This window comes from Thalassophryne amazonica, chromosome 3 (assembly GCF_902500255.1).
Source record: "Thalassophryne amazonica chromosome 3, fThaAma1.1, whole genome shotgun sequence".
Classification (NCBI taxonomy): Eukaryota; Metazoa; Chordata; class Actinopteri; order Batrachoidiformes; family Batrachoididae; genus Thalassophryne; species Thalassophryne amazonica.
In genome coordinates, this window is record NC_047105.1 from 99777898 (window position 1) to 99842893 (window position 64996).

General features: G+C 42.0%; 1 protein-coding gene across 2 annotated transcripts; it reads left to right on the plus strand.

The window, feature by feature from the left end:
* Positions 1-13032: 13032 nt before the first annotated feature.
* On the plus strand, positions 13033-44176 carry kbtbd8 (kelch repeat and BTB (POZ) domain containing 8). Of its 2 annotated transcripts, none has more exons than XM_034167169.1 (5): positions 13033-13150; positions 21853-22060; positions 36814-37156; positions 37326-38145; positions 40461-44176. In XM_034167169.1, the coding sequence occupies exons 1-5, from the start codon at positions 13135-13137 to the stop codon at positions 40922-40924; spliced, it is 1851 nt and encodes a 616-aa protein (XP_034023060.1). In that variant the 5' UTR covers positions 13033-13134; the 3' UTR covers positions 40925-44176. The 2 variants fall into 2 exon arrangements, with proteins under 2 accessions (XP_034023060.1, XP_034023061.1); XM_034167170.1 differs by having other exon boundaries at positions 36850-37156; positions 40461-40924.
* The last annotated feature ends 20820 nt before the right edge of the window (positions 44177-64996 follow it).

Genomic DNA, 64996 nt, shown 5'->3' on the forward strand with positions numbered 1-64996 from the left:
TTCACCAGTATGCAACACAGGTGCATCACAATGAAAATGTGTTGGCAAGTTGTGTCTAAACAGGTGAAAAGTGCTTATGGTTTTGCCAAAAGAGTGACTGATTCAGTCAGTGGGTTCAGGCAACTGAGCATTTGGTTCAGACAATAGGGTTGTTGCTTGTGTGTATGCACCGAACAGCAGTTTGGAGTATTCGGGCTTCTTGGAGTCCCATATGGGGCTCCAGTTGTTCTGCTGGGGGACTTCAACACACACGTGGGCAATGACAGAGTCACCTGGAGAGGCGTGTTTGGGAGGAACAGCCTCCCTGATCTAAACCCAAATGGTCATTTGTTACTGGACTTAGCTCCTAGTCATGGACTGTACATAACAAACACCATGTTCAAACATAAGGATGCTCATAAGTGTACATGGTCCCAGAGCACCCTAGGCCAAAGATTGATGATCAATTTTGTGATCGTATCATCTGATCTGAAGCCGCATGTTCTGGACACTTGGATGAATAGAGGGGCAGGGCTGTCAACTGATCACCATCTGGTGGTGAGTTGGATCAGAGGGTGGGAGAGGACTTTGGACAGACCTGGTAAGCCCAAACGGACAGTGCAGGTGATCTGGGAATGTCTGGAGGATCCCACTGTCTGACAGATCTTCAACTCACACCTCCGGTGGAGCTTTTCTAGCATCCCTGTGGAGGTTGGGGGCATTGAACCAGAATGGGAAATGTTCAAAGCTTCCATTGCTGAAGCTGCAGCGGGGAGATGTGGCCTGAAAGTCTTAGTCATCTCAAGGGGCGGCAACCCTCGAACACCGTGGTGGACACCGGTTGTCAGGGAAACTGTCCAACTGAAGAAGGAGTCCTTTCGGGATATGTTATCTCAGAGGAGTTCGGAGGCAGTTGCAAGGTACCAACAGGCCTGAAGGGCGGCAGCCTCTGCTGTGGGGGAGGCAAAGCAGTGGGTGTGGGAAGAGTAAGGAGTTCCATGGAGAAGGACTTTCGTTCGGCACCAGTGTGCTTCTAGTGGACCGTGAGGCACCTCAGGAAGGGAAAAAGAGGAACCATCCCAGCTGTCTACAGTAAGGATGTGACTCTGTTGACCTTAACTGAGGATGTCATCCGCCGCTGGAAGGAACACTTTGAAGAACTCCTGCATCAGACCGGAGTGCCCTCTATAGTAGGGGCTGAGCTGGAAGCTGATGGAGGATTATCATCAATTTTCCCTGGTGGAAGTCACTAAGGTAGTCAAATAACTCCACAGTGGCAAGGCCCCAGGGATTTCAATTTCAATTTATTTTCATTTACATAGCGCCAAATCACAACAAAGTTGCCTCAAGGCACTTTACACAAGTAAGGTCTAACCTTACCAACCCCCAGAGTAACAGTGGTAAGGAAAAACTCCCTCTGAGAAAGAAACCTCAAGCAGACCAGACTCAAAGGGATGACCCTCTGCTTGGGCCATGCTACAGACACAACTTACACAACAGTTCACAAAATGAAGATACAGGAAATGTTGCCGGTGCACAGGACGGTTTCCGGAACAGATACCACACCCATCTCTGTATGGAGCCGCACCTCAAACAGACAGAAAAGGGAAAAAAGCAGAATCAAGCATCAGAAAGACAACAAAGACAGTTTAATTTATCAGCATTAAGCAACAAGAAAAACAGAAAAATACTAAGGTGATTGCTGGCCACTAGCCCTAAGCGACACTAAAAGACCCAGAATTTAGATAAAGTTGAGGCCGTGGCCAGCTTTGTTTCCTACTAAAATGAATTAAAAGAGTAAAAAGCATAGAAACATACTATGCCAGTATGCTAGCCAAACGAAAGGGAAAATAAGTGTGTCTTAAGTCTGGACCTGAAAGTCTCTACAGAATCTGACTGTTTTATTGATGCAGGGAGATCATTCCACAGAACAGGGGCATGATAATAGAAAGCTCTGTGACACACAGACTTTTTATTCACCCTAGGGATACAAAGCAGTCCTGCACCTTGAGAACGCAAAGCCTGGGGCGGTATGTAGGGTTTAATTAGGTCAGCTAAGTAGGGAGGTGCCAGCCCGTGAACAATTTTTTAGGCTCGTAGCAGAACCTTAAAATCTGATCTCACAGGGACAGGAAGCCAGTGAAGAGATGCCAAAATGGGTGTAATGTGGTCAAACTTTCTGCTTCATGTCAAAAGTCACTTCATCTTGGGACTCTGGCAAGGATGGTCGCATTCCTCCCCTCTCCTCTCCTCCTTTCTGTTCTCTATCTCTGCTCTGACCTTCAAAGTCCCAGCTTCACCAGACTGTGAATTCTTCAAATTAAGATTTGGATTAACCATGGTCTCAGCTGGTCTCTCAACGCTATTGACACCATTTTCTTCAACAAGGAAATCAGGGCTGGGGGACACTGCATGCCCTGATGGAACCTACTTAGCAGGCTATGCTCTCGTTACCTGAGAGAATGGAGTGTGACATGCTTGGCTCCACTCTCTGTGTAAGACATTGAGGATTTATTTCTATTTGCTTTTATGGTGGGAGGTTTGGCACTGATTGGTTTGTCTGCGGCTCTGACTCACAGGAATATTAGCAAGACGGCTGCTTCCAGAATCTCGTCCCCTCATCTGTCCATCATGGTTAATGAGTTGGGCAATGCTGTGAAATCTCAGACTGCGTAAACTCTTGAACTCAAACGCAAAACGGATACCATCTTGGAGCATATCGCAGCATTGCAAATGAATGTGCTGCTGAAGACCAGAGAATATTCTTCATAAATATGGACTCTAGACGGTCAGAGGTGCAGTAAATGGAATTCTGTATCTCTCCATCTAACATCAACATGGCAGCCATTTCGGCTCCTGAAGGCCAAATACCCTGCTCTTCCCCCAGAAGGATCTACGGCCTTGGTGAAGGAATTCGGCTTCCCCTTCTCATCTAGCTACCCCCCCCCCCCCAAGCCTGCTGTTGCCTAGCAATGTCAGACTTTACACACACAGACAGAAACTGACAAAAACTTGACTCATCTGCACATGACACGTGTCCCTCCTTCCATCCCTATTACCCACCGTGTCTCTCCACTCCCCTCACCCTGGCTTCCTCCCTGCCACCCTGGAGGCAGTGTGGTTTGTACTGCTACAGCCTTCAACTACCCAAGCTGGGTGGCGCGGGCCCCTCCTGCTGCAGCCTTCACCCACTTTGCCTGAATTCGGATGACAGACTGCTTCAAGTTTAGTGCACATAAACAATGTCAAATGTATATGTGTTGTCTGTAATTCTGATGTGTGCCATTGTTACGGTAAACAAGTAATAATTGTGGATTAATTGCTGTATCGTGTCTGAGGTAATTGGAGTGTAAACGTAATTTTGTTGTTGTTGCACTCATGTAATGACAATGACAATAAATGTCATCTAATCCCCCCTAATCTAAAGTCTGGCAGCAGCATTTTGAACCAATTGGAGACCCCTAATGCTGGACTGCGGTAAACCAGAAAATAGAACATTGCAGTAGTCCAGTCTAGAAGAGACAAACAGATGAATCAGGGTCTCAGCATCAGCCATAGGCAACATGGGAGGAATCTTCGCTATATTTCACAGGTCGAAGAAAGCACTCCTCATAATATCTCTAATGTGGAGGTCAAAGGACAACGTAGGATCAAAAATTACCCCAAGGTTCTGTTGTGTGGGCCGCTGAAGAGGAGGTACTGCTGGCCCACCACCACCAGATGGCGCCCTGCTTGGAGTGCGGGCTTCAAGCACGAGAGGGCGCCGGAGCCACTGGGAGTGACAGCTGTCACTCTTCATCAACACCAGCTGTCAGTCAACTCATCACCATCTCCATAAAGGCCGGACTGCAACTCCACCTCCTCGCCAAGAAATCAGCTACCATTCAGGTAACTTCTCTGCTGACTTAAAACTGAATAATAGTCTGAACTCTTTTGCAGCTGTTTTCCTGTGGTGTTTGCCTTATCTGTGGGATTGGCGTTTGGTGTGATCAGCGACGGCTTCGCTTCATACCCCAACCAGATAAGTGGTTAGACAGGAGCTGCACGAGTGTGTGATTGGAGGTGGAGGTGCTCCCTCCTAACTAAACACAGACTGTGGGATTACTGAGTGTGCGAACTAGCACTCATCAATACTGTTTCTGCTCTCTGCCAGCAGTACCGGGTCTGACTGCTGAAGACAGTGGCCACCTGGGGCGCAGGGCTTGGCGGCTCCGGTGTTCTTCAGATCCGTTGGTGGTGGAAGCTGTGTGGGATCCGGCTCTTCACTCGCCAGACGTCTTCTATCTTCGAGCCTGCCCACACGTCACCTTGTGTATAATTGACATTCCACCATATTGTTATTGTCTGTACTTTGTTGTGCGATTCACAACATTAAATTGTTACTTTTTGGCTTATCCATTGTCTGTTCATTTCCGCCCCCTGTTGTGGGTCCGTGTCACGACACTTTCACAACAGGTTCCTCACTTTGTCAGTGTGATGTATGACACACGAGCCTAGGCTAAGCGTTAACTGGTCAAATTGATGCAGATGTCTCACTGGACCAAGAACCATCATTTCAGTCTTATCAGAGTTTAAAAGTAGGAAGTTGCAAGACATCCAGCTTCTCACTGATGCAAAGCAATCTTCTAAGGATTTTATGTGGATAAGTTATCAGCATGTATAACTGAGTATCATCAGCATAGCAGTGAAAGGTAACCCCAAACGCTGCAATATGTACTCAAGGGGTGCTATATAAAGGGAGAGAAGCAGGGGGCCTAAGACGGACACCTGTGGAACCCCATTTTTCATGTCACTAAGGTCAGCGGTAGTGTTATTGTACAAAACACAGTAAGAACGACTGGGCAGGTATAACGTCAACCTTGCAACGGCACTCCCAGTAATCCCAAAATGATTCTCCAGCCTGTCAACCTTGCAACGGCACTCCCAGTAATCCCAAAATGATTCTCCAGCCTATCGAGTAGAATATGATGATCCATGGCATCAAACGCAGCACTGAGATCTAACAGCACCAGAACTGTAGTGGTGTCTGAATCCATTGCAAGCAGAAGATCATTCACCACTTTAGTGACAGCTGTCTCTGTGAAATGATATTTTCTTAAAGCAGACTGCAATGGCTCAAAAAGATTATTCTCTGTAAGGAAGTCCAGGAGCTGCAGTGAAACCACTTTTTACAGAATTTTAGAGCAAAATTATAGATTTGATATTGGGCTATAGTTTTTCAATACACTAGGGTCAAGATTGGTTTTCTTAAGTAATGGTTTAATCACTGCAGATGTGAAAGATTTAGGAACAGATCCAGTAGTTGAGAGATTAATAATTTCCAGAACAGTCAGCCCAAGAGTGGGCCACAGATCCTTAAACAGTTTTGTTGGTATAGGATCAAATAAGCAGGTTGTGCTTTTTGTAGACATTATGAGTTTTTTCAGCATGCCTACTGAGATACTGTCAAGTTCTGTAAATCTAGGTAATACCTCGGTAATGGCACCCACCTCAGTAGCAGGGTGTAGTGGCTGGGTTAAGGCATGTTGGGATATGCTCAACCTCATGTCTTCTATTTTCTTCTGGAAGTAATCCAGGAAATCTTGTGCTGTAAAAGGAGAGTGAACTACAGGTGGTTGTCCATGTATAAGTATTGCCACCATGTCAAATAAGAACTTTGAGTTGTATTATGTTGTAGAATGCTTATTTTTGTTGATCAATTCAGAGTAATAGGCCCGCTTTGTAGCCAGTAGTGGATGCTTATAGTCTAAGATAGCATCACGCCACGCAAGGTGGAATACTTCTAATTTTGAACTACGCCATTTCCGTTCTAGACCTCTAGTCTTATGCTTGAGGTCACGCAAGTAGTCATTGAACCAAGTTGACTGTGTTTTGGGGGGCATGGTTTTAACAAAGGTGGCGCAATCATGTAGAGTGTAGTTTTGAGCACTGAGTTTAAACTATCCACAAGACTGTCTACTGATTGTGCATTTGCCAAATGTAAAGCTAAGATATCAGGCAGTCTAGCTTCAAGTTCAGTCGTTGAGGAGTTGATGCATTGCCGTCATGATGAATAAGGTTGTTGTTCCACTAAATATGGCAGCAAAACTGTAAAACTAATAAGTCAGTGATCAGAGACCACCGAAACAAGAGGCATGACGCCAATATTTGTGACAGCAATACCACGTGCGAGAACCAAATCCAGGGTATTTCCACTAATGTGTGTCGAATCCTGAATGCATTGCTGAAATCCTAATGCATTCACAATTTCCATAAATGATTTGCAGAGGGGATCAGAAGGCTTATTCATATGAATGTTAAAGTCACCAATAATCACAATGTTATCTGCAGTTGTTGACAAGTTAGAGATGAATACACCAAACTCATCTAAGAATTCAGAGTATGGGCCAGGGGGCCTATATACAGTGACAAAGTAATACGGCTGATTTTTATTCTTCTGACCTTGGCAATACATAGCATCATGGGCAGAGCGGAGAATCATATGCTCAAATGAGTTATATTTGTGACCCCCAACAGCTAATAAGCTAAACCTAGATTTATAAATAAGAGCAACACCCCCGCCTTGCTTCGCATCACGAGGGACATGCCTAAATAAGATCCGTTCAGAAATGTTGAAGGCTCTGGGTGTGGAGGGACTGTTTTGGATGACACGTCTCTTCAACATTGCGTTGAGGTCTTGGACAGTGCCTAATGAGTGGCAAACTGGGGTGGTGGTCCCCATATTTAAAAAAGGGGACCAAAGAGTGTGTGCCAATTACTTGGACATCACACTACTCAGCCTCCCTGGTAAAGTCTACTCCAGGGTGCTGGAAAGGAGGGTTTGGCCGATAGTCAAACCTCTGGAACAATGGCGGGTTCTGTCCTGGTCGTGGAACAACCGACCAACTCTTCACTCTCACAAGGATCTTGGAGGGACCCTTGGAGTATGCCTATCCAGTCTACATGTGTTTTGTGGATTTGGAGAAAGCGACAGGATATCAAGGCATCGTCAGGGGAGGAGGGTTTCCAGTTTGGTGGGCTCATGTTGGCTTCATCAGCCTGTGACCTCCAACACTCACTGGATCGGTTTGCAGCTGAGTGTGAAATGGTTTGGATGAGGATCAGCACCTCTAAATCTGAGGCCATGGTTCTCAGCAGGAAACCGATGGATTGCCTACTCTGGGCAGGGAATGTGGTCTTGCCCAAACTGAAGTAGTTCAAGTACAAAGTGGTCTTGTTCATGAGTGAGGGGACAATGAAGCGTGAGATTGGCCAGAGAATGGCGCAGCAGCAGAAGTATTGCATTCGCTCTACCGTATTGTTGTGACGTTTCTTTGAAGGCTCTCAGTTGTCCAGGTGGTTTCCATAGTAGAGAAGCTTGAATCTTCGACTGGACTGGATTGCTTGACGCGAGGAAACGTCCTCGCGTCAAGCAATCCAGTCCAGTCGAAGATTCAAGCTTCTCTACTAAGTACTGTTGTGACAAAAAGGGAGCTGAGCCACAATGTCGAAGCTTTCGATCTACTGGTCAAACTTTGTTCCTACTCTCACCTATGGTCATGAGAGTTGGTTCATGACCGAAAGAACTAGACTGTGGGTAGAAGTGGCCAAAATGGGTTTCCTGTGGTGGGTAGCTGGTGTCTCCTGTTGAGATAAGGTGAGAAGCTCGGCCATCCGTGGGGAGCTCGGAGTACAGCGGCTCCTCCTTTGCGTTGAAAGGAGCCAGCTGAAGTGGTTTGGGCATCTGATAAGGATGCCCCCTGGGTGCCTCCCTGGGAAGGTGTTCCAGGCACATCCATCTGGGAGGAGACCCCGGGGAAGACTAGATGGAGAGATTATATCTCCACACTGGGCTGGGAACGCCTCGGGATCCCCCAGTCAGAGGTGGGCAATGTGGCCCCGGGAAAGGGAAGTATAGGGTCCCCTGCAAGAGCTGTTGCTCCTGCATAAGCAGTTGTCCCGTATAAGCAGTTAAAGTTGAGATGAGTGAGTGACTGTTCGGTGCATCACAATGCTTCACATCTCTGTCTGGTTGGCAGAGCACCAACCAGGCACGCCTAGAACGACATTTGTGATTGTTGTAATTTTTCCTGTTGTGGGACTAATAAAGGGATATCTTAAATTAATGGTATAACAAGGCCATATGAATAAAGTTTAAAACATATTTTAGTTCAAATTAGAGAGTTAAATATGACATTGTCAAAGTAATTATGACGTCTAATTTATGTCGGACAATCAGAATAAAGTAATTAAATATTCAATCAGTTACTGAAATCGTTGGTTTGGATCACAGCAGACTAATTTCATGACTCCGACTACACGTGTGGACCGCTACTAAATTTTGTTCATACCTATGAAAACGCTCACAATGTGAGAAAACCGGTGAAGACTTTTCTTAAATCACTTGTAGGAGCCACTTTCGAAATCCTGCTTGTATGAGTGTTTCTAGCATACAGTCCATTGTGTGCACACATAAACAGGTACATATTCAAATACAGTTATTTATTTACACATTTTCAACCATAAAACTCCACTCTGAGCCCAATGAGTACCTGAATTTAAGCTGACAAAAAAACAACAACAACAACAAAAAAACAAAACTATGAGCCCTGGCAGCAAGAGAGGCTCTGGAGAGCTAATGTCACTGGCTGAAATACTATCATACCGTGTACACACACTCACTTTTGCTGTGACCAGATAATTCAGCACGAGATGGGCAGAAAACACAAAGTGCAGCTATCAGGTGATCAGATTCATTGGGTCAAAGAAGGACGGCTGTTGAAAGCTAAACAGAAAGCAGATCTGTCCTGCAGGAAGGCATTTTCTCTCATTCAACAGCAGCTAGGCTCAATTTCACAGGCTACACTACGGCTGAGTGGGAAGAAATAGGGGGAAAAATGTGAAATCGATTGCTTAGATTGCAGTTGTACTTTTCTATGTCTCCCTATCTGTCATTTTGCAGTGTTGTGCAGTGTTAGTATTTGCAGCCTGCACAGCAGTGATGCTAGAGTGAATGTGTTACTTTCGGCTTTGGAATATTCTGCACGCAGCACATATGCTGCTGTGGCGTGGACTGATAATGCTGAGAATTTCCACTATATGCAGTAAATAAAATAATTATAAGTATTAATACTGTGATTAGATTGCAGAAAAGCCTTCAAATCTGGAAGGATGAGGCTTATAATTAATTACACTGTAAAACTTGATTACTTTGTTTAACTCAAACAGTTTGAGGAAATCAATTGCTGGAAACCAATGAGATTTAATGAACTCAAGCAACGGTGGCCTTAGTGACCAACAGACCTAGCCTTTGGAATTGAAAAACACTTACAAACAAGCAGCCCTGTGATAGACTTGTGTCTTGCCAGGGTGTACTCTGCCTCATGCCCTATGACTGCTGTCATAGGCTCCAGCCCCCGTGACCCTTAGTTGGAGTAAGTGGGTATAGAAAATGGATGGATGGATGGCAAACAAGCAACACTAATACCCTTCAGCTTCTCCTTTGTTTCACTCAGCGTCACCTCAGCATATCAAGTGTGGATCTGCATGTTGAATGCCAATGGCCTTTTGGGCACAGCTCCATGGAGAATGGTGGACTTTGAACTGGGATGCTTTTGCACTGGAAACACTCATCACTCATCTCATTTTCTACCGCTTATCTGGGATCGTGAGACCAGCTAAGCTCTAAGACTTAGAGACAGTGATGCTAACAAAATGGCAAGACGCAGAGCTGAAGATGGTGCGGGTTTCTTTGACAGAAACAAAAATGGACAGGATTAGGAATGGGCATATCAGAGGGACAGCACTGATTCGACCAAGCACCGAGCCAAAGTGAGAGAAGTGAGATTGAGATGGTTTGGGCATGTACAGACAATGGATGCAGGGGATACAGGAAAAAAAAGATTTTGAGGAAAGAGCCACCAGGTCATGAGGAAGGCCAAAAAGGAGGTTTGTGGCTGTAGTGTAGGAGGACATGCATGTGGTTGGTGTGACAGAAGAAGATGCAGGGAGACAGAGTGAGATTGGGAAAGATGATCCACTAAAAGGAGCATCTGAAAGTACTGTAGAAGACACTACCTGATTATACCAGTTTTTAGACCTCCCAGAGAAAACCTGTTTTTGTGCTTGTCACTTTCAAAGATCCATCCATCCATCCATCCATCCATCCATCCATCCATCCATCCATCCATCCATCCATCCATCCATCCATCCATCCATCCATCCATCCATCCATCCATCCATCCATCCATTTTCTTCCGCTTATACTAGGTCGGGTCGCGGGGGCAGCAGCTCAAGCAAAGCTGCCCAGACCTCCTGATCCACACACACCTCCCCCAGCTCCTCCGGGGGAACCCTGAGGCGTTCCCAAGCCAGCTGAGAGACGTAGTCCTTCCAGCGTGATCTGGGTCTTCCCCGGGGCCTCCTCCCGATGGGACGTGCCCAGAACACCTCTCCAGTGAGGCGTCCAGGGGGCATCTGGAAAAGATGCCTGAGTCACCTCAGCTGGCTCCTTTCGATGTGGAGGAGCAGCGGCTCGACTCTGAGCTCCTCCAGAGTGACTTTCAAAGATATGTTCACTTAAAAAAAAGAGACCAGATATTAAATTAAAACATTGTTAGCAAACAAATCAAGTGTCTGAGTGCTCCACTCATCTTTGACATTTTTGTCATTTGTAAGAAAAAATTTGTTTTAAATTTTTAATTAATTTTTTTTTTAAGATTCCTAAATTAATCCCTGAGAATTAATAGGCCAGCTATCTTGGGAGTAAAAAAAAAAAAAAAAGCCACAGTATATTTAATGTATACTACCACAACAACACAAACAAACTACGTTTTTAATTGTTGAACTTTAGCAGTTCAAAACATTTGATAAAATATAGCCAAATCTGTGTTTTTCTAATATACCAGTTCATGTCAATACTGTATCACTGTTTGAACAATGCACCAGTCATGGAGGTTGGGGTACATCATAATCACAATAGCCTTTCTTCACCAAGTATCTTCAAAGAATACAATGAATTTGACTGTACAAGTTTTTATAAATAAACACTAAACATGAAATAATTCACAATAAAAAATGTGCAAATAAAATGTGCAATAAAAATGTGTGCAAAGGAGAAACAAACAGATTCAAGTTAAATAAATGGAGTGCATTTATATAGCGCATTTCCATCTGCATCAGACTCCCAAAGCGCTTTACAATAATGCCTCACATTTGCCCCGATGTCAGGGTGCTGTCACACAAGGTGCTCACTACACACCGGGAACAACTAGGGGATTAAGGATCTTGCCCAAGGGCCCTTAGTGATTTTCCAGTCAGGCTGGGAATTGAACAGAGGATCCTCTGGTCTCAAGCTCAACAGTTTAACCACTAGATCATCACCAGATCAGATTAACCTTGTTATGATTAATCTATTAGTCATTTGATCAATAAAATGTCACTAAATGGTGAAAAAAAAATGTCAAGATACCACCTTCAAATATTTTGTTTTGTTCATAACCCAAAGATATTCAGTTTACTGCCAGAAAACGGCTACAAAAATTTAAAAGTCATAAAACATTGACATTGAAGACATGGGGGGGGGATATGTTAGTATCTTGACATAAAAAGGACAGACAACTAACATAATTGGCAATTACTTTAATCAATTAATCGTTGCAGCTCAATCCAGGAAAACAAATTCCTGTATGCTCTATCACAGTTTATTTGTTTATATATATATATATATATATATATATATATATATATATATATATATATATATATATATATATATATAATTGAGGGGCTGCAACATTTAAAATGCTGAATTTGTAGAATCAGACTCAGTTATCAATTATTCTAACAACTCTGAATGGATTCACATCAGCTACAATTCTTATACGTTGTCCCCCCCCACTTGCAATTGCACCTGATTATTATTATTTTTTCATTTTTAAGTTCACACACTCACTCTTCAGTGTTTGGAGAGTAAAATGTTTCACTGTAGACATCACTGTGTCTCCATGCGGGATTTTGCCGGCCGATTATGCTACTGACAAATTATCAGCAGTGTGCTGTCCAATATCTCAACATAAAACTTGGTGATAAAAATGATTCTGCTATCGATATTAACACCATAAATAACTCAAAACACACACACAAACCTAATAAATTACTTAATGTAAAATTTGTTCACCTGTATGAGGTAGATGAATTAGTGAATTTTATGGCAGGTTAAATTGTTCATCGGTGTGACGGTCTGTGGAAAGAAACTGTTCCTGTGTCTGGTTATTTTGACATACAGAGTTCTGTAACGTTGACCAGAGGGGAGGAGTTTAAACAGTGTGTGTCCAGGGTGTGAGGGGTCTGCAGAGATGTTACCAGCTTGCTTCCTGGTCCTGGACCAGTATAAGTCATGGATGGAGGGAAGGCTGGCACTGATGATTTTTTTTCTGCAGACCTGACAGTTCAACGAACTGTCAGGGGGAGTTTCTCCTGAAGTCCACTATCATTTCCACAGTCTTCTTGAGTGTGTTCAGCTCCAGGTTGTTCTGATCACACCAGAGGACCACCTGTTCCACCTCCTGCCTGTATGCAGCCTCATCACCATCCTGGATAAGACCAATGATGATAGTATCATCTGCAAATTTCAGAGTTTAAGAGAGGGGTTCCCTGAGGTGCAGTCGTTTGTGTAGAGGGAGAAGAGCAGTGGGGAGAGAACACACCCCTGAGGAGTGCCAGTGCTGACATGCTAAATAGTCCACATATTAGTTTAACATGACCAGAAATAAAAGTTGTAAGTAATCCCAAAATGAATTTGTTAATACCTACAAGGTGTCCTATTTATACATGTGTTTATCATATGTCACAACTGTGAAGTGTGTGTGGAGGCTTAAATAAAATGCTTTAAAGTTTTGTGGCTAAGCTTGTAAGAAAAGTGAAATATGTCAGACAGTTTTTGTAATTTATTTTTTAAAGGAATACTGTGTATGGATGTTTACATTACTTGATTTAGTCTTTAATTTGTCACATTTATAATATGCCTTTACTATTTACAATCAACTTTATTCTATTTCAGAAGGCAAATAATATAATTGGTCGACAGAGCCGTGCTCCGCCACTGATTGGCTGTACCTTGTTTCCGGGGGTTCGCTGTACACTCACTGACGTCTGCCCCGAGACAGATTGGAGAGAATGGCTGCCAGTGGAGGTTAGCAAAAACCTTTATTGTTTTGTGTAGCAATCAGACTTTTTAAAGTTGCGATGTGCGTGTCTGCGTGTTCGTAAAACACAGCGGTCGCGGCTAAAAGGGAATCGTGACGTTTTCTATTTTTCGTTAGAACAGGTGAAGCTTAAAGCGACTCCTGAAAAAGTGCTGCTTGTCATTAGCTTTAGCTGCCGGGCTAACTAGCTCGCGACACCCAGCTGGTTGTGTAAACACTTGTTTGTAACAAGAGACAAAATGTTGGGCACAAGTTGGTTTCATTGTTGTTGCTCCGGAAAAAAAAGAACGCATTAGAAATGGAGCTTGTTAGTACTACAGATATAATACTGTTAGTGACCGGTCATGATATTTTGTCGTCCCTTATAAATCGCAATTTTGTGTCAAAGAAGGCTTGCTAACATTAGCCTCGTAGCTACCTTTCTGCTAAAAGTTAGAAACCAGCTAACGTCTCAGACAGCACGCGGATTTTTGTCATTAAAAAAAAGAAGAAATACCCTCTGAAGAGTTAAAAATGATTAACAGAGATATTGTAGCTACACGTTGCCTTTTGCTTTCGTAGTTTCACAGACTATGTGAAAAAAGTTAGCTACTCCTGGCCAGGCAGTTTTGTCTTAACTCACGTTGAGTCTTTTGTCCTGTCGGGGTTACACCAGGCATTTGTTAGGAAGTCTTATTTGATCGTGAGCAGCAAATAATTTTAGTTCAATTAAAAATGATGGAAGTATTGACTTTGATGACATCATTCCAGTGAATGTGCTGTACTTATTTAATTGTTGCTTTATAACTGTGTCCTTGTATACTTTCTGATCACATGCTGATAAATACTCAGTTATGTTAAGGTAATCAAGTTTAATTGCTTTCTATGATTAATGCCAAACGCATAACATAAGAGAAAGCAAATGTCACTAAAATGATCTCTGGTGAATCTTATGAGAGGACGGCAGCAGCAACAACTACAAAAGTGTGGGATAAACCTTAGTGGGAAATACAGTTCCCCTATTTTATATATTTCACACTTGTGTTCCCTCTGGAATTTTGCTGGTACCTCTACCCTTCTTTTTATATTGGCCAAGACTCCGTAGCCAAAGCAACAGTCTATGTAGCCGGCGATCAATTCACCCTCACCCTATTAAGTTTTCAAATCCTGCAAAATCTCACAAGATCTCAGAGAGGTGGCTGTCACTGTGAGATGTATATTACATTGTATTATTATTATTGTTATTATTATTATTATTGGTTTCACAGCTACATGTTCTCTGTAGCCATTTGCTACAAAATCAGTTCCTTTCATATTTTTAGAGGGTATTTTCACTTGGTATTTTCAGTGACCAAGGGGTTAAACTCACTTGTTTTTTGTGTGGAAGGTTTCCAGGTTTAAGGCCACCCCTGCTCATTCTCCATGTAATGTGGTGTTGCCTCAGGAAAGGCATCTAGTGTAAAACTTGTGAGAAATTAACGTGCAGATCCACATTGGATCTGCTGTGGCGACCAAGAGTGAAACAAGGGAGAAGTCAAAGAGACTTGCTGTTAAAGGGTATTTTTGCCCCCAGTTCAGGGTTTTAAAGGGTAATGGATACTTTTCAAATGTAAGCACAATATTTGTTTACTTGAAATTCTTACATTTGTTTAATTTCTGTACATGCAGAGCTCACACTCAATCACAGGAATATGTGCTGGCTATAATAACAGAAATGTAATGATGCCAGTCACCACTGTTTCCCTTAGACTTTTTCAGTTCTGGTGGTACTGAATGCCTAGAGCCCCTTAATTGAGAGAGTGGCGTCAACTCAGAACATGGCACCATTTTGGGGGTCAATGGTGCTGAACTACTGAATGAACCTTTTATGTTTTCAACATTTCTTTTTATCATTTAACCACAAACAGCAACACATCCAGGTACAGGTACTATCAAAATAAATATAAAAATAGTTAAGCTATCAAACTTACTTAAATTTACAATTTATGATTATTTATTTAATTAATTTAAAGCCTGATTTATGCTTCTGCAACTGTGTAACTCCATGTCATGCCATGATGTGCGTGACAGTTTTAACGTTCTCCGTCTCTGGATTAAGCTTTATTATGGATTAATTTGACCCTCAACAAGCTTTTCTTTCTACAGTCATCACCTCTAATTCAAAGGAAAGCTGTGCAATTACATTTTTTTCTGTGTTGTAAAGTTGTGCACTTTTCTGCCAAATGTATGTGATCCTGAAATGTAATCAACATTTGCACTGCAAAAACTATTAAAATATGATGGGAGACAAAGGAGTGAAAGCAGAAAAGTGTCAAATCACAGCCTTTTGTGCTTGATTTAACAGGTGCACGTCCAGGCTGCAGATCCGAGTCTGAGCACGATGTGAAGAAAAAAAAAAAAAAAGCGGCCGGGCTTTTAATCACGGAAATGACTCCGGTCCCACTTTTCACAAATCAGCGAGTGTTAGCCTGGAACTTTAATTTGTACCTCTGTTACTTTGCACGTCCAGATTGCTCAGGGTTTTAATGGAAATACATTGCGATCGGATGGGACATTTTATCCAGTATGAGTGAAAATCCGTTATACATAATCATATATTCTTTTTCTTTCGGCTGTTCCAGTTAGGGGTCGCCACAGCAGATCAATCGTTTCCATCTCATCCTGTTGTCTGAATCCTCCTTTGTCACACCAACCACCTGCATGTCTTCCCTCAGCACATCCATAAACCTCCTCTTTGGCCTCCCTCTTCTCCTCCTGCCTGGTGGCTCCATCCTCAGCATCCTTCTCCCTGTATACCCCAGGTCCCTCCTTTGCACATGTCCAAACCATCTCAATCTCGCCTCTCTGAGTTTGTCTCCAAACCGTCCCACCTGAGCTGTCCCTCTATGTTCATTCCTAATCCTGTCTATTCTTGTCACTGCCAAAGAGAATCTCAACATCGTCAGCTCTGACACCTCCAGCTCTGCCTCCTGCCTTTTTGTTAGTGCCACCGTCTCTAAGCTGTACAACATAGCTGGTCTCACTACTGTCTTGTAAACTTTCCCCTTCACTCTTGCTGATATTCCTCAGCTACAAATCACTCCTGCCACCTTTCTTCACCCACTCCACCTTGCCTGCACTCTCTTCTTCACCTCTCTACCAAATCTACAAAATCCGATATATACGGTGTTTATTACATGGAAAACAATACAAAAACATCTGGTTTATACCATGACTGTTCAAGGGAGTTTAAAAATAGTTAAGCTATCAAATTTATAATTTTTGATGATTGATTTTAGTTGCAGTTTAATAAATTCTTTCAAGGTACAAATTAGGTACATTTTTCAAACATCTACAGGGAATCCTGAATCGGGACCTGCGCCTCATTTAATGAATGGGTCAAAATTTCCTCTGAAAACTTTTTTTCTGCCAAATGCATTTGATCCATTATCAAAATGTAGTCAGTGTGCACACTGCAAAAACGATTAAAATATGATGGGACACGAAGGAGTGAAAGCAGAAAAATTTAAAATCTCAGCCTTTTGCTGTGTCTGATTTAATAGGTGCACATCAGGCTACGGCTCTGAGTCTGAGCACGGTGTGAAAAAAATAAACAGTCAGGCTTTTACGGAAATGACTCCGGTTCCACATGCGAGGGGTTTTTAATGGAAATGCATTGCGATTGGATGGGACATTTTATCCAATGTGAGTGAAAAAAATCCGTTATCCAAAATCAGTTATATCTGGTGTTTATTACATCGAAAACAATACCAAAACTTTGGGCCTTTTTTTGTCCGGTTACTGCGAATATCCGGTTTATACAATGACGGTTTAGGTGAGTTTTACTGTACATGGGACTGAACAATTAAATTTACCTCGCAAAGCTTTGACGATGAAGTCGCTTCCATCCCACACAGCTGACTTTATTTTCCCAAATTTTTCTTCTGTTCAGATCTGAAGGGAATCTGTACATCTTGAAGCCCTTGTTGTGTCTATTTGTGCATCCAAATGAACAACCCTCATTTTCAGTGAATAAGTAAATAAACAGCAAATGCTATTTTGGCTCCAAGATGGCACCATGAGTCACATGACTGTTTTTTTTTTGTTTTTTTTCCCCCGACTCGTCATGTCGCTACTCTTTCAATTAAGGGACTCTATGAATGCAACACCCCCCCCCAACTGTGCGGTACAGTGTGTGGAAAAATACGAGGTGTTCAGAAAAATCTAAATTTAACAGATGTCCCTCTTTTTATGTAGTCCTTCCACAGTTCTGCAAAGGTTGATCATTGGTGGTTATAAAAAGATAACAAACAATGCCCGATTCCCTCCTTAACACAGCTCCAGTTGAAGAAGTATGTGTACAGCCCCTGAGCTTTCCAAGTGGTTTCCAAGCCGTGTTTGTCTTCTGACATCTGATGGGATCAAGTGTGCACAGAGTGGAGTGGCTGCAGCATTACAAGACCATACATTTTCCATGTCAGTCACAATATTACCCACTTTGACCTTTTCAATAAATTGCAGCTGTAGTAGACAATAACTGAACCAACAGATGCTATCATATTGTAACACACCAAATTAAAAGAATGCAGAAAGAAATAAAGACCCTGTACTGAGGATGAACCTTGTGGCATCTGGTTAACTTTGATCCTTGAGATTGATTGAAAGAGCAATTTTTGGAGGGGCTATTTACCTTATAGATGCCTGGTCTACCTTCTGTATGGTTGGTTAGTAGTGAGCTGCCTTCACGTAAGCATCAGCTGCCAATTTATGGATGACTAAATGTGGGATAAATTATGAACAGCTACTACCATCACTCAGTCCAACTAACAAGTTAACAACTGTGTGTAAAAACATGATACTGGCCAAGAATGGGGAAAGTAAAACATAATACATGATAGATGGAATGTGTGGCTGGTTATAGTGCCTTTATTTTTATTTTTTGCAATCAATGTGACTTTAGTTCATGGGTTAAAGTTCTCCGTCACCACGACGGATTTCCGTCATTTGGAAAATTTAACCACACATACGCGTGCGCACGTGGTGCCATGCGTGTTTTGGGGCCGAAATATGATAGTCTCACTGTCAAAGCAACATCTCATTCTGTGCTAATCAAAGCAGCAGCAATGTCAGTGTGGACTGCGGAGGAAGGGACTGTGTGAATTTTCCTTCCTCTCTGCTCTGTTTACTGCCTGCTATGAGCCATGGTCTTTCTCCTCCCTGTCTTTGTTAGAACATTGTCAGACACTCCCCAAGTAGAGCGCGGTGTGGCTTTGCTTTGAACCAGTGAGGCATTGATCCGTCTCACTGCTTCGATGGTTTGTTGTATTATTTCGTTTTTATCTTAATTTTCCCCCGCTAAAAACCTAAAGAGCATATGTCTGTGAGTAATATTTACCTTTTTTATATAAAAACCGACCTGTTATGGTCTTCTAAAACAGTTGATAGATGTATTTTATAACTTAAAAGCGGGACCGATGCTAACGTGTTAGCATGTCTATGGCGTTTTCAATGTTAAAGTTAGCATTAAGCTGTTTGCATCTCAGCACAGCACACAAACGTTGATGCTGCGTCATAAAGGCCTTTTAATAATAACTCACTTCAATAAATAATGGCAAAACTCATGTGAGTAAAAAAAACAAACAACAAAAAAACGATTAATCGATTACTAAAATAATTTAGTTGCAGCCCAAGTTTGTTTTACGAGTGAGAGCATTTTACAGATTAAATGTGAATAAGCCAATTTTGAGTTTCTCAATGCGCATGCGTTTCAAAACTGGTGACAGTGTTACTTTGTGCACAGCAGAACAACTTTGTCAGTTGCTTTAGGCCCTAATTTTGTATTTTATTGACTGTACAGCCAGCAACACAGCACCCATTTGGTGCATTTACCGGAATGGAACGGATCAAAATACTACAGAAGACAAAGAATTTTTACTTGACAGTTTGAATTGAGTTTTCTTTGTTTCAGGGGCTTCATACCCATTAAAATTCACTAGAATATACAAAATTTGACTTGCTTTAAAAAAAAAAAAAAAAAAAAAAAAAAATTCTGTGGGAGATCCCCCAGACCACCCATAGTTTGAAGTGAGTTTTCTTTGTTTCAGATGGCTTCATACCCATTAAAATTCACCAGAATATACAAAATTTGACTTGCTCTTTTAAAAACATTCTGGGGGGGATCCCCCAGACCACCCATAGTTTGAAGTGAGTTTTCTTTGTTTCAGATGGCTTCATACCCATTAAAATTCACCAGAATATACAAAATTTGACTTGCTCTTTTAAAAAAATTCTAGGGGAGATCCCCCAGACCACCATAGTTTGAAGTGAGTTTTCTTTGTTTCAGAGGGCCTCATACCCGTTAAAATTCACCAGAATATACAAAATTTGACTTGGTCTTTTAAAAACATTCTGGGGGGGATCCCCCAGACCACCCATAGTTTGAAGTGAGTTTTCTTTGTTTCAGATGGCTTCATACCCATTAAAATTCACCAGAATATACAAAATTTGACTTGCTCTTTTAAAAAATTCTGGGGGAGATCCCCCAGACCACCATAGTTTGAAGTGAGTTTTCTTTGTTTCAGAGGGCCTCATACCCGTTAAAATTCACCAGAATATACAAAATTTGACTTGGTCTTTTAAAAACATTCTGGGGGGGATCCCCCAGACCACCCATAGTTTGAAGTGAGTTTTCTTTGTTTCAGATGGCTTCATACCCATTAAAATTCACCAGAATATACAAAATTTGACTTGCTCTTTTAAAAAAATTCTGGGGGAGATCCCCCAGACCACCATAGTTTGAAGTGAGTTTTCTTTGTTTCAGAGGGCCTCATACCCGTTAAAATTCACCAGAATATACAAAATTTGACTTGGTCTTTAAAAAAATGTTCTGGGGGAGCACCACCTTTTATGTACCTTTTATGTTCAACTTTTGCATTCTTTTTATGCTTTGTCTCTCTCGCTCCTTAGAGGCTATTTAGAATAGATTTGTTTACTGTATAATGTGTTTATTGTATTTATTGAGGAAAAAAGAGTGTGTGCCCCCACTATGCCACATTTTAGGGAATTGCTGGCATTGATTTATGCCAGTAAAAATTTTCAATCAGATGAAAATGTATTGCTTTAACCCATGCTTTAGTTGTTTATCATTTATGTTTAATGTAATACAATTTTTCAACCAAACATTGTTTCAGATATGTTCAATAATTAAACTTTCATTTCAAGTTGTTTACTTAAAAATATCAGGTGGATTTGACAAGAAGTTTTGAAACAGCAATATTTTTTGTTCTCATGACTGCATTATTTTCACGTTATTCGGATGCAGTATGGTGTTCACTGGAATAACTAGATGGTATACTCATAGTTAAGCATTTACTATATGTTATGATACTTTTTATTCTTTTAACAGGTCCCACCATGTGGAAATGAGAAAATTGAGGCAGTTTTGTGTTCATAGAATGCCAAAGGGCATCAAATTTTGTAATTATTCCAAACATGCATCATGGTATGAATTCTGAAAAAGAAGTTGCATCCAAACTTAAAATGTAACAGATCCAGATCATCTCCAAAATTAAATGGAGTCTTCCATTGCTTAATATGTATCTGTGTTGAAAATGTCATCAAAATCCGTGCAGTAGTTTTGACGTAATCCTGCTAACAGTAATCCTTCAAAGCCTATATAAAGTGAAACTTGATCCAGATCTGGATCATCTCCAAAATTTAATGGGTTCTTCCATGCCCTAATATTTATCTGTGGTGAAAATTTTGTCAAAATCTGTGCAGTAGTTTTGACGTAATCTTGCTAACAGACAGACAGAAAAATAAACAGATTATTTTATTACATCCTTGGTAGATGTAAAAATGTGCCTAAAGCAGAATGCACCTAAATTGCCCCATGTGACTGTGATTTTTGCCGTAGTACAAATTATAAAGGCAATTAATTTTTTAATCTAAATATAATATATAATCTAATATATAATTAGAAATAAAATATCTTAAATCCATCTTTCAAAAGTCTTAAATGCCAATACATAGAATGTAGGATTTTATTCTAACAGTACAATGAAAAATATCTGAATAAATGGTAATTAATTAATTTTAAATTGGTGAAAGCCTCTCATAATGCTACCCAAAGCGATATAGCGGAGCGAAAAAAATCTTTTGTGACAGGAAGGCACAGAGCAGAGACTATTTCAGCTAGCTAGATGGCGCAAACTATTCCAACTGTAAGCAGTGTCGTCATAGTTACTTTGAAAAGTTAATTTATTAGTTACTTTATACAGTTACTTCATTAGCAGCCATGGACAACTTGATGACAGCTGCTGAATGTAACGAGCAGTCTAACTTCCTTATTTTTAAGATGGAGTACTCAGAAAAGTAACTATTAGTGACTTTGCAGATTAGTTATTTTGCTGATTACTCAATCTTATGAGTAGCCAACTTAGATTACTTGTTACCTTATTAGTTATAATCAGCAACTGCTGACAAGTTGTTGGCATCTGCTAATAAAGTAACTGTATAAATCTGTGAATGAAGTAGTAACTGTGGCAACACTGTAAGAGTATAAAAGAGCCTGGAGGACCAAAAAATGTAACATGTTAGTATGCAATCAATCACATCATTCTTCATTCTTAATAGGTGTTATTTCTTCATTTTGTTTTGTTTTTTCTACATGTCATGAATACTTTTTGATTTTTTTTTCTCTCTCTCTTCCCTCTTTACTGTATATGCTCAGAGGTAGGGAAGCTGTTACAAGTACAAAATGGAATACCTCCCAGCACCAACTACAACGGGGTTGATGCCGTTCATGCCTGTAACATCCTTCAGCAACTAAAAGCCTTGTATGATGAAGCACAGCTCACAGATATTGTTGTTGAAGTGGACCATGGCAAGACTTTCTCATGTCACCGAAATGTCCTTGCAGCAATCAGTCCATATTTTAGGTAAGAAATGCTGATTTCTTTGAAAGAATGCTTAGTTAATAGTTTCATCTTACAGTGAAAATACAGTTCTTTTATTTATTCTTCCTACTCTAATAGGGCTGGACAATATAAGCAATATAATTCTTTGTGTAAAATGAAGATCTTTGGTAGTAATTTGATTTCATTGCACAAAGCCAGTAGTATTTCTCTGTGGCAGTCTGCTGAGAACAGCCCACCCATTTCCCCACTGCTGTGACGAATGCGAGTACAGTGAGGGTTATGAGGACTACAAAATTCAGAAATGGTAGAAAATGGTGACTCATCATCATCATGATCTTCTTTCTGATAGTCTAAGGATTGCCACAGCAGATTATCCATCTCCATTTTACCCTTTCCTTTATGTCTTCCTCTGTCACAACAGCCACCTGCATGTCCCTCGCTGGATCCATAAACCTCCTGTTTGTCTTCCCTCTTCTACTCCAGCTTGATGGTTCCATCCTTCTCCCTATATAACCTGGGTCCCTCCTGTACATGTCCAAGCCATCTCAATCTCACCTCTGTGACTGTGTCTCCTTGCCGTCCTACCTGCACTGTTCATCTGATCTGCGATTTCATATTCCTGTCCATCCTTGACACTCCTAAAGAAAATTATAGTATAGAATCTTCAGCTCTGCCTCCTGTCTTTTTGTTAGTGCCACTGTCTCTAAGCCATATAGCATAGCTGGTCTGAAAGGTCATATAAACTTTCTCTTTTGCTCTTGCAGATATCCTTATGTCAGAAATCACTCCTGCCACCTTTTTTTTTTCCCCACCCACTCTGCCCTACCTACACTCTCTTCACCTCTACCACTCCCACCATTACTTTGGACAGTTGACCCAAGTATTTTAGACTCATCTATCTTCACCACCTCCACTCTTGGCAACCTCACTGTTCCACCATGCTACCCTTCCCTCCACCTTGCTGTGACTGACTTGCATTCATCCTCTTTCCAGTGTATCGCCACCTCCCCAGGCTAGTCTCATCCTCCTCTCTGCTCTCACTGCATCACTGAACAGTCATCTGCAAACATCATAGTCCATGGAGACACCTCTCTGATCTAGTCTTTTAAAGCTGTGCGGCCTTTCAAATTTCACAGAACTGGCAAAATTGTCATTTCTACTGAAATCGTAGCATTATAATGTCAGTTTATTTTTGTAACATGTTGCAAAATTACAGCTCATTTTAATGAAGAGAACATATTTATCTCGGGGGAATTCCATAACGAATATTTTATTTTTCTTTTAATGCTGTCTGCAGGAGAACATGCATGTGCACATGTATGGAGTTTTGAAATGACCGGAAGTTACCTTTAACCTCGTGTGCGGCACACGCTGTGCACGCTAATGGCTGTAAGATGTCTTGTAAATCACTTCAGAGATGTTATCTGGTCGCAAAAACAGCATTGTTAGATTTAAAAGTGATTATTTCTCACTAACCTTTACAAAAAATATGAGAAACATGTTAGATTTATACAGAAACCCAGAGGTTTCTGAGCATTTTCCACTATTTTGAATTGTTTTTTTCGAGAGAGCAGCCAATGACGTCACTGGCCTTTCTGTACTCTGACTTGCTGTCACATCCCAGCATCCGTCGCATAAGTCAGGGGAAGTCCCCATGTGATCTACGGTGTTGCTATGGTAGCCTGTATGGATCACTGCTGTCAGTAGTTCAAGGCCATCTGTTCTTTGAAATTTTTACCATTAGGAGTAACTAATAATTTTATAAGACAATGCCAATTTTGATCATATTGGCAATACCTATTTTAAATCCTCTATTTAAAAGCTAATAAGTAAAGTGGTGGCCAAGTGGTTAGTGTGCTTGATTTGCCACATTTCTCCATGTAATGTGGAGTTGCGTCAGAAAGAGCATCCGGTTTAAAACTTGTGCCAAATTAACATGCAGATCCATTTTGGCCCTGCTGTGGCAACCCCAATTGAAAACAAGGGAGCAGCCGAAGGGAGTTACTATTGACTATGCCACATTTTGAACCCCCTATTTAAAGGTTAATAAGTAAAATACCTTTAATCTCACAGCAAGAATGTTGTGGGATTGCTTCCTGCTGTCATCATCATCATCATCTTCATTATTATTATTATATAATCTGTCCATCACCATTGCAATGAAAGGACTTTGAGCAAACCTCCACCTTAAATGCATGTCATTCCTACTGCACATTTCACGGCTGTCATACCTTTTGTGTACCTATCCTGCACCACCCTCACATAGTTGTCTTCTACTCCAGACATCCTCATAAAATTCCACAACTCTTCTCTTGGCACACCGTCATTAGCTTTCTCTAAATCCAGAAACACAATCTGGCCTTCTCTATACTTCTCAGTCATTGCACTCAGTGCCAACATTGCATCTACAGTGTCCAGCCATATTACTACTCATGTATCTTCACCTCTTTTCTAAGCCTAGCTTTGATTTAATAATAGTAATAATAATAAAAATCTGAATCAGGATATTTGTTCTCCACTCCTCAGGCATCCTCTCACTTTCTATGATTTTTATTAAACAATCTGGTTTAAACCTTGACCATGTCACCTAAACATTTCTTGTCTTCCACTGGTAAGTCATCTGGAGCAACTGCCTTTCCACTCTTGCCCTCTTTGTAACTGTCCTCACTTCATCCTTACTAAGCCATTGCACTTCTTGGTTTATTCTTTCCACATCATTCAGCCTTCTGTCTTTCATTTTCTTCATTCAGGAGCTCCTCAGACTATTCCCTCCACTTTCTCAACACACTCTCCTCAATTGTCAGCAGAATACCATCTGCATACATTACCACCATAATCAATCAATTTTTTTTTATATAGCGCCAAATCACAACAAACAGTTGCCCCAAGGCGCCTTATATTGTAAGGCAAGGCCATACAATAATTATGTAAAACCCAACGGTCAAAACGACCCCCTGTGAGCAAGCACTTGGCTACAGTGGGAAGGAAAAACTCCCTTTTAACAGGAAGAAACCTCCAGCAGAACCAGGCTCAGGGAGGGGCAGTCTTCTGCTGGGACTGGTTGGGGCTGAGGGAGAGAACCAGGAAAAAGACATGCTGTGGAGGGGAGCAGAGATCGATCACTAATGATTAAATGCAGAGTGGTGCATACAGAGCAAAAAGAGAAAGAAACAGTGCATCATGGGAATCCCCCAGCAGTCTACGTCTATAGCAGCATAACTAAGGGATGGTTCAGGGTCACCTGATCCAGCCCTAACTATAAGCTTTAGCAAAAAGGAAAGTTTTAAGCCTAATCTTAAAAGTAGAGAGGGTGTCTGTCTCCCTGATCTGAATTGGGAGCTGGTTCCACAGGAGAGGAGCCTGAAAGCTGAAGGCTCTGCCTCCCATTCTACTCTTACAAACCCTAGGAACTACAAGTAAGCCTGCAGTCTGAGAGCGAAGCACTCTATTGGGGTGATATGGTACTACGAGGTCCCTAAGATAAGATGGGACCTGATTATTCAAAACCTTATAAGTAAGAAGAAGAATTTTAAATTCTATTCTAGAATTAACAGGAAGCCAATGAAGAGAGGCCAATATGGGTGAGATATGCTCTCTCCTTCTAGTCCCCGTTAGTACTCTAGCTGCAGCATTTTGAATTAACTGAAGGCTTTTTAGGGAACTTTTAGGACAACCTGATAATAATGAATTACAATAGTCCAGCCTAGAGGAAATAAATGCATGAATTAGGTTTTCAGCATCACTCTGAGACAAGACCTTTCTAATTTTAGAGATATTGCGTAAATGCAAAAAAGCAGTCCTACATATTTGTTTAATATGCGCTTTGAATGACATATCCTGATCAAAAATGACTCCAAGATTTCTCACAGTATTACTAGAGGTCAGGGTAAGTAAGGATCTGGTTAGACACCATGTTTCTAAGATTTGTGGGGCCAAGTACAATAACTTCAGTTTTATCTGAGTTTAAAAGCAGGAAATTAGAGGTCATCCATGTCTTTATGTCTGTAAGACAATCCTGCAGTTTAGCTAATTGGTGTGTGTCCTCTGGCTTCATGGATAGATAAAGCTGGGTATCATCTGCGTAACAATGAAAATTTAAGCAATACCGTCTAATAATACTGCCTAAGGGAAGCATGTATAAAGTGAATAAAATTGGTCCTAGCACAGAACCTTGTGGAACTCCATAATTAACTTTAGTCTGTGAAGAAGATTCCCCATTTACATGAACAAATTGTAATCTATTAGACAAATATGATTCAAACCACCGCAGCGCAGTGCCTTTAATACCTACGGCATGCTCTAATCTCTGTAATAAAATTTTATGGTCAACAGTATCAAAAGCAGCACTGAGGTCTAACAGAACAAGCACAGAGATGAGTCCACTGTCCGAGGCCATAAGAAGATCATTTGTAACCTTCACTAATGCTGTTTCTGTACTATGATGAATTCTAAAACCTGACTGAAACTCTTCAAATAGACCATTCCTCTGCAGATGATCAGTTAGCTGTTTTACAACTACCCTTTCAAGAATTTTTGAGAGAAAAGGAAGGTTGGAGATTGGCGTATAATTAGCTAAGATAGCTGGGTCAAGTGATGGCTTTTTAAGTAATGGTTTAATTACTGCCACCTTAAAAGCCTGTGGTACATAGCCAACTAACAAAGATAGATTGATCATATTTAAGATCGAAGCATTAAATAATGGTAGGGCTTCCTTGAGCAGCCTGGTAGGAATGGGGTCTAATAAACATGTTGATGGTTTGGATGAAGTAACTAATGAAAATAACTCAGACAGAACAATCAGAGAGAAAGAGTCTAACCAAATACCGGCATCACTGAAAGCAGCCAAAGATAACGATACGTCTTTGGGATGGTTATGAGTAATTTTTTCTCTAATAGTTAAAATTTTGTTAGCAAAGAAAGTCATGAAGTCATTACTAGTTAAAGTTAATGGAATACTCAGCTCAATAGAGCTCGGACTCTTTGTCAGCCTGGCTACAGTGCTGAAAAGAAACTTGGGGTTGTTCTTATTTTCTTCAATTAGTGATGAGTAGAAAGATGTCCTAGCTTTACGGAGGGCTTTTTTATAGAGCAACAGACTCTTTTTCCAGGCTAAGTGAAGATCTTCTAAATTAGTGAGACGCCATTTCCTCTCCAACTTACGGGTTATCTGCTTAAGCTACGAGTTTGTGAGTTATACCACGGAGTCAGGCACTTCTGATTTAAAGCTCTCTTTTTCAGAGGAGCTACAGCATCCAAAGTTGTCTTCAATGAGGATGTAAAACTATTGACGAGATACTCTATCTCACTTACAGAGTTTAGGTAGCTACTGTGCACTGTGTTGTTATATGGCATTAGAGAACATAAAGAAGGAATCATATCCTTAAACCTAGTTACAGCGCTTTCTGAAAGACTTCTAGTGTAATGAAACTTATTCCCCACTGCTGGGTAGTCCATCAGAGTAAATGTAAATGTTATTAAGAAATGATCAGACAGAAGGGAGTTTTCAGGGAATACTGTTAAGTCTATTTCCATACCATAAGTCAGAACAAGATCTAAGATATGATTAAAGTGGTGGGTGGACTCATTTACATTTTGAGCAAAGCCAATAGAGTCTAATAATAGATTAAATGCAGTGTTGAGGCTGTCATTCTCAGCATCTGTGTGGATGTTAAAATCGCCCACTATAATGATCTTATCTGAGCTAAGCACTAAGTCAGACAAAAGGTCTGAAAATTCACAGAGAAACTCACAGTAACGACCAGGTGGACGATAGATAATAACAAATAAAACTGTTTTTTGGGACTTCCAATTTGGATGGACAAGACTAAGAGTCAAGCTTTCAAATGAATTAAAGCTCTGTCTGGGTTTTTGATTAATTAATAAGCTGGAATGGAAGATTGCTGCTAATCCTCCGCCCCGGCCCGTGCTACGAGCATTCTGACAGTTAATGTGACTCGGGGGTGTTGACTCATTTAAACTAACATATTCATCCTGCTGTAACCAGGTTTCTGTAAGGCAGAATAAATCAATATGTTGATCAATTATTATATCATTTACTAACAGGGACTTAGAAGAGAGAGACCTAATGTTTAATAGACCACATTTAACTGTTTTAGTCTGTGGTGCAGTTGAAGGTGCTATAATCTGCTGCACATCTTGTCCAGCTTGCTACCTCTATCTGGCCAGTTTGTCCAGTCCTTTCCTTAGTTTTCATCTCCTTGCACAGCTTGCTGTATGACCTTTGGTTAGCCTTTGCAACATCTCTTTTCACCATCTTGTTGTACTCACATCTATTTTAATCATGCCTCTTACTTTTGTAGTTCTTTTTTCTGCCATCCTGTTTCTCCTTATACTTTCCTTTACATCTTCATTCACACCCAGTATCTTCCAAGAGGTTTCCATCACCACATTGGAAATAGTTTGCCAGTTGTCCAGAATGACTTCTACTACTTGCCTGTGTCCTTGCATTGTCTCAGTGCACCCAACAGTAAATGAGTACCAGCCTTAGCTGGGGAAGTTACCTACTTTGGACTGGTGTCTAGTCCAGGGGTAGTCGTAGATTCTTATATGGAATCCGGCACCAACAGGCCTCAGGGCCTTTACAGGTCTAACTACTTCTTACTTCAGTATCAGTTGACTTTGATCCAGTGCCTGTCTTACCTCCTCATTGAATTTCATACGGCAGCTTCAGCTTCCACCATCTGATCCTTGCTTAATCTCTAACGCTCTGTCTCTTCTTCACCACCATTTGATGCCATCTATCTTAATATTCTTAATATTCTTCCTTTGCATCACTTCAGAGTTTCTTTCTACATAGGATATAGTCCCCCTGTATGCACCTTCCTGTACTATTATGTCTGTCCCCCTGTGCTCCTCCATCATATAAAATAAGTACAGTGGTCCCTTGTTTATCACGAGAGTTACGTTCTAAAAATAACCCGCAATAGGTGACATCTGCGACGTTGTCAACTCTGTTTTTTACAGTTATTATAGATGTTGGCTGTAAAACCCCTCATTACACACTTTACACACTTTTCTCAAACAGGCATTAACATTTTCTCACTTTCTCTCCTGTGTAAACACTCAAGTTCAAACCTTAGTAGAAAAATAAGTCCAGTATTATAGAATGAAAGCAAAGATCAAAACCTGTTTTCAGGCCCAAACATTTGTTTGAGAAATAAAAATAGGTTTTCCTATAAATAATTATGATGGCTTTTAGAACTAATGAATTTAATTTTAACGAGCAACCTACGAGGTTGGACACATAAGAAATTACTAATAGTGACTCGCCAGTATTTCACAGTTCCTGGCGCCGCTCCGCTGTAGCGTCTTTTTCCACTGAGTGACACCTCGGTGCAAGTGTCCTTTTCCGAGTGAAGAACATAGTTATGGGTAGTTGTTGGCACTCTTTTTTTTTTTCTTCTGGGGGAGAAGATTATAAACAGACACACGCAGAACACAATGCGCGTGCTCTCCCTTCGCTCACTGCCTCCGGTGTTACCGTTGCGGGGTACGGATGCGGGACCCACGAAGAATCCAAGTCATTAAAAAGATACAAACCTCTCTCAGTGGCCACGGAGCTCTGCGGCTGTGGTTACCGAGACCATGCAGCGTTGCGGATTTTTCTGCAAGAAGTCTATCCTTGCAGGCTGGCGGAGCGCTCCGCATCAAAACAGCGAGCATAGTCTCTGGACCTGTTGCTGGAGTTGGCACAGCAGATGGGGGCGGTGTGAGTGGACTGCTGTGGCGCTTACCGAGCCTGCAGACTCGGTAAGCGCATTGGAGGCAGTGAGAGCAATCACGGTGATGCCGACTGGTGCCGCGACCGGCCTGCCTGATGATGACGCAGAACACAATGCGCTGTAAAAAATAAAAATAAAAAAATAAAAATAAAAAAAAGAAGCATGCAAAATTGCACTAAAAAAATCTGCGAAACTGCGAGGCCGCGAAAGGTGAACCGCGTTATAGTGAGGGACCACTGTATTCATGACAGCCATTTCTGTTTTATTTTGCAAAACCTATTACAGTGTGTCCTTCCTTAATCCTCTCCTTGATATCATATCTACTCATTACTTCCTCATCAGCTCTGTATTCTTCACAACATACACATTGAAGTCCATTCCAGTCAGCACGCTGTCATACATGGGTACACTCTCTAACAGCTCATCGAACTCACTCCTTCATCTCACAACCCACTAGTGGGGCATGTGCACTGATGACATTGATTCTGTGTGTGAAGCTTCAATTTCCACCTTCACACTCGTCACCCTGTGAGATACTGGCTGAACCTCCAACACACTCTTAATATACAACCCCTGGCAAAAATTATGGAATCACTGGCCTCGGATGATGTTCATTCAGTTGTTTAATTTTGTAGAAAAAAAGCAGATCACAGACGTGACACAAAACTAAAGTCATTTCAAATGGCAACTTTCTGGCTTTAAGAAACACTATAAGAAATCAAGAAAAAAAGATTGTGACAGTCAGTAACGGTTACTTTTTTAGATCAAGCAGAGGAAAAAAAATATGGAATCACTCAATTCTGAGGAATAAATTATGGAATCACCCTGTAAATTTTCATCCTCCAAACTAACACCTGCATCAAATCAGATCTGCTAGTTGACATTGACCCTATGCCATGACATTGACCCTATGTGTCTTTTTGCAAGGAATGTTTTCACAGTTTTTGCTCTATGGCAGGATGCATTATCATCTTGAAAAATGATTTAATCATCCCCAAACATCCTGTCAATTGTCCAAAATATCAACGTAAACTTGTGCATTTATTGATGATGTGATTGATGATTCCATAATTTTTTCCTCAGAATTGAGTGATTCCATATTTTTTTCCTCTGCTTGGTCTAAAAAAGTAACAGTTACTGACTGCCACAATCTTTTTTTCTTGATTTCTTATAGTGTTTCTTAAAGCCAGAAAGTTGCCATTTGAAATGACTTTAGTTTTGTGTCATGTCTGTGATCTGCTTTTTTTTCTACAAAATTAAACAACTGAATGAACATCCTCCGAGGCCGGTGATTCCATAATTTTTGCCAGGGGTTGTACTCTTCCTTAAGAATGTCTACAACATGATTTCGCCTCCCATTCATACCATGACACAACAGGCTGAACCCACATTCCACACTTCTTTCCTCCTCTCCTGCTGCCTCCGGACATGCTCTCTGCCTCTTCTTCGCTCACCAGTAGCCCAAATACCTGGTGGTGCTGTTGGACAACACTCGTGGTTTACCAGGGCCTTGATGGTCCGCTGTGGAAATTCAGTTTGTGATCTGCATGTTTTGCAAAATTTATGCTAGAAGGCTTTTCTGACCCAACCTTGCTCATTTATCTGGGCTTGGGACTGGCACTCTGAATGCACTGGCTGTATACCTCATGTGGCTGAGATTTCAAAATTTACAGAGTTTGTCCTTCTACCTTCCTTATTTACCTGGGCTTGGGTTTGGCACTCAGAATGCACTGACTGTACACCCCATGTGGCAGAAAATGTTGAATATTAACACAAAAATGGATTTCTCTTTTTTCATGTTTGCACTTAATAGAATTCTTGGCCTTTCTTGTTTTCACAAGCTGCATAAAATAACTAATTAAAGTCAAATTAAACATTTTTAATGCAATACAAGCAGTGGTTTGCTGTATATTATACAAATAATGTTTTTGTGCAATGGTAATATATTTGGATGATTTGAAAGATGGACGAATGCAAATTATTCTTTCCATTGCAGGAATGGAAACATTGTTTTATGTGACACCAAAATAGGTCAGTGTCATTTGATACAATAAGACAGGTGTTTCTTCTCAGAACATGAAGCAAAGCAGCCAGACTGAGAACCCCCTGTGCCCGCTAAGCTGTTCACTCTGCCCTGCAGACTAGTCACCGACACACTGCTGAGTTCGAGGGCTACTGAGGAGCTTAGTGTGTGTGTGAAGCATGTATGTTTTCTTCATTCTAGAGAAAAATTCCCAATTGTCCGATTTGTCTCCAATTTGTTATCTGACAGTACTTCTACAGCAGCTAAAGATGATCCCACAAACATTGCAGCTGCTGAATTTAGCTTTCTTGTATCATGGCATGTTAACCCCCAAAACGTGAATCAGTTGCAAATCATGAATAATCTGCAAACCATTAATTGCAAAACATGAACACTGAAAAAATATCTCCCAAAATGTGAACACAGGTCTCCCAAAACGTGAACGTGGGGCTTACAAAACATGAATATCATTCATGATCTATATATATTTTTTTTCAGTTTATGTAGTTTATGGATTTCATTTACGGATCAGTTACTGCAGGAAATCTGGATCACAAACCCTTTCACCACAAAAAATTATTTTTCTATTTCTTTTTGGGGTTGGGTGGGGGGGGGGGGTCACTACAGGCTGAGGAGGTGATCGGAGCAGCTCTCGCTTCTGGTGTCAAGCGCCTGACCCCGCCGGGTGTGTCCCGCTCCAGAGACAGTGTGATCAGTTGTGGAGTTTGACTTGGACGGTCCACCTGTCAAACGGTAATGAAGGCATCAAACTCGGACAGGACAAAACCTCCCCCTCCGGTAAACGGCTCAATAACCTTTAGAAAAATGTAGAAAAACAAACACTAGTTTCTAACCTCAGGAAGGTAGACAACGAGCTACATCCTTATTTTTATTCTTATGAACCATTCTCTGAGCTGGAAAAATAATATTAACCTGAACTAGCAGACGGCAGAGAAATGGAAGGGTAGGGACCGTCGACAAAGTGCAAAAACAAGGCACCAGAAAAATATTCAATAAATTCAGATGTGGTGTCACCGAATTCACTGCACACATCAGCGGTCTCCTGCTGGTTATACTACAACACTCAGGTTGCACAAATGTCATTGTGGAAAAACTTTGGAGAATTTTTTTATTGTTTAAATTTTCAATAGTGTCAATGTTATATGTTGTAGTGACACAAAATTTTCTGCACACATCAGTGGGGTCCTGCTAGTTATACTACAGCATTGTTTGGAAAAATGTGCAAAAATATTATTTTTGTGAATTTTATTACTCATTTTATGACTTATTTTAATGATTTTAAAAAAATCGCTAAAATTCAATTTTTGCACATTTTTTTTTTTCAAACTGAGTGCTGTAGTATAACCAGCAGGAGACCATTGATGTGTTCAGTGATTTTGGTGACACCACACCTAAATTTATTGAATATTTTTCTGGTGCCTTGTTTTTGCATTTTGTCGACGGTCCCTAAGCTTCCGTTTTTCCGCCACCTGCTCATTGGGGTCAGTGTTATTTTTCCAGCTCAGAGGTTGATTCGTATGGATAAAATAAGGTTGTAACTTGTTGTCTCCCTTCATGAGGTTAGAAACTGGTGTTTGTTTTTCAACAACGTTTCTCTTAAGATTATTGAGCCGTTTATCAGAGGGGGAGGTTTCTCTCTTCTGTGAGTTTGACAGGTAGACCATCCCAGTCAAACTCCTCAGATGACACTGTCAGCGGTAATCGAGAGCTGCTCGGATCACCTCCTCAGGCTGTAGTGACCCCCACCAAAAAAAAAAGAGAAAATACTGAAACCAAGCTCATTAACCACATGGCAGCATTTTTATGAAAGGATAATAGAGGCATTCAATATGGTGAAATGTATGGGAGAAAAATGCACAGTAAATGGAACCAAAATGTAAAGTACATGACATCACTCATACAATGGGACAAATAAGGAATATCTAATGACATACAATCCACCAATCAAATGGCAAACACTTATTTTGCTGTCATAAAGTGATATATAGCAATACTGACAAAAGAAAAGGTCTACTTTTAAAAATTTATTTCATAACACCCAAGCCTGCTTATGAATAGGGTTGCCACGATTAGTCGACTAGTCATGATTATGTCGACTAAATAGTCGGCAACTAATTTAATAATTGACATAATCGTTTATTTTTTTTAAGCTTTGCTTTTCCTCTCAAAACTGCCGCTGTATCTTCCTCTGCCCTAAGGGCCCTTAGTGATTGTATTTATTTATTTGGTCAGTTTGGGATTTGAACTGAGGATCCTCTGGTCTCAAGTCCAACGCTTAACCACTAGACCATCACATCCCCATAGTTAGCTGTTAACATTAACATCTATAGTGAGCTACTTACTTACTTACAGCAATGTCATGTTTGAATGGGAAGTGTGATAACACTAAAATTTTATAATGCTATGTTACAGTACTAAAAAAATACGTTCCTCTTCAATGAACAATGTTGTTACCAAGTAAAAGTTGAATGAACTATCATCTTAATTGTCTTTATTTTTAGTTAGTACATACCTTAAACACTTCAAGCTTGAAGCTAATGATGGTTATGTAAGAGCAGCTGCATGCTGGTGCATTAAGCCGCAATTTACATGTGATCCAGTTAGTCGACTAATCGCAGAAATAACTGGTGACTAGTTGATTATCAAAATAATCGTCTGTGGCAGCCCTATTTACGAGTAGGATTGAGTATGGAATTTCAGTGTGCATTTTGACAAATCAATCACAAAACTACAGCTTTTTGAGCATCTGTATGGATGGGGGAGGGAGAGAGCAATAATATAGTCTTTGCCAGTTTTATTGGCAGCAGCATCCCAGGTTTGAAAGCATAGAATTTAAAATCGTCATAAATAAATGCAAATGAATCATACTTAATGAGCTGTCCAGTTACTGAGCAACAACAAAATATTGCTTTGATAATGTAACATTAAATAAATAAAAAATACAAGCTATGTATATTGCACTCTTTTTGGCAATTTTTTTTACAGAAAATTATTACTTTTCCAAGTCTGGATGGATACATGAATGTTTCCAAGTCACTGAATATTTTGGACTTCCTTTACCTCAGTCATTAGGAAATAGAAACAGTATTGTCCCCTATGGAAAATCTGCCTGGAGTTTGCATGTCTCAAAACATGAAAGGGTGTGCAAAAAGGAGACTAATGAGTGAAGCCACCAAGACACCAGTGACAACTCTGAAGGACTTATAGGCCTCTGTGGCTGATTGAAGAAACTTGGGAAAATGTTATGTTTGCTGCATCATCACACGTTTCATCATACGAGGGCTGTCAATAAAGTCACGGTCCTTTTTATTTTTTTCAAAAACTATATGGATTTCATTCATATGTTTTTACGTCAGACATGCTTGAACCCTCGTGCGCATGCGTGAGTTCTTCCACGCCTGTCGGTGACGTCATTCGCCTGTGAGCACTCCTTGTGGGAGGAGTCGTCCAGCCCCTCGTCGGAATTCCTTTGTCTGAGAAGTTGCTGAGAGACTGGCGCGTTGTTTGATCAAAATTTTTTCTAAACCTGTGAGACACATCGAAGTGGACACGGTTCGAAAAATTAAGCTGGTTTTCAGTGAAAATTTTAACGGCTGATGAGAGATTTTGAGGTGATTCTGTCGCTTTAAGGACTTTTCACGGTGCGAGACGTCGCTCAGCGCTCTCAGGCGGCGTCATCAGCCTGTTCAAGCTGAAAACCTCCACATTTCAGGCTCTATTGATCCAGGACGTCGTGAGAGAACAGAGAAGTTTCAGAAGAAGTCGGTTTCAGCATTTTATCCGGATATTCCACTGTTAAAGGAGATTTTTTTAATGAAAGACGTGCGGACGGATCCGCGCGTCGGGACGCAGCCGCCGCGACGCTCCGCCACAGGAAAAACACCTCTGTTGAAAGCCTTAAGGACAAGTTGGAACATGTCCTGCCTGTTAAACAATTTCTCATATACTCACTCCACAGAAAGCCATCAAAAGCCGCCTGGATTTTACAAATGGTTATCAACACGGAGGTGTTTTTCCTGTGCCGCCGCACCGCGTCGGCTGCGTCCCGACGCACGGATCCGTCCGCAGTCTTTCATTAAAAAAATCTCCTTTAACAGTGGAATATCCGGATAAAATGCTGAAACCGACTTCTTCTGAAACTTCTCTGTTCTCTCACGACGTCCTGGATCAATAGAGCCTGAAATGTGGAGGTTTTCAGCTTGAACAGGCTGATGATGCTGCCTGGGAGTGCTGCACGACGTCTCGCACCGTGAAAAGTCCTTAAAGCGACAGAATCACCTCAAAATCTCTCATCAGCCGTTAAAATTTTCACTGAAAACCAGCTTAATTTTTCGAACCGTGTCCACTTCGATGTGTCTCACAGGTTTAGAAAAAATTTTGATCAAACAATGCGCCAGTCTCTCAGCAACTTCTCAGACAAAGGAATTCCGACGAGGGGCTGGACGACTCCTCCCACAAGGAGTGCTCACAGGTGAATGACGTCACCGACAGGCGTGGAAAAACTCACGCATGCGCACGAGGGTTCAAGCATGTCTGACGTAAAAACATATGAATGAAATCCATATAGTTTTTGAAAAAAATAAAAAGGACCGTTACTTTATTGACAGCCCTCGTATAGCTTCATGATGGAGTGGAAGAGAGAAGAATTTTCTTCCAAACGAACTAATAAAATTTCAGTTACAGTTTGTAAGAAGGCACATGGGATACTCAAGCCTAGATTTGAGCCATTTTCTTGTATTAAAGTACTATTCTGTTGCACTTTATTAAACGTTATTATGTAATATTGATTAATTTCCATTTATTTCTGAACATACATTAAATTTGTACTAAAATCAGGGTGTCAATTATTTAGACTAGGACTGTCTCTCTCTCCCCCTCCCTCTAGCTATCTGTTTCTTACATCCCTGTTTTTTCTGTCTCTCGTGTCCTCTCCATACACACACATGCAGAATGTGCTTTTTGCACAAGAATTGATTGATTATATATAGTTCCAACATTCTTATTGTCCCCACCATCACTTCCAGGTCCATGTTCACCAGTGGCCTTACAGAAAGCAGTCAGCGTGAGGTCCGAATTGTTGGGGTGGAATCTGAATCCATGCACCTCGTCTTAGACTATGCCTACACATCCAGGGTCACGCTTTCTGAGTCCAATGTCCAGGCCCTGTTCACTGCAGCCAGCATTTTTCAGATTCCTGCCCTGCAGGACCAGTGTGCCCAGTTCATGATCAGCCGGCTTGACCCCCAAAATTGTATTGGGGTCTACATGTTTGCTGATGCCTATGGGCACCAGGAGCTTAAAGAACGCTCACAGGACTACATCCGCAAGAAGGTCGGTTGAAAAATAAACATAGGTTTGGATTTTTAATAACTTTGTTATTGCGTGATTCCCTGCTATGACATTTATTTGTTTATTTCCTCTTTCTTCTCCTTTCCTTCATAAAGGTGTGTATGAGCAGTATGGTTACTAAAACTCTCAACAATTTGTGTTTTTGTGATAGTTCTTGTGTGTGTCACGGGAGCAAGAGTTCCTCCAGATGACGAAGGAACAACTGGTCAGCATTTTGAACAATGATGACCTCAATGTGGAGAAGGAAGAGCATGTTTATGAGAGTATTGTTCGCTGGCTGGAGCATGATCTCCCTGGCCGCGAGGCTCACCTAGAAGAGGTTTTTTCCAAGTGCATCAGGCTGCCCTTGCTGGATGAGGCCTTCCTCAGTCGAATACCAGCCCCATTTGCTTGTGCCCTCTCCCTGTCTAAGGACCCTGCTGAGGCCAAAGCCCGCATCACTGGCACCAATGGCTGCCCCCAGCGCTTAGGTATGACTGCTTCAGAGATGGTCATCTGTTTTGATGCTGCTCACAAACACTCAGGGAAGAAGCAGACTGTGCCTTGCCTGGACACAGCCACCGGAAGGGTATTCAAGCTTTGTAAACCGCCCAATGATCTCCGGGAAGTCGGTATTCTGGTGTCCTCAGAGAGTGACATTTACATCGCTGGGGGCTACCGACCTAGCAACAGTGAGGTGTCTATAGATCATCGGGCAGAAAGTGATTTCTGGCAGTATGAGCATGCAGGTAATCGATGGCTTCCACGTGCACCTCTTCTGAGAGCGAGGATTGGCTGCAAACTTGTGCAGTGCTGTGGCAAGCTCTATGCACTGGGAGGTCGTGTTTATGAGGGTGATGGGAGAAATGCACTGAAGTCAGTAGAGTGCTATGATGCAAGAGACAATTGCTGGACAGCGGTCAGTCCCATGCCTATGGCCATGGAGTTTCACAGCGCAGTGGAGTACAGAGATCGCATTTATGTCCTCCAAGGTGAGTTTATACTGCTCAAGTGCAGTTTTGCAATCTCTAATTCTATGCTGAAGAAGACATATAATGTATTAGTTTGTGTGACAGTTGTACATCACCGTGCAAGCATGTTAGGTTTTTTTCTTTGGTTTTATTTTTTTAAGCACAGTTCCCCCATTCCATCGACAGAACATATAGTTTGAACTGTGTAAACATTACCATGCCAACATAAATTATTTTTCTAATTTCACCAAAATAAACTGATCACTTACCAAATTACAGACCTCATTTTTCAGTGACGACAAAACCAAAAATGAATTTCTATGTACGTACACTGCCCACTATACGAGGGTAGGCTGAAAAGTTCTAAGGCTCGCCATGAAGGAGTAATGCATTAACTGCATCATAGTGAGCCTTAGAACTTTTCAGCCTACCCTCGTACAATCATACAAAGACTTATCTATGATCACTCAATAATATATTTGTTAAAAGCCTATGTGCTTGTTTGAAATTGCAAGCGACCCTGAAGTAGTTACACATTGTACTCGTGCAATATTTTCTGGAGTATTTCTGGGTTTTTTTTTTGTTGTTGTTTTTGTTTTTTAACTAGTTTGAGAGGTCCTGTGACTTTTAGTCCGGTGTGAAAAAATCACGATTCACCACCAGGAATTTTCATTACAGTGGAAACGAGAAACACAACATTAAGCTGCCTTTTTCGTTTTAAAAAACAAGAGAGGTGGGGGCTTCCTAAAGGGGCTTAATTACTTTCAGAATGTGTTTGAAACCGAGTCGGGTCACACTTAAAACATTCTTCTTAATACGAGTGTTTGTGATGCCATTACTATGTATGTTGAGCTTGTCCTCATGTCGTGCTCCAGAGATAAAATACAGTTTGCAGTTCTGCTCATTTCAGGCAAATAAATGTCTTTATCAAACAACAAAGCATCTTGTGGAATGACAACTGATTAAATGAACATCTGCTCCCGCATGACACAGCAGAGTGAAACACAGTAAATCCCACAGTGAGCTGATTTAAACTGAGCTCACCTTTTAATTGAACCACTGCCAGTCACTTCAGAAAATCTTCCACATACAAATTTAATTCACAAACATAAGTCCATGCTGGACTCAAAATGTTCGACCCATGTGTTATAAACCATTGTTAATTATTAAATGATGAAGTGGAAAATTCACAAACAGTCGACTTGACACCCTGTTGACGTTACGTGTCCACGTCTGTCATCCAGTCGCAAAACTTTGTCCCAAATGGTGTCCTAAACACTGAGGCTAATATACAATAGCAGAGCCTAACTACTACTTCTGCTCTTAAACTTTTAGCGTTGAGAAGAAGAAGAACACAAAAAAGAAGAAAGGCCAGAAAAACAAATGTTCTTTGTGGTTAAGAAAAAACATTTTTTACTGGAATACCACACTTTTGTAAAAAGAGGGACTTTTTTCCATTTGAAAGAAATCTTATTTGGACTTTGCGCTTTTTAAAAACATCAACAACATTAATGGTGAGTTAAATTTTTAGAAATGTATGTAAGAGTTCTCAAATGTTTCATTTTTAAAATGTTTCATTGCATTGCATGTACACCTCACATATCATCTGTACAGTGGCTTAAAGAAGCAGTTTACTCACATTTTTTGCCTTGACATTAATTGGCTCCTTAGCTGTGCTCCTTAACATCGTGTGCCTTTTAAATAAGGCGGTGATTAAATTCATTTTGCTTTTTCTTGCATGAAGTAGTAAATGAGACTTATAATCTGTTTTTTTCTCTTAGAGGCATTTTAGTCATTAATTTTTTTTATACTCACTTATTCCAGTTAAGGGTCAGGACTGGGTGGGGCTGGAGTTCATCCCAGCAGTCAATGGACAAGAGACAGAGTACACTTAGGACAGGCCACCGGTCCATTCCAGGGCCAATACGTATACACACATACATTAATTTGTATCTATGGACAATTTAAAGATTCCAATTCACCTAATCTGCATGTTTTTGGAAGTGGGAGGAAGCCAGAGCACCCAGGAGGAAACCTTTGGAAGTGGGAGGAAGCCAGAGCACCCAGGAGGAAACCTAGACAAACATGGGGAGAACATGCAAACTACGCAGAGAAAGGACCAAGTCAGAACCAAATCTGAGTCCTTCTCGCTGTGAGGCAATAGTGCTAACCACTCAGCCACCATGCTGGACTCTGAATATGTTCAGTAGTGGGAAATTAAGCCGGAGTGTTTTTAGCTAAGGTGTATGTAAACGTATGCCAGCAACTGTACATATTCTAAAGTATTTTATTCAGCAGTTGATTATCCAAATTGCATTTTCTTTTGTTTTCCACAGGTGAATATTTCTTCTGTTTTGATCCCCGTAAGGACTACTGGAGTCATCTTGCCCCGATGAGTGTCCCTCGCAGCCAAGGTCTTGCTGCCCTCTATAAGAACTGCATTTACTACATTGCTGGAATCTGCAAAAATCACCAGCGCACCTTCATTGTCGAGGTCTATGACATTGAGAAGAACACTTGGAGTCGTAAGCGAGATCTGCCCTTTGACCAAGCCACAAGCCCCTACATTAAGGCCATGCTGCTGCAAAGCAAGCTGCACCTGTTTGTACGAGCCACACAGGTCATGGTGGAAGAGCATGTGTTTCGCACCAGCCGAAAAAACTCCCTATATCAGTGCGATGACGAGGAGGATGTATGGACCAAAGTCTATGAGACACCTGACCGACTCTGGGATTTGGGTCGCCATTTTGAATGTGTGGTGGCCAAACTTTACCCACAGTGTCTACAGAAAGTGCTTTGAAAGTGCTAGATATGTGAACTCTTTCTAGGGGGCGAAGGGATTAGTGGTGTGTGTTTGTGTGTGTCTGCTTTGTGCCTGGTGTTCCTTTGGATTTGCACCACAAGGACCATTTTTGGTTAAAGTCTTAAGTTTTAAACTCTGGTTTAACATGATCAAAGTGTGGGTGCTTTTAAAGATTGCAGTATTCCCCCCTCCCCCAAGACAGCACCACCTATCCACACTGATGCTCATTTATCAGAACAGTATAACAAATCATAAGTGCAATTATATATATATTTTTAAAATTTTTGCCTGTTGTTGAGCCATGTTATACTTTTTGTTTTAGATGAATACATAGGTGAGGACTTTTGCAAATAAGCATGTAGTTAAAGGGTATAAGCAAAAGCAAATGCCCTCAATATATGGATTCTACATGTTGGCATCAAGTGTGTTTATATACAAATGTTCAAACGGGTAAGATGAGTAGCATACCGTATTTCCTTGATTAAAAGCTTGCGTGTTTATTTTTTTTTTTTTTTCAAACCACGCTCAGATCCGGCACCTAAATGAGGCAGGCCTTTATTCGAGGCCAGCAGTTATTAACGAAGTGCTAATTGCTGCCTGCACTGTAAGATTGTTACGTTTCACACATATCCCTGGGTGTGGCAAACCAAAGACAACCGCTTTCTATCAGAGTCCTGTGTGTGGCTTGAACCCTCCCTGTGGCCTGACGTGCACCTGCTTTAATGACAGAGACTGCAAAGGCTGTGATTGGTCACTTACATTTTCACTCCTTCCTGTTCTGTCATGATAAAAGTTTTTGCAGTGCGCACACCAATTATATTTCGATCATGGATCAGATACGTTTGACAGAAAAGTCTGCAAATATGACCAACTTTAAAACACGGAGTCTGAAAAATAAGCTCAATTGACCCGCAATTCATGGAGGGAAGCTGCACGTACCATTGGTTTGGAGGTTGATGATTGTATAAAGAGGTGGAGCTCATTGAGGGACAAATTGATCCAACAAAAAGCCACTGTTCCTGCTGTAAATTACAATAACATGCCCACCAATGGGTTAGACGCACGTTGATGTCTTTGCATGGCCAAGGAGTTGTAGAAGCATAAATCAGGCTTTGGGATTTTAAGGTACCACTCCACAGTGGACTTACAGAAAATAGTGACTTGACCAAATGTAATCTTTTTAATGCACATAATTCCGGCGTTTATTTAAGGCAGGCGTTTATTTTTTTCAGATGAAGTTTTGACCCGGTTATTAAATGAGGTTGGCCCTGATTGAAGGTCGGGCATTTACTCAAGGAAACACGGTAGCTCATGCATTGTTGGCTCTGATGTTTCTGTTGTGTGTTCACGTTACTCCACATCATATTCTATAGATGAGTGTGAATTTGATGACCTTGGTGTTTCTGAAGCTTGCGTAATGCATTTGTGGGCCTCTCTTCTTTGCCAATTGTTAGTGTGTCAAATATTACACTGTCTGGCTTCTGAGCTATGTTCAGAGTTTAGGCTTGTTTTGAGATTCCACTTGCATGGGTGCTCATGCTTCGTACTCTTGAGTTGGCTTCCATTTTGTGTCACATGCAATGACAACTTAATTGAAATGTTAGAATAGTCACTCTCCACATTGGAGAAATAGTGACAGTGTTGCCATATCCTGACTAAGTGGAAGGTTCAGACTATCAGTTTTACCTCATTAACTGCAGACGTTTGATTGCGAGGAAAGGGACATTTCAGGTGATTGTGTTGATAGGGATTGGCTCATTGTTGAGCTCAGTTTAGGGTCACTTTTCAACATCTGATTAGAATAACTGGGCACTGGTTGGATGCCAAAAATAAACTGAGGTTATGTTATAGGTGAGTGAGGCATTGAAATAAAAAGATGCAATGGTAGCAATAACTCATGGAACTGTGACTAGACTATATTAAATTATTTTACCTTCATAAATGTGCATTTATTATGCATGCTTGTATCTGCTAGTTCAAATCACAGATTTCAGTAACTATTATTTGGCTGCATGGGTGCAGGTTTGAAATGATCTGTAATTTAGTGCATTTGAGATGCCAATGTGCCTGTAGTGAAACGGCATCAGAATCGAATACTGCTTATCCTCATGAGACATAATCTGTCCAGTCTTACTTATCATTGCACTGAATCACTCTCTACTTCAATGGCCCTTAACTGCAAACTTTACAAAGCACCCTTCCAGGAAAAACCAAACCCGACAGGTGAAGGTGCCCCTGGTTGTTCGATAATGAATCTAACAGCCGTGTATCCGTCTTTACATGCCATCAACGCTGAGGACAAAAATTGTTGGTGCTGCTTTTTTGACAATCTTGTAAAGAAGAAAACGCTGCCGCAGGCAAGCTTCTCTGTCAGCATATTATTTTCAGTGCTGTCATACCCCCCCTCCATGCAGGTTCCTGTGTCATCTTTGCACTACACCTTTTTGTTTGATCCAAACAGCGGCCCTGTCCTATACAAAGGGTTTTGGTAACCATATAACAGTCATTACAGGGAGGGTAATGACAGAGGAGTCCTATTAAGTATGGATTTGCAGGCATAACTTCTCTGAGAGAAGATCTACAGCTAACAGATTTTTAATTAACCTTGCTTGAACCATTCTCTCAGGACATCCCTTGTTAGGGTCTGAGAGAGTTTGAGCTTCATCCGTATGTACAGATGGCCATTTGACAACCACGAATGGAGAACTCTCAGGATTTCTACTGATACACAGTACTGTATTTAAATGTTTTGGTTATGTGTAATATACTGTACTATATGTTTGCTGTACTTGCACAGTTTTTGAACTCCTGTTTCTATTATAACTTGAAAAAAATAGATGTGATCTTTTTGTTGTCTTCAATGGCTTTTTTTTTTTTTGTTATGCATTTACCTGTTTTAGTTAGAGTAAGGAGGAAAGAAAAAGATTACCTGCACGTGGGTTCCATTTAATCCCCCCCTTGTAGTATAGTAGTATTTCTTTATTGTAACATGTCACTGAAAGTGCATTACAGATTAATAGTGACACCATTACATACACCAATCTGGTAGTACAACAAGCTAGCAAACTGCATTCTGTAGCTGTGTGCTGCAATACATGGCTCCTATGTATGCATTGCTTAAGGGTGCTATTTCATTGTGTTCAGGCTCTCCCCCTCCCTTTTGCTGGTTTGTCTACTTTGGGTTTAGTGGTTGTTGAGCTCAACTGTGAAATTCACATTGCACATAATTTGAAAATAAACTTGTTAAAATGCAAATCAGTATTTTGTTCCTCCCTCAGTTTTTTCACATCTTTTTGGTTACAGTAGATAAGTATTGCTGGTCCAGCTGTTGTTCAACAAATAGGGGGGGATAAGGTGCCTTAATTGAGAGAGTGGCATCAACTCAGAACATGGTGCCATTTTGGTTCCAACTGCACTGAACTACTGAATGAACCTTTTATGTTTTCAACATTTTTTTAAATCAGTTAACCACATACAGCAACACATCCAGGTACAGGTGATATTAAAATAGTTAAGCTATCAAATTTACGTATATTTACAATTTATGACTTATTTAACTTAAATGTCGCATGTGCTTTAACATCCCGGTTAGCAATATAACAAAGTATTCATGACTAAATCTCCCTGAGCACATGCGGTTATAATTAGTGTTTTTTTTTATTTTTCCTCTCCCGAAGCAAGGAAACGGGTGTATTTCTGGAAAATGTCTCACTCAGCAATTCTCGGCATTTCTCTGCGTGTGACGTAGTTGAGAGCAAAACAGAAACATCCCAGGCAGAGATAGCAAAATGAATGCGGTTATGTCCAATTATGAAGCTTCGGAGCTTTTCTTTGAAAGCAGTGGCAGGGATTTACAGAGGAGACGACACACTTCAACCCAAAACTCTTAACTTTTTCAGAGTCTGTCAGATTTTGGAACTTAAAGTGTTGTGATGCTGCCGTTTGTGCCACTGCTACTGGTTTACTGCTGTGGACATGCCTGGACACGCAGATATGTCTCCTATTGGGAAAAACTCAGAAGATGCTATTTTCAGGAGCTAATGGATTATCTAATGTGCCACGATCCTGACAGAAGTTGAGTTGAAGGCAGAGCAGCGATCGGACATTATGCGCGCGACCAGAACCCGAGATCGAGTGGACCTGGACATTAGTCTCTGGCCGAATGGAACTTGAAAATGATCTCTAGCTGTGAGGATGAGTGGACCGTCCCATGACTGGCGATCGCGTGCCGTGTGTGTGTATGGGGGCTTATTTTTGTTGTGGACTAATTTGGAAATCTTTACACTGGTGTAAGTGGAATGTTCTTTTTTTTTCATCTTTTACTTTGTGTTCTTTTTAATGGAGCTTTCAATGAAAGTTTTTTTTTTTTTTTTTTTTACTTTGAGAATGTCGGTGTGTGTGTGTGCGCGCACAGCAACTATTTTAACCCCCAATTTAGATGGACGTCTGGCTGAATTTGAACAATATATAATAAGTATTAAGCTTGTAGACTCTCTCAAATGTCTTAAAACTGTCAATCTCTATAAGGAACTTTTTAAAAGAGAATTAATGTTGAATAGTCCCTTAATAAAAAAAACTGACATGCTGGTTAAAATAGCGTAACAGCTATTTTAACCAGCATGTCAGTTTTTTGACAGCTGTTTATTGCTGTTTAAGGGACGTGGAATGTCTCTGTAATGACACATATTTATTAGATTTTTCACACTTACACAACACTTATTTGCTTTTTTAACAGGCTGCATTTAATTGCAGCAGGTGCACAAAACCTCACAGCTGCTGCTTTTACTGTGACTGCATCAAAATGATCAGTTATCACTTAAAAACGAATCATAACACAACATCACACTTGTGTAAACTTTGGAATTGAGCTGTGCCTCAGCTCATTGAAGCGTATGCTGGGATGCTTCTAATATCTACGTCACCTGTCAGAAACACGAGTACTCACAAGTACTTTGTTTTCAGAAGTCTCCGTAGCTGTTTGCTGTGAGTAACAAAGTAATCCCGGTAGATATCGGATGGGCACTAACAGCCTAAATCTAAATTGTTATGATTTCAGTGTGACATGTCCTGTAAAGCCTGATTTATGCTTCTGCAACTCTGTAACTCCGTGTCATGCAGTGACGCGTGTGACAGTTTTAAAGTTCTCCATTGCTGGATTACTGTATGCTTTATTCTGGACTAATTTGACCCTCAACAAGCTTTTCTTTCTACAATCATCACCTCCAATTCAAAGGTAAGATGTACATTGTCCTCTTTACCAACTTCGTGCTAAAAATGTACACTTTTCTGATCCATTTTTAATCAGCATGCGCACTGCAAAAACTATTACAATATGATGGAAGACAAAGGATTGAAAGCAGAAAAGTGCCAAATCACAGCCGTTTGCTGTGTCTGATTTAAAAGGTACACATCCAGGCCGCAGGTCCGACTCTGAGCACGGTGTGAAAAAAAAAAAATGGTCGGGCTTTTAATCACGGAAATGAGTCCGGTCCCACATGCTCCGGTTTTGGAAATACATTGCAATCGGACGGGACATTTTATCCGATGTAAGCAAAAAAATCTGTTGTACAAAATCTGTTATATATGGTGTTTATTACATGGAAAACAATATAAAGTTTTTGGACTTTTTTTGTCCGGTGACTGCGAATATCTGGTTTATACGATGACGGTTTAGGTGAGTGTTACTGTACATGGGACTGAACAATAAATTTACCTCTCAAAACTTTGACGATGAAGTCGCTTCCATCCCACACGGCTGACTTTATTTTCCCAAATTTTTCTTCTGTTTGGATCTGAAGGGAATCTGTACATCTTGAAGCCCTTGTTGTGTCTATTTGTGTATCCAAATGCACAACAAGCCGGTATTTTCAGCGAATAAATAATAAAATAACTGGATTTACATGCTGATGTATTAACAGCGAACGCTATCTTGGAACCAAGATGGCACCATGAGTCACGTGACCGTTTTATCCGACTCGTCATATCGCCACTCGGCGTGAAGGAAGCGCGCCTTGTGACGTGACGTCACTGGAAGCTGGAGTCTTCGGTATGTCTTGTGGCCAGACGGTGACTAGCGCGGGACTTGATCTGTGATCAATAAGTTCGCAGAGAGAAAACTGGTGGTAAAGCATTCGTAAGAACGGTAAGACAAAAAACTAATTTAAACTTTATTTCCCCACCCCAGCGTGGAGTTTCCTCTTTGGTACAGACTTTTTTTTGTGAGTGACGACAGAATTTGTATCCCCTGGCGCGTGAGCGCGTGCTCACCCAGTGCATCGCTCACAGACGGTTTCCTCTGCTCCCAGACAAAAATAACAGTATGTTGTTTGTTAAATACATTACATTAAAAATACGTTTTATAATCTTTTGACCACGTTTAATGCATGCGTGTCTTCACGTCGGTTACTCGCACTGTACAGAAAGGGTGTCCAACAACACGACGTAAGAAAACACGTAATATATATATATATATATATATATATACACACACTCAACAAAAATATAAACGGTTTTGCTTTGGTTTTGCTCCCATTTTGTATGAGATGAACTCAAAGATCTAAAACTTTTTCCACATACACAATATCACCATTTCCCTCAAATATTGTTCATAAACCAGTCTAAATCTGTGATAGTGAGCACTTCTCCTTTGCTGAGATAATCCATCCCACCTCACAGGTGTGCCATACCAAGATGCTGATTAGACACCATGATTAGTGCACAGGTGTGCCTTAGACTGTCCACAATGAAAGGCCACTCTGAAAGGTGCAGTTTTGTTTTATTGGAGGGGGATACCAGTCAGTATCTGGTGTGACCACCATTTGCCTCATGCAGTGCAACACATCTCCTTCGCATAGAGTTGATCAGGTTGTCAATTGTGGCCTGTGGAATGTTGGTCCACTCCTCTTCAATGGCTGTGCGAAGTTGCTGGATATTGGCAGGAACTGGTACACACTGTCGTATACGCCGGTCCAGAGCATCCCAAACATGCTCAATGGGTGACATGTCCGGTGAGTATGCCGTCCATGCAAGAACTGGGACATTTTCAGCTTCCAAGAATTGTGTACAGATCCTTGCAACATGGGGCCGTGCATTATCCTGCTGCAACATGAGGTGATGTTCTTGGATGTATGGCACAACAATGGGCCTCAGGATCTCATCACGGTATCTCTGTGCATTCAAAATGCCATCAATAAAATGCACCTGTGTTCTTCGTCTATAACAGACGCCTGCCCATACCATAACCCCACCACCACCATGGGCCACTTGATCCACAACATTGACATCAGAAAACCGCTCACCCACACGACGCCACACACACTGTCTGCCATCTGCCCTGAACAGTGTGAACCGGGATTCATCCGTAAAGAGAACACCTCTCCAACATGCCAAACGCCAGCGAATGTGAGCATTTGCCCACTCAAGTCGGTTACAACGACGAACTGGAGTCAGGTCGAGACCCTGATGAGGACGACGAGCATGCAGAGGAGCTTCCCTGAGACGGTTTCTGACAGTTTGTGCAGAAATTCTTTGGTTATGAAAACCGATTTGCTTCAGCAGCTGTCCGAGTGGCTGGTCTCAGACGATCTTGGAGGTGAACATGCTGGATGTGGAGGTCCTGGGCTGGTGTGGTTACACGTGGTCTGCGGTTGTGAGGCTGGTTGGATGTACTGCTAAATTCTCTGAAACGCCTTTGGAGACGGCTTATGGTAGAGAAATGAACATTCAATACACGAGCAACAGCTCTGGTTGACATTCCTGCTGTCAGCATGCCAATTGCGCGCTCCCTCAAATCTTGCGACATCTGTGGCATTGTGCTGTGTGATAAAACTGCACCTTTCAGAGTGGCCTTTTATTGTGGGCAGTCTAAGGCACACCTGTGCACTAATCATGGTGTCTAATCAGCATCTTGATATGGCACACCTGTGAGGTGGGATGGATTATCTCAGCAAAGGAGAAGTGCTCACTATCACAGATTTAGACTGGTTTGTGAACAATATTTGAGGGAAATGGTGATATTGTGTATGTGGAAAAAGTTTTAGATCTTTGAGTTGATCTCATACAAAATGGGAGCAAAACCAAAAGTGTTGCGTTTATATTTTTGTTGAGTGTATTTATATATAAGGAAATGGGTATTTGCACGGCAAGACTGATGGCAAAACTTGGAACTACTTGTATAAACAAACATTCTGCATTCAATATGTCATAACTCCTTTAATATTTGTCCGAGTTTGATGATTTTTTTTTTTAATTTTAGAAGCTGAAGATGTCTTCTTTACAATACATTAAGCAATTTCATCATACATACAACAAAAAGAGCGTGGCGAAGCGTCAAAGCAAAAATGTCTGTAGATCTAGTCTACAGTCTGCATCACAAAATGATATTTAAAAGAGGACTTACTATATCCCTAAGGATTACACTGGTGTAAAAATTATTTAAATATCATACATCCTGCAGGGCTCGAAATAGTACGTGCATGTGCTAGTTTGCGCACGTGTTATTCTACTGCACTTGCACTGATGCAAGTAACTTTATCCAAGTTTTATCAACTATAAGCACCAGTAGAATGAACCAATAAAGGAATAAATAAGGAAAAAAAACAATTTCCAGTGTGTCTTCGTCTTCCCTGCGTTTTATGACTCACACACAGAGCGAGTTGGTGTGATGATTTGTTTGCGCGTGCACGTGAAATAAAAAATTTGTCTGCCGCTGCTGCTGCTTTTCCCTCAAACGCTGTCATAACCACACCGGATCTGCTTCGAGTTGCCTCCTGTGGCGTCATGACGATGCAGGAATATCTGCGTCAGGTGCGTGCAGCAGGGGGCAGAGAGGAGGTGAGAACGCAGCCTGCAGGTTCTCTGCACAGAGAAGTCAGAGTGCACAGTTTCGCTGCAGCCAGACTGTGCACTCTGACTTCTCTTCTAGTTTATATTTGTTCTTGTGCTGAGCTGCAGGTCTGCACTCTGAGTTCTGTTACAGTTTATCTTTCCTCCTTTGACCGCGAGATGCGCACGCATGCGCGCGAACCAACCGTCAGTGCGGAAATGTGGAGATGTCTGGAGTTAGAGTTGATGTGAACATGTCCTGTGTCTGGCAATCAGTCTGTGAGCAGGACTTATGTCATTTTTAACACAGTGATGAGAGAGTTTGAGGGGAGAGCAAGGAACTGCCTGCAGCCAGACAGTTTTTTTTCCTTTCTTTTAATTGTTCACATGTGCGCGTGTGAACAAATTGTCCGTGAGTGGACTGGAGATGTCCGGACTTTTTACTGCATGTGGACATGTTCTGTCTCTGCCAATCAATCTCTGAGCAGGACTTTTATGGATTTTATTTAAACACTTTTGTGAGAGAAGAGTGAGGTGCAGCAGCTACAATCAGCATTTTTTTTTCTGTGCTCTTTTTTGAACGTGTAGTTTTACTGCATTGTGTACACGGTATAAAACAATCCTGCATGATTTATACTTCAGGAACAATGAAACACAGCAGGAATCATAAATTGGCGTTGGGTAATGTTGTCTTGTGAGGGTGTGGCTTCCAGTCATGCTGAGTACCGTCCTGTTGCTCTGACTTGCGCTGAAACCACTTAATTTCTGCTTCGAACACAGGACACAAACAAAAATTAAACGTTTAATTTTTGGTGTCCGATTTGCTTCGTCCTTTGCGTGCCTCCTGCTGTTGTGGCGTCGAACTGCTTGTCTCTACATTGAGTTGCTTCCACGTGGCGTCGTCATAATGACACACGACGCAACTGGAAGCAGCCCCGGTGTAAAAGGGGCTTTACGGGCCTAGAGAGGAAGAGTCTGACACATCAGAGGAGGAGTTTTAAGGTTGATATAAGACTGACTTGTGGTTGTGCAAGTAACTTTTTTTTGGTGCAAGTAATTTTTTTGTTACTAGCACCAGTGCAAGTAGGTTAAAAAATGTATTTGACCCCTGTCCTGTAAGAAAGGGCTAAGAATAGGCCTACACTGTCTTTTGATACTCTGACACGAGAAGCCTTCTGAACTGAAACCAAGTGCATTAACCACTTGGCCACCAGGTATATTGTGCATATCTTAATGTAAATTGCATGTTTAATTTTAATATTAAACAATCCATTTCATATTGTATATACCCTCCTTCATCACAAAATGAGGGCCAGGTTTAAGATTAGTATTAATTAAACTGGTTGTTGTCAATCTACATTCTACTCTTAACTGTAAACCCTCAATAAAATAAAGATCATTATTATCATTATTATCATTAATATTTGTTATTTTTACATGCAAGCATACGCCGCTGAGAGGTCTTGCCGGGCGAATAGTGGAATGGGAGTTATGGACACAGCCGCTGTGCGAATAGGGTCGGCCATAAAAAAACACGCTATAAGACGTATACATTTTCTGGCAGGCCGACAGATGTATTTCCATACATCTGAGCTGAGCTCTTGCAGCTGGCTGCGCTCCACGTCAGGATGTAATTTATAAAGAATGTAGGATGTCTCATTTTGGGAGGACAAAAAAGTTTTAGTTGATTGTAGTTTCTTGTCTGTATTACAACGTTTGTAAGAGGTGTCATTTTATTTAAAGCGGCAGTTCGTTTTGAAGTTATTAATTCCGACTGGACTCTGTCTCAGCAGAGAGCCACACAGCGTTTGGAGCTGTGCCAACGGAACGGAGGACGATTCTTGTTTCTTGACTGCAACAAGACAAGAGTCCCAGTTAGTGACTTTAATCCACACAAAAGTGACTCACAATATTTTAATGGCTTTGAGAGGGGTTAAGAAGGGGACTTGCCATTTCTGAAGAGCAGCGAATCAAAGAACCAATGAGATAGAATCAGAATCGCCTTTATTGTCATTGTAATTTGCATTGCAATGAGATTTGAGTGCAACTCCAAAAAGGTGCTTTCTGCAGTGCGAGTAATTTTTAGCCAAATAAAAGATAGTGAAATTTAACGGTGAATTATTTAGAGTATATGTACAACTAATATAAACATAAGGTAAAATAAAATAAAATGTGGACCAAGTAAAATGTAAAACAAGAATTATATACAACTGTGGAATCGTATTGCACGGGAATATTGCACATGGTTTGCAGATATTGCACAAAAACTTGAAAGGTGCGGATTAGAGTGATTTGTTATTGTTCGGTGCAGTGATCGCTCTGGGGAGAAAGCTGTCCCTGAGTCTGTTTGTCCTAGTTTTGATTGACCTATACTGTCGGCCGGAGGGTAGTAGGTCAAACAGGTGGTTGCTGGGGTGGGATGTGTCTTTGCTGATACTGGCAGCTCTGCTGAGGTAGCGAGAGCTGGCAATGTCTTCCAGGCTGGGCACAGAGCAACCAGTGATCCCCTGGGCTGTTTTGATCACCCTCTGCAGTGCTCTCCTGTCTGCTGCTGAGCACCCCCCGTACCACACTGTGATGCAGTATGTCAGGATGCTCTCAGTGGTGGCTCTGTAGAACAACAGCAGCAGCTTCTCCTCCAGATTGTTTCTCTTGAGTACCCTCAGGAAGTGGAGTCGCTGCTGGGCTTTCTTCACTACCACTGTGGTGTTGGTAGTTCAGGAGAGGCTGTCAGAGAGCTGCACTCCCAGGAACCTGATGGAGCTGACCCTTTCCACACAGGCCCCTTGGATGTAGAGCGGGGCTGGGTCAGCCCTGTTCTTCCTGAAGTCCAGGATTATTTCTTTTGTTTTTGTGGTGTTCAGTGGCAGGTTGTTAGCTGAACACCACACTGTCAGTCGATTCACCTTGTCTCTGTAGTCAGTCTCATCCCCTGAGATGAGCCCAATCACGGTGGTATCATCCGCAAACTTTATGATGGTGTTTGTGGGATGGGTCGGAGAGCAGTCGTGCATGTAAAGGGTGAAGAGGAGGGGGTTCAGTACACAGTCTTGAGGGGAACCAGTGCTGAGTGTGATGGTGGAGGAAAGGTGGGGGCCAAGTTTCATGGACTGTGGGCAGTTTGTGAGAAAGTCCTTGATCCACTGGCAGATGGGGTGGAGATGCCCAGATGTGTCAGTTTCTGGACCAGGATCTCCGGGATGATGTGGTTGAAGGCTGAGCTGAAGTCCAGGAAGAGCATCCTCACATAGCTCCCCTGGTGCTCCACGTGGCTCAGCGCAGTGTGGAGAGCTGTGGTGATAGCATCCTCTGTGGAGTGGTTTGCCCTGTAGGCAAACTGGTGGGGGTCCAGAGTGGGAGGCAGACAGGCCCTGATGTGCTGAGAGACCAGTCTTTCAAAGCACTTCATGACCACAGGCGTAAGTGCAACAGGCCTGTAGTCATTTATGCTCTCCACCGCTGACTTCTTTGGGACTGGAATGATGGTGGAGGATTTGAGGCAGAGTGGAATGATGGCCTGTGACAGGGACAGGTTGAAGATGCGGGTGAAAACTCCATCCAGTTGGTCAGCACACGCTTTGAGTACCTTTCCAGGTACACCATCGGGGCCAGCTGCCTTCCTGGGGTTCACCACCTTCAGCACACCTCTCGCTTCGTGTTCCTGAAGTGTTAGCATGCGAGTGCTGGAGGGTGGTGGGTGTGGAGTTGCTGCTGGTCTGTCTGCTTCGAAGCGGGCATTGAAGCAGTTCAGCTCCTCTGCCAGTGAGGCGTCAGACTTGACATTTCCTGGTTTGCTGCTTCTGTAGTTGGTTATATGATTTATTCCCTGCCACATCCTTCTGGGGTCATTTACAGTAAAGTGGTCCTCTATCTTTTTCTTGTAGGCACCCTTGGCCTCTCTGATGCCTCTTTTCAGATCGGACCTGGCCACGCTGTACAGAGCCCTGTCCCCTGATTTAAAGGCGGTGTTGTGGCTTTTTGTAAAAACCCTGACCCTTTTGTTGACAGTGACAGTGTCTACACAGTTCTTAATGTAAGAGAGTATGGTGTCAGTGTACTCCTGCAGGTTGTGGCTGGAAAATAAATCCCATACAGTTCGTGAGAAGCAGTCCTGTAGCTGGGAGAGCACTCTCTCAGGCCAGGTTTGGATAGTCTTTTGTTGTGGCTTTGTTCGCCTCAGCAAGGGGGTGTAGGTGGGGGCGAGGGACAGGCAGAGATGGTCTGATCCAGCGAGATGGGGGAGGGGAGTGACTTTGTACGCATGTTTTATGTTTGAGTAGACATGGTCCAAAGTATTTTCCCCTCTGGTGGCACACTTCACGTACTGGACGAACTTAGGGAGCACAGTCTTTAAACACACTTGGTTGAAGTCACCAGTAACAATACAAATGCCATCCGGGTGGGTCAGCTGCTGTTTATTCACACAGGCAAGCAAGAGGCTAAGGGCTGTGCTAACGTTAGTATCGTGTGGGATGTAAACAGCAAACACGACGACTACTGTGAACTCCCTTGGGAGATAAAAAGGTCTGCACGAGACTGCCAGCACCTCTAAATCAGGGAAAGAGTGAGAATCAATGACTCCGCTGCTACAGCACCACTCGCGGTTCACATAAACACAGAGCCCTCCACCTCTGCACTTACCCGAATCACTGGTTCTGTGTTCTAGTGGATTGAAGCATTGCTTCATTGGTTCACGCTTCACAGTGGTGTCGTGTGCAGAAACGGTTGAGTACAGAGCCGCTGCAGGGTCTGTAATCAACATAGAGGAATGATCATTTTCCCAACAAACACCCTCAAAAACAACGGCAGCTCTGAAGGATCGATAAGGGAATCGTTAAGCAAAAAGGCTATTGATATCAGTGGATCAAATCATTTCTTAACGATACTCGAAAGAACCGGTTCTCGATACCCAACCCTATTGGTGAGTAAACAACCGTATTTTATGCCAGAAATGAGATCCAGGTTGTTAAAAGCAGCATTTCTCCTGGAATTCGGGTTGTCTTATATACAGACAGCAGCTGGTTCATGCTCTGTTGGCTTATTAGTGCAGCAGATAACTGAAACAAGCCTCCAAATGGTGAGGCAAGCATCAAATTCAGCACAAATACAGCTGGAGCAAATTTAATGGAGCAACTTTAACTTTTGACCCCTGTACAAACTGAAATTGACCTTTGTCACCATTGTTGCTGCTTTTACCTCATAACTCCATAACATTCAGTCACAGATTGTCCATACCTTTTTGGAATCTTTATGATCAGGCAAATAATGTGGTGTAGTTTTCTATATGATTGGAGCACCTTTTAATTTTGACCCCTGTGTAATTCTTCAAATTACCCCTACCTGGCTGCCTATTGAAAATTAAAGTGGGCAATCAGTTTTTTTAAATAGTTCATGTTTATGGATTATTTGTGCCAAATTTGATGCCTGTATGACCATTTGCAGGATTCCACTCTAAATATTCTCTTATCTGCTGCACTATATACGAGATGTAAGATGCTGCCTGTTACGTGCCACAGTCTAGGGCACTGGCAACGCAACTGACAAATACAAAAAAAAGAGAAAAGAAAAGGCGCGAGTGGAAGGTGCTCAAAAAGTATAACACTTTATTAACAAAACATAACAAGAAAAAAGAAAATACGACAAAGTTAAGAACATGCTGCAGCAAAAGAAAACCCAGACTCTTCTTGGGCATGTGGCACACTGGACTTTTATACTCCCAGGTGGGCATCAGCTGGCAGGTGCTGCTGATCAGCTGGGCAGATCTGAGACGTGGAGGCAAGGCAAAACCAACATACGTAACACCTCCCCCCATAAAAGCCGAGCCTACACTCTCCAAAGTAAAAGTTACCATAACACCCGGTCTTAAGGCCTCAACCAAAAGGATATAGATGCCCACCACCACTCACAACAAAATGGTGATGGTGGTCTTCAGCCTCGCGATAGAGTATCAGCTACGATGTTATCCTTCCCCTTCTTGTGTACGATGCGCAGGTTGTAGCTCTGAGCCAGGAGGGCCCACCGCATCAGCCGTTGGTTCTGATTGTACATCTGGGCTAAAAAAAACAAGAGGGTTGTGGTCTGTTGACACAGAAACTGGAACATTAGTAGAACCAACATACACATTAAAATGCTGAAGGGCTAGGAGCATAGCCAATGTCTCTTTTTCAAGTGTTGAATAATGGAGTTGATGCTTTTTAAATTTGGTAGAAAAATATGAGACTGGATGAGGAACTCCAGCCTCGTCCTCCTGTACAAGCACGGCACCAGCACCAATGGCACTAGCATCAACTTCTAAACTGAAAGGTTTAGAACAATCTGGGGCTAAAAGAACCGGGGCACTACACAGAAGTGACTTAGCTGCCAGAAAAGCCTTTTCACATTCTCCGGTCCAAGCAAATGGTACGGACGGGCTACAAAGAGCAGTGAGAGGGGCAACTAGCACACAGAAATTGTTGCAAAAACACCGGTAGTAACCGACAAGGCCCAAAAATCGGGGCAACTCCCGACGAGTAGTAGGAGTGGTGTAGGAAAGTATAGCCTCAACTTTCGCATTTACAGGCCGTACCTGTCCATGACCGACTATTTTCCCAAGATAAGACACGGTAGCCCTGCCAAAATTACATTTAGCCAGGTTTAGCGTCAAGTTAGCTTGAGACAGATGCTCAAAAACCTCATGTAGGGTATGAATGTGCTCAGCCCAAGTATCTGCATAGACAACAATATCGTCCAAATACACATTACAGTGAGCTACATCACTTAACACTAAATGCATAAGCCGCTGGAAAGTAGCTGGGGCATTTCTCACGCCAAACGCCACCACTGTGTACTGCAAAAAATGATCAGGCGTCACAAAGGCAGAGATCTCCAAAGCTCTAGCTGTGAGTAGAACTTGCCATTAGCCCTTTAACAGATCTAACTTCGTAATGTGTACTGCCGGACCAATACGGTCTATACAGTCCTCCATGCGGGGTAAGGGAAAAGAATCTGGTACCGTGACTGCATTAACTTTCCGAAAATCCATACAAAAGCGTGGGGTCCCATCAGACTTTGGGGCAAGGAGGCAAGGGAACTCCAAGGGCTACGACTGGGCTTTGCAAGGCCATTGTCCAAAAGATATTGGACCTCCTTCTTTATGGCCTCACGTTTCATCAGAGGGCAACGATGTGCATGCTGTTTAATAGGAGCAGTGGAACCAACATCTATGTCATGCTCAAGTACAGTAGTGCGAGAAGGAATGTCACCAAATAAAGAAGGGTAAGACTGTAGCAGAGCCAAGATATCACAAAATTGATCCTCACTGAGATATGACAGATTGACACCTATACTGGACATAAACTCAGAGTTGGACAGCTGACCACATTGCTGAGCCACACTAGGCTCTTCCAAGTCTCCCTCGAGCGGCACATCTGAGAACATAGGAGAAAGACAAGACACAGCCAGTAAGGACTGTGCTGGTTTCTCATCCCGCACATAAAAGGCTTTAACATATTTACATGACATAGACAGGTTTTCCTCCTCCTCTCAGGAGTAAGAACGAGATAATTCGTATCGGATACCTTTCTGTCAATGACATAAGGTCCCGCAAAACGAACTGAGAGAGCAGGACCAGACGTAGGAAGCAGCACCAACACTTTATCACCGGGCTGGAAATGTTGAACCACAGCCTTTTTATCAAAACGCTCCTTCATGTTGGCTTGGGAAAAAGAAAGAGCTTCTTTAGCTAGTTTAGCGGCCCGCTGTAACCGTTCCTTAGTCCTAAAGACAAATTCTGACACGTCCCCCTTTGGTATTTTCCCGGACAAAAATTTTTCCTTGAGCGTTTTCAAGGGGCCACGAAGGTTATGACCGAACACAAGCTTGGCTAGACTAAAACCAGTGGATTCTTGAGTGGCATCCCTAATAGCAAACAACATAAAGGGAAGGCCCTCATCCCAATCTTTGCCAGTCTCAAAACAAAACTTCCTCAACATAGACTTGAGAGTTTGGTGCCATCTTTCTAATGCACCTTGTGACTCTGGATGATAAGCACTGGACACGGAGTAAGTTACATCAAATGACTGTAAGGTCTCCTCAAATGCTCGAGACAAAAAGTTTGTTCCTTGGTCAGTCTGAACAATCTTTGGGAGACCAAATGTAGTAAAAAATTTAAGTGCTTTTATGATAGAGGAAGCAGTGATTCTTCGTAGAGGAACAGCTTCAGGAAAATGAGTGGTAACACATCATGGTCAACAGAAATTGGTTACCAGATTTGGTTTTTGGTAAGGGGCCAACACAATCCACAATTACATGCTCAAAAGGCTCACCAACAGCAGGCACAGGACGAAGTGGTGCCGGCGGTACCACCTGGTTTGGTTTTCCCACAATCTGGCAGGTGCTACAGGATTCTATTTCAGATAGTTTTCACAGAACATTGGTTATCTCTGCTATGCACAATTTGTTGTTGTTTTTGGCACTGTTTCTGACTGATTGGTGAGATTGCATCAGAATTTTGGCTCTCTGTTGGGACTGTTTACACAGAGACTGCTACCTGCTGCTTGGACTTGAACTAACAGTCTTTTTCAAGACTTTTTACTTTTTACCTTTTTACTTTTTTTAACTTTTTACTGTGCTCCAACGCCTAAGGAAGACCTCTAACGGTCGAAACATCGCGACGGAGCACTTTTATCAGCTAACTTTCATTAGCGTTGGCAAGCTAACTAGCTTGCTAACGCTTTCGTTTTTATTTTTTTATTATTTATTTATTTATTTTTTTTTATTTTAGCACCGTTGTCGTGCGTTCGCTGTTGTCGTGCGTTGCCTGTGCTGCTTCATGGCCTGTTTGGTGCCTTGATTGGGGCACTCCTTCTGCTGAATCACCTCTGGATTATTTGCACATTATTCACTTTGTGTGTTTTTGGGAATCCGCTAGCTTAGTGCAGCTACTAGCTCTTAGCCAATTTAGCATGGCGGCTTCTCCTGTCTCTCCCGTACTTTTCTGCTCTGGGTGTGAAATGTTTAGTTATTCCTCGGCCTCCTTTAGCAGTAACGGTACTTGTAATAAGTGCAGCTTATTCGTAGCTTTGGAGGCCAGGCTGGGCGAATTGGAGGCTCAGCTCTGCACCGTGGAAAATTCTACAGCTAGCCAGGCCCCTGTAGTCGGTGCGGACCAAGGTAGCTTAGCCGCCGTTAGTTCCCCCCTGGCAGATCCCGTGCAGTCGGGAAAGCAGGCTGACTGGGTGACTGTGAGCAGGAAGCGTAGCCCTAAACAGAAGCCCCGTGTACACCGTCAACCCGTTCACATCTCTAACCGTTTTTCCCCACTCGACGATACACTCGCCGAGGATCAAACTCTGGTTATTGGCGACTCTGTTTTGAGAAATGTGAAGTTAGCGACACCAGCAACCATTGTCAATTGTCTTCCGGGGGCCAGAGCAGGCGACATCGAAGGACATTTGAAATTGCTGGCTAAGGCTAAGCGTAAATTTGGTAAGATTGTAATTCACGTCGGCAGTAATGACACTCGGTTACGCCAATCGGAGGTCACTAAAATTAACATTAAATCGGTGTGTAACTTTGCAAAAACAATGTCGGACTCTGTTGTTTTCTCTGGGCCCCTCCCCAATCAGACCGGGAGTGACATGTTTAGCCGCATGTTCTCCTTGAATTGCTGGCTGTCTGAGTGGTGTCCAAAAAATGAGGTGGGCTTCATTGATATTGGCAAAGCTTCTGGGGAAAACCTGGTCTTGTTAGGAGAGACGGCATCCATCCCACTTTAGAGGGAGCAGCTCTCATTTCTAGAAATCTGGCCAATTTTTTTGGATCCTCCAAACTGTGACTGTCTAGCGTTGGGACCAGGAGGCAGAGCTGTGGTCTTATACACCTCTCTGCAGCTTCTCTCCCCCTGCCATCCCCTCATTACCCCATCCCCGTAGAGACGGTGCCTGCTCCCAGACCACCAATAACCAGCAAAAATCTATTTAAGCATAAAAATTCAAAAAGAAAAAATAATATAGCACCTTCAATTGCACCACAGACTAAAACAGTTAAATGTGGTCTATTAAACATTAGGTCTCTCTCTTCTAAGTCCCTGTTGGTAAATGATATAATAATTGATCAACGTATTGATTTATTCTGCCTAACAGAAACCTGGTTACAGCAGGATGAATATGTTAGTTTAAATGAGTCAACACCCCCGAGTCACACTAACTGTCAGAATGCTCGTAGCACGGGCCGGGGTGGAGGATTAGCAGCAATCTTCCATTCCAGCCTATTAATTAATCAAAAACCTAGACAGAGCTTTAATTCATTTGAAAGCTTGTCTCTTAGTCTTGTCCATCCAAATTGGAAGTCCCAAAAACCAGTTTTATTTGTTATTATCTATCGTCCACCTGGTCGTTACTGTGAGTCTCTCTGTGAATTTTCAGACCCTTTGTCTGACTTAGTGCTTAGCTCAGATAAGATAATTATAGTGGGCGATTTTAACATCCACACAGATGCTGAGAATGACAGCCTCAACACTGCATTTAATCTATTATTAGACTCTATCGGCTTTGCTCAAAAAGTAAATGAGTCCACCCACCACTTTAATCATATTTTAGATCTTGTTCTGACTTATGGTATGGAAATAGAAGACTTAACAGTATTCCCTGAAAACTCCCTTCTGTCTGATCATTTTTTAATAACATTTACATTTACCCTGTTGGACTACCCTGCAGTGGGGAATAAGTTTCATTACACTAGAAGTCTTTCAGAAAGCGCTGTAACTAGGTTTAAGGATATGATTCCTTCTTTATGTTCTCTAATGTCATATACCAACACAGAGCAGAGTAGCTACCTAAACTCTGTAAGGGAGTTAGAGTATCTCGTCAATAGTTTTACATCCTCATTGAAGACAACTTTGGATGCTGTAGCTCCTTTGAAAAAGAGAGCTTTAAATCATAAGTGTCTGACTCCGTGGTATATCTCACAAACTCGTAGCTTAAAGCAGATAACCCGTAAGTTGGAGAGGAAATGGCGTCTCACTAATTTAGAAGATCTTCACTTAGCCTGGAAAAAGAGTTTGTTGCTCTGTAAAAAAGCCCTCCGTAAAGCTAGGACATCTTTCTACTCATCACTAATTGAAGAAAATAAGAACAACCCCAGGTTTCTTTTCAGCACTGTAGCCAGGCTGACAAAGAGTCAGAGCTCTATTGAGCTGAGTATTCCATTAACTTTAACTAGTAATGACTTCATGACTTTCTTTGCTAACAAAATTTTGACTATTAGAGAAAAAATTACTCATAACCATCCCAAAGATGTATCGTTATCTTTGGCTGCTTTCAGTGATGCCGGTATTTGGTTAGACTCTTTCTCTCCGATTGTTCTGTCTGAGTTATTTTCATTAGTTACTTCATCCAAACCATCAACATGTTTATTAGACCCCATTCCTGCCAGGCTGCTCAAGGAAGTCCTACCATTATTTAATGCTTCAATCTTAAATATGATCAATCTATCTTTGTTAGTTGGTTATGTACCACAGGCCTTTAAGGTGGCAGTAATTAAACCATTACTTAAAAAGCCATCACTTGACCCAGCTATCTTAGCTAATTATAGGCCAATCTCCAACCTTCCTTTTCTCTCAAAGATTCTTGAGAGGGTAGTTGTAAAACAGCTAACTGATCACCTGCAGAGGAATGGTCTATTTGAAGAGTTTCAGTCAGGTTTTAGAATTCATCATAGTACAGAAACAGCATTAGTGAAGGTTACAAATGATCTTCTTATGGCTTCGGACAGTGGACTTATCTCTGTGCTTGTTCTGTTGGACCTCAGTGCTGCTTTTGATACTGTTGACCATAAAATTTTATTACAGAGATTAGAGCATGTCATAGGTATTAAGGGCACTGCGCTGCGGTGGTTTGAATCATATTTGTCTAATAGATTACAGTTTGTTCATGTAAATGGGGAATCTTCTTCACAGACTAAAGTTAATTATGGAGTTCCACAAGGTTCTGTGCTAGGACCAATTTTATTCACTTTATACATGCTTCCCTTAGGCAGTATTATTAGACGGTATTGCTTAAATTTTCATTGTTACGCAGATGATACCCAGCTTTATCTATATTATTATAGTTATAGCTTATAGTTAGGGCTGGATCGGGTGACCCTGGACCATCCCTTGGTTATGTTGCTTTAGACGTAGACTGTGGGGGGGTTCCCATGATGCACTGTTTCTTTCTCTTTTTGCTCCGTATGCATCACTCTGCATTTAATCATTAGTGATCGATCTCTGCCCCCCTTCTCGGCATGTCTTTTTCCTGGTTCTTTCCCTCAGCCCCAACCAGTCTCAGCAGAAGACTGCCCCTCCCTGAGCCTGGTTCTGCTGGAGGTTTCTTCCTGTTAAAAGGGAGTTTTTCCTTCCCACTGTGGCCAAGTGCTTGCTCATAGGGGGTCGTTTTGACCGTTGGGGTTTTTCATAATTATTGTATGGCCTTGCCTTACAATATGGAGCGCCTTGGGGCAACTGTTTGTTGTGATTTGGCGCTATATAAGAAAAAGTTGATTGATTGATTGAACACGATTATAAGTTTTAGTCACACCAAGATGACCAGACCACCAATGTTCATGGGCTAGAGATAGCACATGAGGTCGATAACATTTAAGCACCACAATCTGGAACACCACACACACCAACTATGGGAATCATCACTGGTCTCTGACCAAGGAACCCACTTACGCATCAACACTCCCTGATCCAGGAAGTAGGGATTGTTATCCGTTGAGCTCTCTAAAACAGAAAAACATTTCATTAAGTAGAATCAGCTTTTTGAGCTTCAGTAGAGCTTCCCGTGTTAGTGAGTGGACATAAACGAGCCTGTCCAGAACTCCCCAATGTGCACATTACTCTTCGTGTCCTTCTCACCTCGGCCAGAAGATGGCGAACCATCCCCATACAAAACAGGGGCGAGCACAGAGTCACCTAAACCAACATCACCTTCCGGTGTTCTCTTTGCCTGGGCTCGTGTCAAGACGCACGCAGGAAACACGCCAGGGTGATTTGTGGCCAACTCATCGTTTTCAGATCCTGGAATAGGCTGGCTGACAACTTCAGGAACCGGGTAGACTTTTCCACCTGCAATGTCATTTCCCATGATAAAATCTACTCCCTCAATGGGAAATTGGTCACGAACAGCCACCGAAAATACGCCACTAACCAACTTAGACTCAGACGGACATTATGCAGTGGAGCCGGGACATAAGTTAAACCAATGCCCTTCACTACAATGCTTGAGTGACAGTCAGTATTTGAGCCAAAAGGCAACACCCCAGAAAGGATATAAGACTGAGACCTACCCATGTCCCGCAAGACCTTAACAGGACGCTTCACCTTCTCCTGGTACAGAAACAAACGCCTCAAAAATAAAAGGCTTAAAACACTCATCAGGAGTAACAACGGGGCGCGCAAATAGACCGCATTACAGCCGGAAGCACAGTTTTAGTTAAACCCACACCTTTAGGTTTTGGCACAAATTGTTGCTTCCGTTTTAGGACATCACAATCAGCCACAAGCTGACCAATTTTATGGCAATAAAAACACTGCATTTGCTTTTCAGGCCTGGCACTGACCGAAAAATGAGTTTGTGGTGGCTTGTCAACTGGTTTAAAAAACAGAATCGCGTGTAAAAGTTGCTTTGTGCGTAAGCGCAAACTCATCTGCCAAAACCGCAGCCTGCTGGAGCGTAGTTACTTTCTGTTCATTAAGATAAATGATAATACGCTCAGGCAGAGAGTTTTTAAAGTCTTCAATCAAAAGCAACTCACGCAGTGACGCATAAGTGGACACTTTACTGGCGGAACACCACCTGTCAAATAACAAGCTCTTTTCACGGGCAAATCCACAAACTGTTGGGTAGAAGATTTCCTTAGCCCCCTAAAACGCTGTCGGTACGCCTCTGGGACCAACTCATATGCGCGAAGAATAGCGCCCTTCAGTTTATCATAATTTAGGCTCTCTGAGACAGACAATGATGCACACGCCTCTAACGCTTTACCGCTCAGTTTACATTGCAGTAAAATAGCCCACCATCCCGAGGCCAGTGTAATGCGATTGCAATGCGCTTCAAAAGCCCCAAAATACGACTCCACTTCACCGTCACGGAAAAACTGGAACAAGCAGAATGTTTTTAGTGACATCAAACGCATCATGCGGACTGACCGGGGGAGGTTCCATAACCACACCCCGAACCTGCAGCTCCAGCTGCCGCATTTTAAAAACGACTCTGCCTCCAACTTTCTCAACTCCACCTCTCTAGTGGTGGCAGCTTCTACCTCGATGTGCTGTAACTCCAGTTCACGTCTGAGCTGAAACTCTCGGTCTTTTTCCTCTCTTTCAACTTTAAGACGTGCCATGCGCACGTCCACCCGCACATCACGAGCAGAGGTTTCTGCACCAACTCCCCCAGGAGAAGGGCTAAACTTGTCCTTCACCTCAGATACACCCGCGCCTGAGCTCACCTGCAGCAGCGGTGCACTCTTTTGACCAAGACACACCGGGGGACACCACTGCTCCCCCCGCAGGTCACTTCAACACCCACGGGTTCATCACCCGCCGACAAAACAAAAACCGTCTCTGTTCACCAGCACAGGCAGCACAGCTTCCTTCACCTCACTCATACGTAAACCAGAGGAGACTGGAACATCATAATGCTGGGCGATTTCAAGTAAATCACACTTTCTACAGGCGTTAAACACAGAAATTGACAGTTGAGCCACAAACTCCTCCCAAGTTAAACGTAGCCATCACTCACCAAACCGTCTCCACAGCTAATCACCACACAGCTGATCCCACTCACAGCTGATTACGCACACATCCGACTCACAAAACGCTGCGCGCAAAGCCACGAAGTCATCCAATCACGCCAATTACGCACACCCCGCGCTCCACTCACACAAAAGCACAAAAGACCGAAACAGTACACTATAACCACTCAGCAGCCCACACAATTATAAAAGAATCCCAGAAAAAGGAGAAGAAAAAAAAAAACCCTAATCTATCTTCTGGAGCTTGCTGGGCTCGAGGCCAAAGCCCCCGCCAGTGAATACACACCGCCCAGGATTCGCCCCGAAAATAACAAACTAAAACAAAAAAAACGGGCGCCCGACGGAATGGTGAACAAAATCCACCAAGCTGGACACCCCCCTATTCTAAACTGGGATTCACAACAAAAAACAAAGCCACAAAAGCACAAAAATGCCCACACCGGAGCGCGCACACACACACAGACAGAAAAA

Excerpts from the sequence above, each read along its gene's own strand:
- kbtbd8 (XM_034167169.1), top strand. Across the intron at positions 37,157-37,325 it reads AGGACTACATCCGCAAGAAG|TTCTTGTGTGTGTCACGGGA; the intron begins GTCGGTTGAAAA and ends TTTTTGTGATAG. Across the intron at positions 38,146-40,460 it reads TCGCATTTATGTCCTCCAAG|GTGAATATTTCTTCTGTTTT; the intron begins GTGAGTTTATAC and ends TGTTTTCCACAG.